Source organism: Poeciliopsis prolifica, unplaced genomic scaffold, assembly GCF_027474105.1.
Source record: "Poeciliopsis prolifica strain line A6 unplaced genomic scaffold, Auburn_PproV2 SCAFFOLD036, whole genome shotgun sequence".
NCBI lineage: Eukaryota > Metazoa > Chordata > Actinopteri > Cyprinodontiformes > Poeciliidae > Poeciliopsis > Poeciliopsis prolifica.
This window is the reverse complement of record NW_026562411.1, coordinates 1,529,910-1,601,998: the sequence shown is the minus strand read 5'-3', so window position 1 is coordinate 1,601,998 and position 72,089 is coordinate 1,529,910. Positions and strand designations below refer to the sequence as shown.

The 72,089-nt window shown below is 41.0% G+C and overlaps 1 protein-coding gene across 9 annotated transcripts; it reads left to right on the top strand.

The window, feature by feature from the left end:
* The first annotated feature begins 22,309 nt into the window (after window positions 1-22,309).
* gulp1a (GULP PTB domain containing engulfment adaptor 1a) lies at window positions 22,310-70,424 on the top strand. Of its 9 annotated transcripts, none has more exons than XM_055052879.1 (13): window positions 22,310-22,428; window positions 43,776-43,856; window positions 53,123-53,181; window positions 56,695-56,756; window positions 62,628-62,699; window positions 65,094-65,192; window positions 65,350-65,487; window positions 65,559-65,675; window positions 66,664-66,750; window positions 67,583-67,822; window positions 68,460-68,598; window positions 68,668-68,762; window positions 69,740-70,424. In XM_055052879.1, the coding sequence occupies exons 3-13, from the start codon at window positions 53,154-53,156 to the stop codon at window positions 69,809-69,811; spliced, it is 1,149 nt and encodes a 382-aa protein (XP_054908854.1). In that variant the 5' UTR covers window positions 22,310-22,428; window positions 43,776-43,856; window positions 53,123-53,153; the 3' UTR covers window positions 69,812-70,424. The 9 variants fall into 9 exon arrangements, with proteins under 9 accessions (XP_054908854.1, XP_054908855.1, XP_054908861.1 ...); XM_055052880.1 differs by having other exon boundaries at window positions 53,094-53,181; XM_055052881.1 differs by having other exon boundaries at window positions 22,324-22,438.
* The last annotated feature ends 1,665 nt before the right edge of the window (window positions 70,425-72,089 follow it).

The window sequence follows — 72,089 nt, the reverse complement described above, 5'->3', positions numbered from 1 at the left end:
ACTAAATCAAATGAAGTTTATGAACTTCATTCTGTGGAGAATCTAATCCTACATCTTGTAAATGAATGATTTAGTTCGAAGTTAAATATTTAGTTTGCTAATTAAACATCCAGCTGCATATTTAGCTTCTAGCTAAACATTCAGCTTCCTCACAGTGGTGCATTCAAAGACACTCCGTTACTATTGGCTGGGTTTGGTCCGTCTGTGTTGAACTTTGAATTGAAGTTTCTTTTGTTTGGTGTCAGACATTTTGTTTTTAAAGGTCATGTGTACAAAGCGTCCAGCGTTGACCTTTCGCTCCCGGCGCTCTGTCAGACTCCTCTCAGGCCTCGCTGTGTTTGTTTCCACATCACAAACTTTCCTGTGGAGCCGTGGAAGTCGCTCTGATTGAACATTCACCTCACGTCAGGCTAATCCAGCGCTGCTGATGTTTATGAGCGCTCCATGTAATCATTTGCACCGAGTCGTTCCACCTGCAGGTGTGATGAGCAGCGGCTCGTCACCTCCTGACACCGCCGGACCCGGCGCTGCCAATAGAAAGCCTGAAATTGATTCCCCGGCTCCAGGCTGGATTCAGTCGTCGGCTGTAATTGTGTTACAGGCGAACGCATCAGCAGCAACACATGAGCTGCTGGGTTTATTGAAGCCGATGACGAGCAGAGAGGAAGCTGTCAGCCAGATAAGGTCAGCAGCGGGAGAAAGCTTCATTACATTAATTATCTCTCTGCAAACTCTTCTCTCACAGACTTTTATTTACCCTAACAGGGCCAGTTGTTAAAAATAACGAAGGAAAATGAAGACATTCCTGTTCCAGATGGCTTACAGGTGTCACAGGATTCTTGTTTCTCTCCAGTCATAAGTTGCTTCTTGAAACTTACGGTGCTTTAATCCGACTCCAGTCCGTTTGCCTGCAGAATCCAGTCCATTTGGGGAGGAGCTAAGCGAACCAAACACCAAACTCTGGTGTTTGGTGTTGGTTTGGTTGAGCTGGACTCTGGTTCGGTTCGAATGCATAAGGAGACCAACAGTAGGAAGTGGACTACCGCGCAGGGCATTCTGGGTAAATACAACCAAAACAAATGAGTTAGCCTAACGCTAGCAATGGCTCCTGGTCTTCAGCCAAAGACTAAAGAGAAATCCTCCAGCACTAAACTCTGACGCCGCCATCTTGTTTCATCTGGTGAAACAGGAAGTTGCTCTCAGTGTCTTCAGAGATTTTAGTGTCGTTTTCTGCAGTGGTTCTTGGTGCAGCGCCCCTACAGACAAGGAGGGGAACAGGTTGGTTTGACTCAGAACCACAGCAGCTGCAGGTGGAGCAGAAGTTCTGGTTCCAGTAGAACCGGGTCGACCAAACTTCCTTTTACACAAAATGTAAACAGAAATGGAGGCGTCAGATTTTAGCTGTAGGATTTCTATTTGGTTTTGACTAAAACCACACATCATTTATCCTGCTAGCGCCAAGCTATCATGTTTGTTTTAGTTGTATTTACCCAGAATGCCCTGCACTGTGGTCCACTTCCTGCTTCCGATCCGCTTTGCGTTCACATATGCATTCAAACCAAACCAAAATTCACTTCAACCGAACCCAGACCGAGGTTGGGTTTGTTCCCACCTCCCCAAAGTAAACCGGACCTTGTCGGCAAACCAACTGGAGGTGAATCAAAGCGGATTAAACGGGGCTGGTGTGAATGCAGCCTGGTGGTTTTCTTGAAGACTGTTAATGGTCCAAAGATTTTATCAGCAGAAAGAACCACAGAAAAACGCTCAGCAGAACCCATCAGGGAAAAGCAGAGCGCTCAAGTTTTACCTGCTGAGTTCCACCCTGCAGGTACCGACCCAATGGCGCCCTCTGGTGCTGGGCTCTGAACCACAGAACCAACACCCATAAATACTGAACTCATTGGTTTCCTTTTGGGAACTTAAAAGTTTACTTTAGGAAAACTTTCATGTTGCTTCCGGGAATCTGCAGATTAATTTTGACACTGACTAAATTTAGAAAACCTCTTATGTTATTTGCATAAGGATTCATAATAATTAAAAAACACTGAGGCGAAATGCAGGAATACGCAGCTTGGAGATCTGCTGGCATAAGCATTAAAAACCTGGGCTGTATTTTTTATTACTGCAGTTTTTCTACTTTATTTTCGCTGTCTGTAATGTTCTGTAGAGCACTTTGTTCAACAATAATTTGTTTAGACGGCCTCCATAAATAAACCCAATTTCATTTCATTTGGGTTTTCATCATCTTCCTACGCCGGCGCTCCCGTCTTCCTGGTGCTCAGGAAGATTAACTCACAGCTGCTGCTTCAGATGTTTAGTTTAAATGATTATTTTCACTCTTTAAAACTGTAAAAGTTTTTAAAATGATGTTGAAATCGAAATGAAACGCGACATATTAGTGCCCTGATAGGAGCTGCTTACTGAGGAGGCGAAGCAAGATGGGACATATTTTTTGGTCGTGCGGAAGGTCAGATCATTTCAGATTTGCTCATGCTGCATTAGAAACACTGCACTTAATATGAAGGAATGTATTCGGCTCTGCAGGGCGGCTCTCCGTGCTGATGGTCCTAGATGAGGCTTGGCAGAAGCATCGAGGAAACATAAGCTCAAAATAGATCACAGAACGGCAGAGCATCCTCTCATCTTGTTAAAAGGACATGAGAGGGGAGGCAGGGAGGAAGCTTAGAGCAGGAGGGCTGAGATTTAAATATTTACTCCATTAGTCATGTTGTTGAAGCCTTTGACAGGAAGTCAGAAAGATATGGGGCGCAGCATCAAGAGCCGAGTCACTAAAACAAAATATGGAGGCACTAATGACTGAAAAACGCATCAGAACATCAGGGGCTTGCTGACCCTACAAGCTAGCATTAGCTGGTTAGTTAGGAAGGTTTTCACTGGTCGTCTAACCCAAACACCACCTGACTCAGAATTTCACTCTAATTTCATTTGATTTGAATCTTATATTTGGCTGCTGCATCAAAACTACAGGGGGTATTTCAATGGTGGACACCGCTAGCTAAAAGGTTAGCTGGAGAAGTAATAAACGTAATTTATGCTAATGCAATACACAAATAAGAAGCTAAAGCGCTACACCAACATGACATTCAGAGGAAGCTAACGCTAAACAGTTTGCCAACAAGATAGATCATAAAATATCTGAACGCCAAGCGAACCGGAGAGTGCTCCAAAAGCAGGAAGTGGACTACAGAGCATGGCATTCTGGGTAAAAGCAACCAAAACAAATGTGCTAGCTTGATTTTTAGCCAAAGACTAGAGAGAAATCCTCCAACCACTAAAACCTGACGCCTCCATCTTGTTTGATCTGGTGAAGACGGAAGTTACTCTCCGTGTCTTCAGAGGTTTTAGTGTCGTTTCCTTCAGTGGTTGTTGGTGCAGCGCCCCCACAGGCCAGGAGGGGAACAGGTTGGTTTGACTCAGAACCACAGCAGGTACAGGTGGAGCAGATGATGAAACTTTGGTCCCAATAGAAGCGATTCCAGACGATCCTAAAGCCCTGAAGTTAAATGAAAAACAGAAACTTCTTCTGGTGATTTTATCATCTTGTCGATCTCCTGTTGTTCTTCCCTGGCTTGTGTTTATTTGTCCTTTCCGTCCCTCTGTGCCCGACTCCGGCAGCAGGAAACAGCAAATATTATTTGAAGCTTATCAGAGATGACTCGGTGCTGCCTTGTCGGCACTACTGGGCGACTCGTTTGATTTAATAAAAAACTCTACAGTTCTGACAAGAGCATGGACGCCTCTTCAGAAAAGCCTGTTGTTATATCACTTAATCCTCCCCGCTCTCTGCGAAATATCACATTTCTTTTGCTTCTCTCTCCCTGATGCTGGGATAAAAGTGTTTATTTTCAGTTCTCAGTCCAGATGTGCAGCCCAGAGAAACCCAGTCTCATTTTAAAAGGATTTATTAATATGGCATAAAGGAGCAGTGGCAGCAGTGACAGATAATTTTAAGAGGATTAAGGGAAAAGCCAACCCACACACACACACTTCAATCTCATTTTTAGAATAAAATAGTTGCCTTATTTTTAAAAAGGCAATGTCCCCATGGAGGAGAAGGATCTCAGAGAAATACTGAAACCTGACAGTCAGGTTGCAGAAACGTGGCTCACACTGGTGGTGGAAAGAGCCAACAGGATAAACAGAACCGGTGATGGAGCAGAATCAGCCGCTCGCTGTGGCTGCAGAATCCGGCCAGAACCAGAGACCCAGAAACAAACTGCTGTTCACACAGCTCTCCATTCAGCTCTCCATTCAGCTCCACCTCTAATCCACGTTTTGTTCCTTCTGATCTGATTTATGAGGGAGCAGTGCTGGGCACGCTTAGCTAATCTGCTAATAACTTTGTAAATGTTTAGAGTTTGCATCAAATAAATTCATTTCCTTCCATGTTTTGTAAACTTTCAGTTCAACATCTGTGTTGCAGTTTTGGTTATCAACTCTAAAAAGAAATCTTCAAGTAGTTAGCATTTCCCACAACTCAACAAATTTACTTTAGCACTTTAGCATTAGCTTCTGCTAATGTCCGTGTTGGTAAGGCGTTGCTAATGTTTATGATTAGTGCTGTGCCTCAGTGATCAGAGCCATTCTGAATTGAAAGCGAATAAAAAGCAGCCGACTCTTTAAAACAGTCGTTTTGTCCGCTGACCAAACCCAGGTGGATAAAAATGTGTGGAAGATTTCTCCTCAGTATGTAAATGAAAAGGTTTCTGATGCATCAGCATGAAGCAGCTTCTCACTCAGATCGATTCCCCACATCTGCTGCGTCTCAGGGAGGGAAACACTGTTGCATATGCATGACTGGACAACATTTAAACATCTATTAATCTTTAAAATACCATCTCACTTATCTGCTGAAGAGTATGTTTTTGGGTGCCGGCTTTTTATGGAAGGAAACATAAATTTGACCGAAGTAAGTCCGGTTCCGCAGAGCCACCAGGATAACCGCCTCTGCCTGGAACTGATGCTTTCTCTGAAGCTCTGTGAGCGTTGATGAACACCTGAGGCCAGCGGGGCTGTCAGCGTTTTCACAGCCTGGATTTCATTCCACCGCTTTCCTACACCAAAGAATTTAATTCAAATGTCAATCTACCACTGAAACAAAACAAATGTGCTCTGGATGAGATAAAGATGCAACCAAAGCAGGATTAGAAGGATGTCAAAATATTACAAACAGCTGTGAAAATGCACAGTGTTCACCCACAGGCCGTTTTTAGGTTGGGTTGGACTGAAGGAGTCAATGATTTAAAACCAGTTGGTTAAATGGAGTCAATTTCAAATTTCAATCTGCCTGAATAAACTTTTTTATGTTCACCTTTGGTTTTTCTGTCCTTTTTCTAAATTAATGTCAAAATTTGATGAATTTAGTGATTTCTGATTGGAGGACGACTGTGTGTTCATGCAGTGTGTTAACAACATCACCATCTGTGTTTCCATTAAAAATATCTTCAAAACTTTGTCCATATTTCTGCAAATGTTAAAAACAAAACACAATTTTCCAATTGTAGCGATTTTTAAAATCACATGTGAATAAGGTTTTTTACGCGATGCGTCATCATCCTCCAGCTACTTCCTGTCGTCTTCTTTGTTGTTTCTGCCTGTAGCAACATCTTGTTGTTGATCATGTGAATCATATGATGCAAAATAAACCAATTTTGAAACGGCTGCAAAAAAACCACTTCATTCTAGCACCAAAACTTCTTATTGAAAAACAAGACTTATTTCTAAATTGGTGCTTTTACATTAAGCAAATTTAATTTCAAAACGTTAAATTTATATGATTAATGGAAACGCATCTCCAGCTGGAGGCCAAATCGTTGGTCAGTAATGAATTTTGAAATAAAAGTGTTTTAAATCTCTGGATCTTTGGACTCTCCCACTGCAGATACGTGACGAATAACGGAACCAATTAGTCGACGTTAAACTACATGATTTATATTTAAACATAAAGTGGAAAACAAAGCATGGCCTCCATGTTGAAGCTGAGTTCAACATGAGCCGCCTTTGAATGAGACGAATGAGAATCTATGTATCAATACTTCCAGGCCGGGAGGCCGGCTGTGATCAATGACTCTCTCTGAGTTAATAACAGGAGTGAAGAATCTTTCACATCAGGTTCAGGCAGGTACAACATGACGCCTCCTTCCTCCCGGCCGCCATCAGCGCTCACAGACAGATGACGTCTGGGTGCGAAGTGACGGATTCCCAAGGTCGAAGTGCTACAAGCCAGACGTCCAGAACGGGAGAGAAACAAATGAGACGGAAGCAGCCGGCTGGGAAACTTGAGGCGAACTGAGGCGGGATCCGCCGCAAAGCTCCGCCGCGCCACACTGAACCCAACCCACGAAGAAGAGTCAGAGCTCTGGGTTCGACCCGGGGATGATACGTCACAGTCCAGTTTGGGGCTCCATACAGACAACAATAACCAGCAATGATGTGGGTTATTTAGCCTCTAACAGCAGAAAGACACAAACGTTGGATTTGTACAATATTATTCATTTAATTATAAATGTCAGTTTAAAGCTAAATATTTGGCTCCAAATTCAAAATTTTGTTTCGTAGCTAAACATATAGCTCTAAGCTAAATATTTAGATTGTAAGCTAAATATAGAGCTGCAAGCTGTATTTAATTTAACTTAAGCTGAAATGCTGAACATGTTGAGTGGAAAATAAACCATAATTAGAAACAATTAAATTGAAACAGCAGCAGTTTATCTAAAGACCCAGCTTTTATTTTGGTAGTCCACTTCCGGTTCTCAGCAAGAGAATTAGCATATCAGCTAAATAGTTAGCTCAAGCTAAGTAGCTAGCTGGTTAACATCCATTTTTAGACCGTTTCTGTCTTTTAATTATTTCTTAACGAGGCATCTTTAATCTGTCAATAGAAAGTTTTCATTTTACTAATGTTGCTCTCTAATCTTGTAATTTGATTTGATAAGTTGTTTTCTTTCATTTCTTGCCTTTCTATCCTGATTTGGCCACAAGGGGGCGCCAGAGTGGAGAACTTTCTAAACTTTTCCAAATTCATCCACAGATGTTTGAAAACTTTCTGCCTTTTATTTATGTTATGTTATAGTTTGGGCTTTGATTAGGCTGGGTATGGTATCTGAAGCCATATGTTTGGAGCGAAATTGGTGCCAAAAACTTTGTTTAAAAGAATTGGAAAATGAAACTGAATAAAAAAAGTTCAAATCTACTTTTCAGATTTAAGGGTTTTTCCATGTTATTCTTCACGTTTCAAAATTATTTTTCAGTTTTAAAATAATTTTTCAGCTTCAAATATATTTCAGTTTCAAACATTTTTTTTAAACTCAAACATCTTTTTTGAACGACCTGTTTCAGCTAAATTAATGATTTCCATTATTTTCCCTTGAGAAGTCTGTTTCCTGTTTTATTTTGAAAGTATTTGTTTTTACATATAATCTGTATAAGGTTATATTTTTATATCTGCCGCTTTTGTCATCGTCTTCAGCGTTTCCATTTCTGTCTGATTGAGTTTGTATATTTTCATATTTAATATATTTACGTGAAACAAATGATTTGATTTTCCGGTTCATTCTCTCCTCTTTTTCAGACTCTTTTTCCGCCGCGCAGGAGAATGCCTGATGACTTAATTGTGTGATGAGAGAAGGTCGATAAATAATCTTCCCGTCTTCTGAGGAGATCCCAACATGAATGTGTGTTTGCTTCACACGCCGTCGATAATTACTGGATGCATCCAGAGTCTCTGAGGGCTGATCATAAAACCCTCGAGGTTTGAAGCTCATCTACCATAAAAATATCTCTATTTAATTTTCTGTTTGAATCCATATAGAAACCAAAGGGGGAATAATTAAGATCTTTCCAGATCAGGCTGGTTAGCGGTGATGCTTAGGGGCAAAATCTCGTTTCCCCATAGAAAGGAGTCCTGGTCTCTTTCCAGGACGGACCCATCATCCGCCTGCTACCATTAATATGAAAGACATTCTGGTATTTTTGTTTTGTTTTTTTTCACAGGGATTTAGTGCTCATCATTCTTCTCTTTTCTGTCCATTTAAGACCCAGATGGTTGAATCAGCTCCGGTTTTCTACTGGTTCCTCCAAAACCAAGACCGAGACCGAGACCGGACCCTCCAAGACCACAAGACTGAGACCGGACCCTCCAAGACCACAAGACCGAGACCGGACCCTCCAAGACCACAAGACTGAGACCGGACCCTCCAAGACCACCAGACCGAGACCGGACCCTCCAAGACCACAAGACCGAGACCGGACCCTCCAAGACCACAAGACCGAGACCGGACCCTCCAAGACCACAAGACCGAGACCGGACCCTCCAAGACAAACAAGGACTTTGTCTTGAACTCATATAATTAAAGTTCAACTAAAATGTAAAAACTGCTTTCTGGTGTCAAACTAATAATTATCACAACACTTTAATGTTTCAGTTATTAAATGCAGCCACTCAGTGCAACACAATCTCTAAACTGAATTCATCATTTATATTAAATTAACACAGACAGTAATAAAACAGGTTCCTCTCCACTGTCGCCACATGCTTGCTCAGCAGGAGCAGCTGTAAAGTTAACATCTGGATTCAGGTAGCTGTGATTTCATTGGTCTAGAGGTGTTTCGCTACAATATTCACTGCATTTGGATGAAGCAGCTTCTTCAGATATTATATCTATAAACTGAATGTGATGTGTGACAATAACCCTCAGTGAATCGTTCATATTCTCCGTTTTCCAGGGAACATTTCACTTCTGTGTCTGACAAGAACCCGGTGGGGAGCGATGGAGGTTGTCACAGCTCACATGCCGGGTGTTTCCTGCCGAGCGCCGTCCTACCTGCTGCCTGGGGCGACGCGGCAAAGCCTCAGGGGCGAAACCTCAGCAGCTGCTGCGGCATGCATCACACCGCAGATCCCGCAGGAGGACATCTGCTGCGGAGAGGCAGGGATGAAACAGAACCGCTGCATCACTTTGCTGCTGCTCCTCGTTTCCCTCTGTTCTCACCTGAGTCAAGTCGCTCCCCGCCTCTTCAAATCTAACAGAACTGGTGTCAAAATTTGTGCAGCAACATTTTTGTTTGAGCTTTTTTTACTGTGAAAATTATACTGAAAGTTTAAAGGTCAAAAGGTCAACCATTACTACCACATCACCCAATTCTAACAACGTTGGCTTCAAACATTTGTGCAACATTTGTGCTGCAAAGATTTTTGTTTGTGTCACTATCATTTTAAGATATTAATAAAAATTTTGAGACCAATTTTGTTAGATTTGGATAATGTGTGAGGGAGCTGGTTGACCTTTCAACCTCTAAACTTTTATTAATGTTTTCAAAGCAAAAGCAGCACAAACAAGATGTTTTGCTGCACAAAAATAGACGAGTTTATTGACACCAAATTAGTTTAAATTTGGTTGGCTGGCTGACCTCTATGATTTCTGTAAACACTTATTAATATCTAATATCTTAAGTGTGAACACTTAATATCTTTAAAATGGTTGCAGCAATTTTTTGCTGCACAAACATTTAACACCAATTGAATCAGGTGGAGGGAGAAACTTCCCTCATCAGATCAACTCATAAAGCGTTAAATTTAAATAAAAGGTAGTTTTTCTATTTAGTTCTCTAGATAATGTAATTTTATTTTAATAAGGTGAATAAAAAATAAAGCTCTGCAGTAGGAGGCGTTGTTTCTTTATTCTGCCTTCACTGGAGCAAACTGCTTCATAAAAAATGTTCATTTTATCATCAGAACAGTTCGGCAGACATGTTGATTTTGTCCATTTATTGATGCATCATTTACAATCAGCATCCCAGATCCTGCTGCCAGGCAACGCAAATGGCTGCAGAGCATCACATGGAGGCTCAAAAAGGAGAGACATTCAGGTAAAAAGAGGAAACAGGTTGATGTGCTGAACTGGTCACAGTATAAATGGACCAAAAGATCAAAACATCACTGATAAAACGATACTAAAAACCAACCAGAGAAAATCAAACACTGCTTTAGAAATGATAAAAAACAAACCAATAAACAATCTGAACTCCTGCTGCTCTGGTTTGTGCTGCATGAGAGGAAAAATGCTTCAATATCAATTGAGTTTGAATGAAACTGAAACAATCATCTTGTTTCTGTCACTCCTCATGAGAAATCCAATTATTTTACAGCAACCTGGAGCTTTTATTTCAGTGGTTCACAGAAAAACGAGAGATCAGTGTTGCTTTGGTTTCCGGTCATTTTATTAAGACTAAAATCTGCAGTGAGTCTTTGCACTGCCCCGTCGCTCTGACATCATTTCCTGTCTCCCTCTGCAGCTGCATCCAAACATCCTCACATCTGTCTCAGCGCCGTTTATAGCCGGCGACTGGAGCGTCGAAAATAAAACTCAGGAAGCTGAGAAACAATGAGCTCCTGCTGTTCTGCAGCTGATCTGACTGTTATTAGCAGTGACGCGCCACCATGTTTCTGTCTGAACGGAAAACTAAACCAGGCGTTTCAACCTATGAGCTCACAACGACGGCATGATGTCATCTGAATCTGAGTTAGCGCTTCAGCACTGGCCTCCTGTTCGTTGTTGATGGAGGCGGTGTTGGTGTTCCCAGCTGTTTCGTTGGCTCCATCACTGAAATATAGAAACTGAACTGAACTTAGTGCTTTAGCATTAGCTTCTGCTGTGTTGGCGTTTCGCTTTGCCATTAGCAGGATTCATGTTTGTGATCAGTACCTCAGGTTTAGTGCAACAAATTGTTGCCAGTTAGCGGCAGCCGCCAACCAGATTGACTTGAATTGAAAATAATTCTTCAGCAAAATACTGTGTCAGTGTAGCGAGTTGGTGTTCGGGTTTTGTGCTACGACCTCTTCAGCTTGCTGGGCCCGCCTTTGGAAAACATACGTTAAATTGAAGTTAGCGCTGTTGCATTGGCTTCCACTGAATACCGAGTTGGTGTCGTCATTCAGGGCTAACGTTCAGGCAGCGCTGCCGCCACGGGTTGCTGGTTTATCTGTCTTTTAATGGGTTTTCCTGGGTTAATGAATGAATGGTTTCATTGGTACCGGAGTGGCTCATGTCATTTGCTGAAGCAGAAAAAACACCAGTTTAGCTCAGGAACTGGTTCCTCCTGCTGTGATTTCCAGTTTTGCACACTGATAATGAACACTGTGCTTTTATTTGAGGCCTGATTGTTGCTCTCTGCTAAAAGCCTGAATGCTTCATTTATCTGAGCCTCCAGAACTGGGCCGGCCGGCGCTGCGGGTCCGTTCAGCTTCGGGGGGAAGGAAAGCCTCAAATCATCACTCTTTTGTCTTTAGTTAGTGGGTCAGTCCGTGGAGGTCATGCTCTTCTGGTAACCCGCCAACATCCATTAAAGCCCCGCTTTTCCTCAGACATCAGCGGCTCGGATGCGGTTCCGTTCTCCCTTCTGGTTTCAGCTCAGCATGCTCTCACAGAGCAAAGAAAGCAGAAAAGTTGCCCTGGGTGATCCCAGAAGTGAGGCAGAGAGTTAGATGGCTTTGGTGATAGCTGCCACTTAGCAGATATCACACAGGGAAGGTCTGAGCCGCTTCCCTCTGGGCTTTCCCAGCTTCAACCTCCTGATAACATCCAGAGATTTAGGAGCTGCGACTGAACCAGGGATGATTTCCACCCAGAAAAGGATAAACCCAACAGATATGTGTCTTTTCTCTATTTATTTCAGTGTTTAAAGCAAAGCCAAAAGCCAAAGTGGGATAATTGATTGAATAAATCTCCAAGTGGAGCGTTGTGTGACTGCAGTCTGTTTGGGTTGTGAAGTTTTCACTCTGAAGAGCCTGGAGCAGAAAAGGATGATGATGTGTTAAAAAACAAAGTACACTCTTTCTGCTTTTGTCAGATTTAAGAGACGTTGCATCTTGCTGCTGTTGTCTCAACAAACTCCAGTTATTGACGTTTAACACGTCAATATAATTTTTGTTGTTTGTTTTACTATTTTCTCTACTGTTTGTTTCATTAAAACATCAATACCAATAAATTAGAACATAAAGTGCACAGTTTATTGATACAAATCACACTTCTTTCTATGACGGGTCTTCTAGAAAATGCTCTTTAAATCAGGATGTTTTTCCAGAGGGTTGTTTGTATTTGTGGGGCTTTACTTGCTGTGACACAAAAGTTGCATTTCCAGTACAAATGTTTGCAGAACTTTATTGATATATGTAAAAATAAATAAATACATTTTTTTTTGCAATTGCAGTACCTCAGTCAAATAAGAAACACAATTAAAATCACACATGAATAAGTTTGTTCATAGAATAAGTCACCCGCCATGACACTTCACCACTTCTCATTGTCGTCTTCTTTGTGGTTTCCCGCAGTAGTAACTTCCTGCTGTCGATCATCCGACCCATGTGGTGTCAAAGCCCAGACTGAGAGCTGTTTGGTTGTTGGTTTTATGTCCTTTAGTTGCGTTGTGGATGAATCGATGTTTTCTTCCAGGAGGAGCTTCCATGACGTTGTCACGGTAACGGCGCTGCAGCTCGTTGTGCCGCAGCTCGTTGTGCTGCAACATTCAGCAGAGAAAAGAAGATGGAGGTGTGTTTTCTTTTTCTTCTCCTGGGAAATCTCCAGTAATTGATTACGGCGGTGGCGCTCGTTGACCTGAATAAATATGCATTAAACAAGCATTTTAGCTGCTTCATCACCTTTAATAAACCAGGCGACGGGCAGGAAGTGAGATTTTTATGAGGCTGATTTACTCAGCAGCTCCTGGACGGCGGAGCAGCCGGTTCTGATGGCGGCGGAGCCTTTCACGCGCTGATTGATCCTAATGAGGCAAACGGCGGCGCCTCGATGCAGGAGAAAAAAGATCAGACTCCTGGTGAGGAGAAATGTCATCCAACATGGCCTCTCACCTGTTCCCACGGGAGTCCTGATGGTTGGAAACGCTGTGAAATGTTTACCTGGTCGTAGGTGAGCAAGAAAAGTCAGGGAGGTTTGAGAGGAAGTGGAGAACGGCGGCTGAAATGTCCTTGAGGTTTCCTGGCAGGATGGAGACGCCGTCAGGAGGCAGGCAGAGGAAATCGATGGCGACCCGCCGTAATGACTGACAGCTGGCAGCCGGGCGAACCGGCGGGAAACAAGGAGCCCGGCGAAAACGCTTTAACCTCACAGAGGCACAACTCAGACATCGCCAAACTCAGGGTGAATATTGAGCTTCTAACTAAAGATCGACTCAGCAAGCAAAATATTTAGTTTGTTTTCATTTTAAATGTTTTTTTTGCTGACTAAACATTTAGTTCTATTCCAAATATTTAAACTGAAGCTAAATATTCAGTAAACAAGCTAAATATTTAGTTTTGAACTAAATATTAAATAATAACTAAATTGCAAACTATTCGGCTCAGTGACTAAATATTTAATTAGTGAGTTAAATATTTAGCTTTACACAAAGACCCCCAGATTCTGTGTTGTGGACCATGTTATCATTCACACGTCGTCATGATAACCTCTCGCCGCCGGCCTCCAGCCCTGTGCAGCTCAGGACAAATTAACGCGTCGTTTCCCCTGCAGTTAGAAAAGTTTCTCAACTGTCAGGAGGAGCGGCTGGTTTCTGCTGACTCCAGCAGGTCGTCCGGGTTTAAAGACGCAGAAGAAGAAGGAAGTTTGACTTCCTGCGTGACTGTGACTCATCCCGCTGAACGTTTCCTCATCTCATACCGACGAGCTCCGTTTGATGGATTCAGATTTCAACAGTTTCCTGCTCTGACATCCACCTGCTGCAGCTGCAGTCAACAATTAACTCCAATAATTTGGCTTTTTCTGCCTCAAAGGAGGAAAAAAGAGGATTCCTCTTTTAGTCATATTTCCAGCATGTTATTAATGAATAAATAACAGGTTTTAATCTAAATTAGTTTGAAACTAAATATTTGTTCAGCTATCTAAACTAAATATTTAGATAGCTATTTAGCAAAGTATTAGTTCTGAGCTAAATATTTAATGTGAAGCTTAATATCTAGATATTTATTATCTCCAAGTTAAAGGTTTAGCTTCCGAACTAAAATATTTAGTTAGCCCTGTTCTGTGCAGAGGGACATTACTTCCAACAGCCGTCTGTGATTTAAGCGTTGACACATCCAGAGCTGTGACTCTGGCTGCTTTGCCAAGTCTATGATGTGCAGGGATTGTTTTCCATCATCATAATTGTTCCAAACAAAAAGTCTCAGCTGCTCCATCAGGACCAAAAGACACTTAGAGCCATAAATCACTGCGGACGGACCTCAGCTCCTCCATTTGGGTTTCAGAGGGTCTGTGGAGACGCTCCAGCTGGTTGTTATGCAGGTTTCATCAGGTGGAAGTTTCTTAACACTAAATCTTTATAAATAATTCAGCATTTTGTCCTCTTGCAGGTAAAACTCTAATGACCATCAATCGTCTGAGATGCAGTTTTTCCTGCTGCAGTTTGTTGCTGGTGTTTCGTCTCGGCGCTAAATGGAAATCTGGGTGTGAAATTAGGAATCACTTGGAGCGCTGTGCACTCATCTGCCTTATCAGCGGCGCCGTTTGCTAATGGGATTTCCAGTTGCACGGGTTCTGAGCCTGGCGCCGCCATCCTGTGTGGGGAGCATGTTCGGCCAGAGAGGGAGGGAGAGATACAAGCTTATTTTAGGTTTCTGCTTTTAAAAGATGGAAGGTCAGAACTCTGTAAACTGTCCTTCACAATAAAGGGCTAACTGAGACCGAAGCAGCAGCCTGGAGACTTCTATCATCCAGTTTTTGGTAGAAAGAGAGAAACAATAAACTATCCAAATGTTTGCAAAACTTTGTCAATATTTGTCAATATTCTGCTAAAGTAAAAAAAAAAAAAAAAACAGCAAAATTTTGCATTTGCGGTATTTCCATTAAATAAGAAACACAATTAACAATCGCATGTAGATAAGTTCACGCGATGAGTCACCTGCTACAATACTTGAACTACTTCCTGTCATTTTCTTTGTTGTTGTTTCCACCAGTAGTAACTTCCTGTTGTTGCACCTTCGATCCGATTTAGACCCACATTTGGAAGTGGATCAAATCAAGTTTTTCTTTCTGTGTGAAACGATTGGAATCGGGCCGATCATATTGCTGGATTTAGAGAGTTGCTTCTGTCACTCAAGCTGAGCATTTATCTGGAGCTAAAAGGAGAAACGTTTGGATCTCAATCAGCTGCAGTGTGGCTGGAGAAACAGTCAGAAAAATAAATGAATTGGTTGAAGTCATCAAAGAAAATGAATGAATCTATTAACAGCAAAACCCACAGATGGCTGCAGGCCTAATGGAGTCTGAAATCGCTTCATATTTGTTGCTGGCTTTATCTTCAGAGCGTTTCTGCAGGTACTGACCGTCTGATCCACATGAAAGGTCGTCTGGATCAGACATGGTGGCTGTAAATAATGCATCTCGGAGTGGATTCATTTCACAGACAGGGGTTCATTATGAGGAGAACAAAGAGTCTGAGCTGAAACTGTCTGGGCTCCAGAAGTGGTTCAGTTTGTGCAGAAACACAGGATGAACATTTCAGCTCAGACGCTTCAGAGTTTAAAAGCAGAGAGAGCCTGGCTGTCAACGCTCTCCATAGATCCTCGTCCCGTCACACGGACACGACGTCTCACAAGACAGGGACACTGTAAAAATAGTTCCAGGCTGGAAACAGTTTGTCATATAATGTCATATAATGTTAGACGCTGAAGCATTGCACACTGAGATTAGTGGAGAAAGCAAAAAAAGCAAAGGAAAATGCAATCTATGGCTCTTTGGGTGTTTTACCAAATATTTGCAATGAATGTGAACAACAGAATGACTGAAACTTCAGGACTCTGTCTGTAATTAATGGCAATAATCTGGATTATTAACCTGAAGTAAGAGAAAAAATGGAGGGCACATTTTTTTTAAAGTCATATTTTAACATATTATTAGGTACTGTGCAAATATCACATAACATATTGAATTAGCCAGCAAAATGTTTATGTTGCCTCTGTGGATATAAAAACCAGCGGACTAGCTGACGCGAAATACCAAAAGTCCGCATAAAACATGGCAACAAACTTCCGACCAATCACAACAGGCCTCGTCATAGGCTGTGACGTATCTTGACTCCGCTGTAGCTTAGCTCGGCTCGTTAGCGGCGTTTCCGACGTGAAGAACCTTCAATTTGCGAACTTTGCAAACAGTAAAATTCATGTCCAGCTCGGTATTCCAGGGAATCAGGTATACAAAAACCCCCAAAGAGAGTTCAAATGTTTGTCTTTGACGAATATAGATCGACTGAATCCATCGCTCTCTGTTTTAGCGCTTTCCTCCCACGTTTCCTCCCGCTTCTACGTTGTGACGTCACAACGCCCGGGTAGTTTCAAAATGGAGGAGGGCATGGTTTGTTTTTCTCTTTCTTCCCCAGTAGTTTGGTCCATTTTATGTCAAGTCAGAATCGCAATAATTCAGTGAATCGATTGTTCATCACTTTAGGATTCAAACACCAGAGAAGAGGGCGGAAGACAATATGCATTTGACAACAGATCAGTATTATTGTTTAATTATGTGTTTTTTCTATCCTGGCACTTTGTGGCTCTGAAGACGAGTTTCTTGTTGAGCTTTTTTTCCTGCCTGTCGTCTCGGTTCGGTGCTTTAATTCTGGACTTGAACGTCTCTTTGGCGCAGCGTTAAAGCTGTTGCTCCCGCTGAGATCAAGAGCCGAACCGGAAGCTAAACGGCGATGAGCCGGTCTAATCCGGCCGGCGGCTGTTCGCGGAGGCGCGGGGCTCTCCGGAACACCTGATTCAGCAGGAGCAGCGGCCAACTGGCTCACAGCTTCAGCCTCACAACGGTGTCCGTTCATTCTCATGCGATGGGCCGCTGCAGTCTCTGTCTGTGCCGCTTGTGGATCCGATAAAAGGAGCTAAAATACCCGCTGCTTCGCAGATTCTTCTGGTTTTGTCACTTGAATAAATTAGAAAAGCAGTTCCACATGATGATTTGATCATTGAAGGGGGGTGAAAGCTAAAACCTACTGAATCGGTTTTGTTATCAATGACGATCTCTTCCGGAAGCACCCTCCTACCAGTCTCTCATTTGCGCATGCGCTGAATAAATACCAATGCATTATAATAAATTAGACTATTTAGATTAATCAAACTACTCTTTAATGACTCAAATGAATCCAAAGATTATTCTCCTGCAGCTGTTAGCTAGTAGCTAGCGTCAATGCGCCCTCTAGTGGACTCATCATTCTCCAATATTTATTACTATTTTACATCTTTATGGCCTAAATGTTATGTTGGTGTTCTGTTTGGCTTGCTGTCAGCAATAAGCCGATGTAATAAATGGCGGAGGCTCACAGGTTGTAATTCCTGCATCATCAGGCTGCTGGGTTGGGAATTTGCCGTGTTGCTCTGGGGATCCTCAGGCCTGCAGGTCCTCTGATAACAGCAGCAGAAATTGGTCGTTTCTTTTAAGACAGTCCATTAAAATTACACAAATGAGGTTTTAAATCATTCCCCTGTGCAATCTGTTATCTGAAGGACAGAGCGTTTTCTTGTCACAGCGAGTGGAAAAGCATAATCCGAAGTTATATTTTGGAATATTAAAGCATTCAAATCATTTTAGATTTTTTTCCTGTAACTTTGTCGATTTATAAAGTCTGAAATGAGCCTCACACCTCTGGGTTGTTCTCTTTTGTGCACAGTAACGAGGGTAATAACATCTCCAGCACACAAGCTCTTCAGCTCAGTAATGGAGATTTGATTTACTCAGATCTGCCCTCTGGGTCTGTGTAGCCTGAGGCCAGCGTTACAATGGCTTCTCATCTCTTTTTCTTTTTTCTGCCTTATTTTCCAGAGCTGTACAATTCTTTCATCTCAACAAGAAAAAAAGCACAGGGTTTTTTTCCCCCACAAAATTACAATTCAAGTACGCAGTGGGTCATTAAGAAAGAAAGAAAGCCATCTGGCTTGGCTAATATAGCAACCTTAACCCAGATCTGGGCTAAAACATCACTCTGAGACAAACGTGAGCAGAGATGGAGAACAGTCTTTCATCTCTCACAGATTTCTCCCATGATTGACAGAGAAACTGTAGGAACTGAATTTGAAAGTATCTTTAAAATGACAAAAAGCCCACAGCATTACAATATTTATGTAACATCTGCAGCAGGAACAGAAAGCAGTATAACTTTCCTCTCCTGTTTGAAGCTTTCAGTCCCTATAAACAATGTATTCACTGTATAAACTGTATTTTTGTGACTGCATGGATTATTTATACTCATATTTCAGGTTATTGTTTGTTTACAGGTAGAGTCCAAGAGCAGATTTGGAGAGCTAAATCTGAGGCACATAACAGTGACTGACTGCATAAAAACACCGTCCCAAAGCCTTTCTGCTTTTTCCACAAGCTAATTGTTATACAGATATTCAACCAGTGACAGCACAACTGGAACAGGGACTACAATAATAAATCAGATTTGGATAGAAAACTACATATGCAACATTTTCTGTTCAGAAAGCATTTTTGTTAATAAATTATTGAATAAAATGAGAATTTAGCTCAACAACAAAGATGATTATTGTTAATTTGTTGTTCAACCATCATATTGGTCCAAAAACCTCACCATTAATGTAGCTTTAAAACAAAAGCATTTGCGCTACTGCAATGTTTTAGCATTGATGCTATTTTAGCTTAAATAGTTTCGCTGATGAAAGTGAACCTCAGAGGGAAGCTGCATCGCCGTCTGCTGTTGTTAGCAAATGTAGTTTGTGCGTCAGATTTACAGGAGGACCAGAAACATAAGACGAAGGTTCCAGCTTGGGATTCTTGCATGTTGAAAAAAGTTGTGTTAAACATTTTAATGTGTCTGGATTTAAACGTTCAACACCACGAGTTACTGTTTGTTTACAGCTAAATGCGCTCACATCAGTTTCACTGCAACCTCTGCTTGGTGGCATAAGGACAACGCCACAGAAGTTCAGGATTTGAGTTTGCTTTTAAAGTTTGACCCAAAGAAACTTGCTTGAGTCATACAAAAAAAAAAACAGAAGTGAAAGCAGCTGGCGGTGATTTACCCTCATGAGGCTTTGCATCACCAACGAACTAGTTTATAAAATTATGGATCTGAGAAGCCTGCCGGCTGAATGAAGCTTTATGATGTTGTTTATCCTGATGGTGGCGCTCAACAGGCCTCTTCTGTCACGTCTCCTAAGTACTCTATTATGGTGCTGCCACTGTGTTGTAACTCTCCATTCCTCGGTGATTCATGAGAGGCCATTTTCCATGCCGAGTGAAGCTATTAAGATGTTGCCACCGGGCCTGGCATGTAGGCTGCACCTGTCTCCTCTTCTACAAGGAGAATCACATTTCCTTCTCTGGGTTTATTAACTCTGATCAGCAGCTTCACAACGCAGACAGATGAACCAACACGTCCGAAAAGCAAAGACAATGCTTTTAATTCAAAGTAGAAACAAGAACTCAAGTTATGATAATCACACAAAGAAGGAAATGATTCCCAAACTGTTTCCTGGTATTGCATCAATCCAGCCATCAGCAGAATCTTAAATATCCTGCAGATAGAACCTGATCCAAATGAAATAATGAGTATTTTCAATGCATTTGAATGGATTTTCTTTATTTATACATAGTAATTAAGAAAGATGCACATTTCCAGAGAATATTGCATGTAGAAACGTTTAAACCCAGCAGTGAAGCATGCCAATTTACCAGAACCCAGCAGAAGGAGCTGATATATCAGCCAAGTTCACATTTCATTTTCACATTCTCCTGAAAACAGACAGAGCATCATTACCTTATCATCTCTGCTTGCTGAACAGCGTGAAGAGAGAAACGCTTTTCCACCTTCAGTCAATAACTGCTCTTCTGATGGATAAGTGAGCCAGTCCTAATGTAGAACTTTATCTCTCCAATTACACACAGGGGGATTCATCTCGCTGATGATAACATATATTTTAATGGAACGCTGTGGTGTGCTTTGAGAATTGGATTCTTATTAATAAGCAGAGACGGCAGCATGAGGCCCAGACGTCACAGGAAACGGTTTGGGTTTACAGCTGGACTCCGAAATATGGCAAGCGCAAATAAAATCAACAAAATACCAGGAAAAAAGTTTGAAAAGAGTTCAAATTTAAAAGAGAAGTTTGAGTTCTGAGAAAAGTCCAAGTTTGAGAAAAAAAAAGTCAGAATTCTGGTAAAAATTTCTGAAAAACAGAATTCCAAAATACATAAGAATTTAGAAAACAGTGAAAATTCTGAGGAAAAAAATTATATTTGATCAAAGAACATTTAAGTTTTAAACTTTGACATTTTCTTACTTGCAGAGCAAAAGTTTGTGAATCAATTAGACTTAGAGACTTAGACTTGACTTTATTGATCCCTTGGGAAGACTCCCTCAGGAAATTATAGTTACCAGCAGCTCACAGGCAAAAATGTGGCACACAGTAAGCATACACAAAAGAATACAAAAAAATACAAATTAAATACAAAACAAAGAATATAAATACAACACAAAAGGAAATTATAGCAATTTGGTGGATAGATTGACCAGTGATATGGTATTGCACTGTAAATTAAATGCGTCTCAAGAGTTTTACAGTGTATGACTGTAAAGTTTAAACTTGTTGGGTTAACGCGACTCAGCGTGGAAAAACAACTGCTGGAGTTAGCGTCGCAAAAACATTTTAAAACGTTGCTCAACTCTTTAACAACAATAAATGACAATTTGGCAAAATACAGAAACCCAATAAATTACAATATTATAGAGAAGTCCATTTATTTCAGGAACTTTATCACAACTCATTATATTCCTGTTAATTATAATGTTTTCCACAAAAAGTTGACATTTACATAAATTAATACAGAAATGTAGTTTAATGAAAAATCTGTTTAGCACCTGCTTAAAGGTTGTTAATTTCCAAATGATGTTTTTAACCTGACAGCTGAGCCTCATCAGGATGTTTATTGTAACTGACTGAATATGGCAGTATTTATGTTTTTCAGCGGCGCTGCAGAAAGTCGTCAGATTTACGGCAGAGAAGGGGAGCCCAGCAGGAGCGCTGCGTGTGGAGTCACAGGTGATCCATCTTGGTATTTTTAGCTGTCGCGAACTTGTTAAAGCGGCCATATTGGAACACGGCGCCCGTCTTTAACTGAAACCTGGAGGCTCATAATTTATCTGCGGTGTCATCAGAACGGTCCCTGGAGTCGCCCGGCCTATAAATACGGAGCCGGCACCCGAGGTGAGCCTCCTCTGACGCCCGCACTTTTTCACCTCAAACTTTGAGGCGCAGAAGGTCATTAGAAGGAAACTGTCAAGCTGCCAGCTTTCATAAAAACGTTTATAATCCCTCTGTGTAATATCCACACATTCAGGCTGCTGGGGGCAAAAACAAAATATTCCATTGATTGCTCTGAAGGAGACTTGTCAATCTGCCACAATGGTCACATTCAGTGACTTTCTTTTGTTTTCTTTGAGTCTTTGAAGGTTTTCCAATATTACATATCATTTTAATTGAAATAACTAATTAAATTACTGCCTGGTTGATTGACGTTTGTCAAAACTCTTTCTGAATCATCTAGTAGGTTCTTTATCCAGAATGAAAGCAACTAAAGGGTTGCTACTAGCATATAAAATATGAATATGTAGTTAAAACAATGAATTTTGAAGCAATGGCTTATAAACACATCACAATGCTAGTTTTCTCACTTCCTGTAATGGTTAGCTGTGCTGCTGAGGCTACTGTAGCTTGTAGAGTCCACGTGAAGTCTGTTCTCTTGAATTTATTTAGTTATTTATCGATCTGCCGCCGTGACTAGTGACAGTTTCAACAAATAAAAAATATATAAAAAATTAACTCATTAAATATATTTTTCTACTATTTACCTTTTATTAATGATTGTTTAATTTTGAATGAAATGACTCCCTTAATTAATGTAAATAAATAATAGTATAGCAACCCTAAACACAAATTAAATGTAATAAAGAAAGAAACAAAAAAATTGTATCACTTTTTAAAAAACCTGAATATTTGTGTGCAGGGCTGAGGCCCCCCTGTTCTCAGTCCTTAGCTTCACCCCTGCTGTTGAGCTTTCCAGATGATTTTCAGTGAAATGCTCCCGGATTCTGCGCAGGCAGAATCTGGGAGCTTTATGCTTAAATCTTAAAGCATAAAGCAGATTTTATGCTTTAAATCTGCTTTATGCTTTCTTTTCAGCGGGGCCATTGTGTTGCATGCGCGGCTCCGATGTGGCCCCCGCCCCCCTGATTGTTTCCGGGCGTCTTCCTCCCCAGCCCTCCTCTTCCTCGCATTTTCCCGTTTGGAGCGGAGAGCTGACGTCAGAACTTCCAGCAGCTGTGGAGGCGAGCTGAGGAAGAGGAGGAGATGAGAGCGCTGGGTTTCTCCGGACCTCCGCGGGTTTCTCTGTGAGTTCAGGTGGTTTTATTTTATTTCATTAGTATTCTTTGATCCGGACCCGGTCCGGTTCTGGCGCTTTCTGCTCGGGTTTGGAGTTCGTGGCCGAACCTGACGGGAAACTTTTGTTGCTCAAGTCGCTGCAAAGTGCAGCTCGGAGCGGCTGCGCTGAAATGTCGAGTCTTTGCTCGGTTTCGGTCCAGAAATCTTTCATTTGTTCCGTTTGAAATGTGCGGATCTGCTTCCAGTGCTGCGCAGAATGCGCTCTCAGGTGGCGCAGAATGCCGCTGTTTGGTTTTGGCGCAGACTGTTTGGGTAGCTATTTGTCAAAGTGCCACGCTGGGTTTGTCATTCAGTTGCAGGTTGTTGCTGTAAATCCCAGCATGTGGAACATGAAGTCGACTTTATTCGAATGATAATCGGCTTAGATGGGAAGAAATGGGACGCATTCCTTCGTGTGCAGCGGGTCGGAACCGCTGCTGCGGGTTCGCAAATGTTTCAGGGACTTCTGCTTTTTGTTTTGCGGCTGGATCCGGTTGAGCAATGAGTTCGGTTCGGGTTGATTTAAACCCAGATTTCTCTGGTAAATTATTATAAAGTCTATCTGAACTTCTTGCTGGACTGTCGCAGGTTTCAGGGGAAAATGGACGCAGTGGGAATGAAGGTTTTGCAGATTTTCCGCATTGTTGCGTGAAAAAATTGCCGTAAATGCAATTAAATTTAAAATATCCTAAATATCTGCAGGTTCAAACTGCAAATAGACAGCTGATCACTGATACTTGGTGACATACATGCCTTCCTGCTTTCTTCCTGCCTCAGACTGTATGCATGTGGTGATGTAAGAGCATGAAAACTGAACATTATTACAGCTTATTGTTTTTATTCAAATCTGCTAAATATGCAGTAATCTGTACAGTCGGTTGTAGACAGGTGTGTCGATTCATTTTTCTGCCTGCGTCATTGCCACTTATTATTAATATACTTGTTAATTTTAATTAATAATTTCACAGATTTTAACATGATTAATTGCATTTTTAGTTCCGAAGAGAACCTTTGTTTTTCTCTTGTTTCTGGTACAGCAGTGAATCTGACGCAAGAGACTAACTGCATGTCAGTCCAATGCTCCTAAGGGGGACATTAACAGCATCATGGAGGAGCATTGTTGTGATGCCGAAGAACGTTGGAGCTTCTTAAAGAGACAGAGGCCCAATTTCAAGACATTAAATTATAAAGTCAGATTTCATTTAAGTCATTTTTAATCAACTGAAAAAAACAAAGTTGCTTGATTTTGCTATAAAATGTCCAGAAAATGCTTCAGAATATTTAATAAAGTATATTTATTTAAGCATACAAATATGCTCTTGCCTTTGTCGATTTTAGGTAACATTTATTTAAATTTTAAACGCGATTACTTATTTAACTTATTTAACTAAAGTGCAAAAAATTACATTTACCTCTTTGAATGTAACTTTTTTCAAGACTCTTTAATTGTTTAAGTATTGCCAATAATGTTGTAGAATAATAAAATTACAGTGATAGTTTTCAAACTTCCTGTCACCTTTAAACACTGGAGATAAAAATATGGTCAGCTATTGAAATCAACTCTTATGTGTTCAAAATTCAGAGCTTCGTATTTGTGCTTCACGCTCTTATTTTGAAAGAACTAGAAATGGGCAGTTATTGGATCCTTTATAATTTTTGGCATAATGTCAACCTGCCAATGGGAGTAGAGATGGAAATTAGCCACATGACTGCAGTCTCTTGCTTTTACATTCATTTATATGAATTGTCCGATCTTTAAAAATAAACCTGAACCTGAAATTAGAATGGAGATTCTGGATAATAATAAACTCTGATGAAGGTCAAGTTTGCTCCAAACCACAGCCAGGTCAGGGTGTTTACCACAAAGTGGAAACTCTTTGCTGCCACCTGGTGGTCGGAGGTATTCCAAAAAATTTCATCTCAATTCACTAAACTGCATTCTCAATGTATATGCTTCCTGTAATTTGTATTCATATGAATGTTCTACTTAATTTAGATGTCAACAAACAGAATATGTCATTTTTAAATGGTTTTAAGTGAATTCGGATCATAAGGCCTTAAGCACAGAATGAAACATGAAACTAAAACAACCTGCAACATGTTGTAATCTACATTTACTCATGTTTACACCCAGTAAAAGAACAGAAATGGGCAGAGAGAAATGTCTGAATGCCTGGATGAGGGAGCTGGAAGGAGAAAACGCAGGCGGTTCTGTGATGTCGTCTGACGAGGTTCTGATTGGACCAAGTTTGAGCCAAAGAAGCAGCAGGAAAGTTTTCAGTGGAAAAGATTAATTCTGTGTTTTAGACGACGTGCAGAGAAATCCCTGACAGACAAAGTGGTTTGAAGTTGCAGCTGGCTCCCTGCTGGGCTCAACCAGACAGAAGCTTCCGGATCAAAGGATCGTTTAAACCTTTAATGTGTTTGTTTTACTGTTTAATGATCCAATGTTTCTGCTGGATTTAAAGACCACGGATATTTGGTCCAACAATCAAACCATAAGTAGCTCATTAAAGTTGCATAATTTAAAAATAAGTATTTATTATTTGAAATGATACACTAGAGTATTCAATTAAATAACCTAAAAACTGATTAAATTATGTTGAATATGTATGCATATTTATAATTTTGTATTTTTTAGTTAGGAAAATATTTAATTTCTATTTTAATATAGTCAAAATACATCTAATTACAAGAATTTTATACATATAATTGTGTGGTAAATTAATTATTCTATTAAATATTTTAAATTCATATCATTTATTAATTAAATACAAATATTTGGTCGGACGTTAAATTTAGGTAAATAGATTTATAAATAACTGTATTTTTTCTGTATTGACGCCATATTTTCTGGAAGCTAATGCGAAGAAATTTATAAACGCAGAAAATAAATTTAAAAAACCTGGAAAAATTATTTTAAGTGTGCTAAACATTTTCAAAGTTAGCAAAAAAGCAGTAGCTAAAATGAGCTCTTCTGTTAGCGCGGTAGCCATTAGCTCCAAAGCAGCTAAGTTGTGCCACGTTGCTCCAATCTGATGGTTGAATAATCTGAATAACAGATTAAAACTATAAATATATTTGCTGTTGAGCTCATATGTTTATTTATTAATTAATTTAGCAGCAAAAATGAAAATGTTGCATTTACACACAATGAAATTACTTGGATTTTTAACCCACCACAAGTTAAGTGTATGTAAATGTGTGGATCGATGAACTGATGGTTTCTGAGCTGAATGTTCATCATTTTCAGCAGTTTTTTATGTTCTCTGTTGCTCAGCTCCGGTTGCTGTTGGGGAATCGGTTCCTCTGAGTTTCCAGATAACAGATATTGCTCCTCCTGCTTGACGTCCAGCAGCGCCGCAGCCTGAAGGAGCCCTGTGTTCGGTTAACAGACACCTTAATTAGTGCCGGTTCTGGTTTCTGTCCTCTCGTCTCCCGTCTTTGTCTCACTTTCTCTTTGCTTTTGATGAGCCGCGTTTTGTTTTTTTCAACTGGAGCCTCTCTCTCCGCTGCTAATGGAGCTTCTTTGTTCTCCAAATGAGCGAATATTAAGACCTACAAAGAGACTAAATAAATAAATAAGAGCAGCTTAAACCCCGTCAGTAATGAAAGTTTATATTTAGTGCTTTGATGTCTGAATACAATGCCAGAGAGAAACGAAGCTTCATATGGATATCTGCTGTCCTGGAACAGAAACAGGCCCACATCATCACAGATCCTCCACCGTAGCAAACAGATAAACATCCTTTTGCTTCGTATTAAATCCTTCTGGAGTGTGAGTCGCTGAAAAGCTGACCATGATGATGTTTGTGACGGTAGGACAGAAATCCTCCTATGCTTCCAAAATTCTGAATTAACAGGAGCTATAGCATTTAGTTTCTGTTTGGGATCCATAAAGTAGATTTGAATTGAGTTTTTTGACCTTTGCTGTGCTCCGTACTTGAAAGGTTTGGATTCCAGTTGTTGTGATGTAAAGTTGAACTCTGCCGTTGTGACACAAACACCATTGGTCATCATAACTCATTCTGTCGGACAATGACACAAGAACACGTTCTCAAATATCAATAAACTCATTAAACATTGGAACTGGAGGATAAATATCCAAAATAACCAAACGTGAGAATGAAGACGCCTTCATGTTTCCACCTAGCTTTCTATTTTGATGATGTCATTTTTAATTCTTAAATGATTCATAATTTGATCAGTTACTTTTTACCAAATAGTTTTTTAATATTACATGAGTATAATTTCTGGGTTCTCTGCAGGCCTTTCGGGCCTGCTGGTTCTGGTCGGAACCAGAACCAAACAGGGAGAATCAGCATTCAGCTTCTGAGCAGCACAAATCTAGATCAAACTTCCAGAAAACTGAAAAACAGCTGAAACGCTGAGCTCCTTTAAACCAAGGCTAAAAGCCCAAATGTTCAGAATAACTTGAATGTCGAGCAACATATGTGATGATGAACTGAAATGTTTTCATGTTTTACTGTCTTTTCATCATGTGAATGAGTCTGAATTGCCTTTGTGCTGAAATGTTTGTTTTACTGATAAACTTGACTCATGAATGCGGTGAAGTTTGATGACATCATCGTTTAATTAAGGAGCGCTCAAACACGCGGTTTAATGAAATGATTGTTTCTGTGCTTGGGGGTCGGGATTTGGCGGCGCGTTGTGATTCGGAGGCAGGTCCTCATGGTGCAGTTATCAGAGGATTGATGTGCAGGTAACGTAAAGTCGCTGATGCAGCAGAAACAGACGACCTTTGCTGCAGGACGAGGAAGAGTTTAACTGAATAAAATCTACCTCCGATTGGATTCGGAAGTGTGTGAAGTCAGAAAACCTGCAAAAACACGGCTGCTTCCTGGACTCCTTCTGTCTGCACAGAAAGTTTAATGAGTCGAAGGTAAATAACTCTCCCTAATTAGCGATCGGATCCAGGAGTTGGTCCTAATGAAAAGTTTCAGCGTGATGGATGGACCTCCTCGCTGGACGCCACGTCTGCTTCCTGTTCCTGTCTGAGCTGATCAGGGTTTGCGGTTTCTGCTGCGACGCATTTCAGAGTTAAACTAACAGAGTGGCTCCTCTCTGCTTTCTGCTGGCGTCGGTTTCCCTCCAGTAGGCGACTCTTTCAAAGGTCAGCTGCAGAGAAAACAGGATCCTTGACTTTGCTGCATGAGGAACTGGAGCCTTTGAATTTATAGAGCGTTTATAAAACTGAAGAGGGAAAGAGAGAAATGTTTCTAAAAGCTCTGTGTGAACCGTCAGACGCTGAAAACACTGATTACACTTAAAGATAAAATAGGAACTTGCTTGGGTCATTTTTTTCACCATCTACTGTCCTTGATTCAAAGAAATTTCTGTAATCATAGAATGTCTTATAATGTGGTGAAACCTAAAAACCAGAACATTTCCAAACAGCAGCAATAATTATGCTAAACATTAGTTCCACTAATGTTTACCAAGATGGTGCAAAGCGGAAGCTAATGCTAAAACAATACACCAACATTGTACGATAAAACAAACTGTTGTGTAAACAGTCCTCACTCCTTTCAAAATAAGAGACTTAAAAGAAAACTAAAACATGCAGGATGCCGGCGCTCCAGTCGCCTGACGAACCATTTCATCAACAGTCTGTAACCAAATCAAACTTTATTCAATTCAAAGTTTACAAAACATGTAACTAAATTAGAATTTGTCCGGAAAAATGAGTAACTAAGTGCACTGGCTGATTTCAAAGTCACTTAAGCTAATATTTTGTTTAGCGCTTCACCGTTTTTGCTGATTATAATATTTTCTAGGAGTCGGTTAAATCTCTGACTGAGGTCAAAAATAAAAATAAATGTGTGGCAAAATAAATACTGTCAAAATTGTTCTTGTGTATTTATGATAGGATTAAATTCTGGATGCATGAAGGGATAATTTGCCCTAAACTGGTTTTAAAACACATTAGAAACTGTGAATAAACCTCAGTCAATCCATCCGTCCTCCGTGATCCTCCGTGATCCGTCCTCCATGATCCGTCCTCCATGATCCGTCCTCCGTGATCCGTCCTCCGTGATCCGTCCTCCATGATCCGTCCTCCGTGATCCGTCCTCCATGATCCGTCCTCCGTGATCCGTCCTCCGTGATCCATCCTCCATGATCCGTCCTCCGTGATCCTCCGTGATCCGTGATCCGTCCTCCGTGATCCGTCCTCCGTGATCCGTCCTCCGTGATCCATCCTCCATGATCCGTCCTCCGTGATCCGTCCTCCGTGATCCTCCGTGATCCGTCCTCCGTGATCCGTCCTCCGTGATCCTCCGTGATCCGTCCTCCGTGATCCGTCCTCCATGATACGTCCTCCATGATCCGTCCTCCGTGATCCGTCCTCCGTGATCCGTCCTCCGTGATCCGTCCTCCGTGATCCGTCCTCCGTGATCCGTCCTCCGTGATCCTCCGTGATCCGTCCTCCGTGATCCTCCGTGATCCGTCCTCCATGATCCGTCCTCCGTGATCCGTCCTCCGTGATCCGTCCTCCGTGATCCGTCCTCCGTGATCCGTCCTCCGTGATCCGTCCTCCATGATCCGTCCTCCGTGATCCTCCGTGATCCGTCCTCCGTGATCCGTCCTCCGTGATCCGTCCTCCATGATCCGTCCTCCGTGATCCTCCGTGATCCTCCGTGATCCGTGATCCGTCCTCCTTGATCCGTCCTCCATGATCCTCTCTGACACCAGCAGCCGAAATCATGTGTCTGAGACGAGGAGCCGCTCCAGACGGGCCGGGCTCCAGAACCCTTCAGGCGGAGAGGCCAGCTGTGTGTTTGAGCAGTAAGATGGATGCATTTCAATCTACTTCAGAGAAATTTATCGGCGCTCTCAGGTAGATTGAGGCTGAAGTTCAGACTCAACGATCGCCATGACAACTGGGCAAACTCAATCTGCGGCTGATTGGTCGGCAGCAGCGATGGAGATGAAAGCATCTCCCAGGTTTCCTGATGATGTTTGACCTGGAAAGTCTGTCACAATAATGATACATTTAATGTCACTGAAACAGCCTGGAGAATTAATAACATGTGGTTCCTTTACCCAATAACAGGTTTTCACTCTGATTGGCTAAACTTGCTGCTGTAACGTTGGACAGAAAATGAGAAATTAAATGAAAATTTAAGAGAGAAATGAGATCAGATTCTGATTCTTCTTTAATAAATAACTGAATGTGTTTCAATAGTTTTTGGGTTATTTTAAAAATTAGGTGTCTAAAGCTACACAGTAAAATAAAACTGACTATTTTCACTTTTTAAACTTAATACCCAGATTCGGCTGCCGGATGTAAGATCTCAGAGAGTCACAGTGTCGATTTGCTGGTTTTTATTCATAGAAGATGCAGGTTAGGAATTGGACTCAATGCTTCTTCACACTATTGGCTGCTTGCTGCAAATGTTAGTTTCTGCAGTAACAACAAAACAGTTTCCACTGTGCCCATTAATCCATATAAAGATTTAATTTGGTGTTTGAATTATAAAAATATGCAGTTATTAGCATTTTTAGACACAGAATTTTTCAATTCAATTTGGGATGAAAACATTTGCTCCATTTTCTGTCGAACCAACCAAACCCTTTGAGTAACTTGTTCTCCTCCTCGCCTGTGGGGGCGCTGCACCAAGAGCAACTGATGTCATTTCATGTCATTTAGAGAAGACGTAGGTCTTCTTTATAAGTGAACTTCCTTCAAACAAGAATGGAGGCGTCAGACTTTAGCGGTTGTTTGTCTTTGGTCAGAGACCACAAGCCATTTCCGCCGCTAAAACGAGGCTAACACGAGGCTAACACGAGGCTAACACATTTGTTTTGGTTGTATTTACCCAGAATGCCCTGCGCTGTAGTCCACTTCCTGTTTCTGCTCTGCTTGGTGTTCACATTTGCATCTGAACCGCACCAGAGTTCACTTCAACCAAACTGAGGCTGAGGTTTGCAGGCGGACCAGAGTTTGCTTTTTTTAATTTCTTTTATTAATTTTTCTGTCGATTGCTCGTTCATCCCTCTCCATCTGAACCAGACTGGAGTTCAGACTGGAGTCTGGTTCAAACTCCAGTCTGAGGAGAGGAGTCCGGACTGGACTGGAGTAAAACTAACCAGGAATGGAGGAAATACACCATTAATATGTTGAATGTAGAAAATACTCCTCAATCTGAACAGCGTAAATGTTTTTCTCCTGGTAATCTAAAAGCTATCCCTGTATCATTTTGAAACCTTCATCTTTGCTTTCCCTTTGATTAAAAGTCCAGTTCAAAGCAGGAGACTCTAACGGTTTAGAGTGAGTGAAACTCTTTGAACCCAGAAATGTGTTCTGTATTCAGAACCGTCTGTCAGCGATTGACATTTAAAGCTCGATGTGTGAGAACGTCCAGCTAACGATTACGACCAAACACGTCCTCTGATCAGAACCAAATAACGACGTCTGATTGGACCTGATGTGTTTTTATCTCTGGTTTTAACCCTTTCAAGGTCTTCCTCCTGAATGTCACAAAGACCTCTTCTCACAGTTAAGGTTGTCCGCTTTGATTAATTGACGTCTCTGCAAGGCAATTTCCTGATGAATTGGAGTCTGTCGCTGCGAGAGATAAGCTAATGGGATGAGAAACGGTTAGCTCTACACCTATCAAGTTTTAATCACAGCTGCAACCATAAATAGCGCGAGCGCACATCTGGGCTGAATAATAAATCAGCTGGAAACCTGCTTTATTCGCCGTTGTTTGCTTGGAACCAACTGGAAGTGGGTTCATGTTTTCTCTGATCCTCCCTTCAGTCTGTTCGGGGTCACGACCTCGCCGTTGATGCATTCTGCTCTCAGAAGCCGGCGGCGGCATCTCCACTCAAACACGAGCCTCTCCTCCATCCCTAATAAGAGCCAGACACTTAGAAATGAAATTACAGCCGAGGGAAAGCACTGAAACCGAATGAGCTACTGGGGGTTAGCCGGGTTAAGTAATAGAAAACAATATCCTACAACAACTGAAACACAGCGGCGTGAAAAAGTGTTTGTCCCCCTCCTGAAATCCTGGCTTTTTGCATCTTTGTTACGCTTCAGTGTTTCAGAAAACTAAATATTAGTTAAAGACAACACCAGTAACACGACATGCTCCAGACATTTAAAATTTAGGAACAAATCAAAACCATTTCTAAATCTTTGGGACTCCAGAGAACCACAGTCGCTGCTTTTCCATTCAACATATAATTGCAAAATGTGACACCTTGAAAATAAATGTGCTTAATGGAAACACTACAGTTTGAAAGAAACACGTGTTTGATAAAAACTACTGGCATTGCTTGAGGTCGGTTTCTGGTTTATGTAGCAAAACTGCATTGGAACATTTTTCCCCCCCCATCAAACGAGTCGCATGATCGTCAGCCGGATACTACTGCCATAAACTACAAAGAAGAATAAGACAGGAAGAAGTTGGAGGATGATGGCATTTTTTATTTTATGCAATTGTGAAATCAGTTTTTGATATTAGCGGAATATCCGCAAAATTCAATAAGTGATTAAGGTTGTTTACGCGGCATCATCCTTCATTGTCCTCTCCGGCGTTTCTACCAGTAGTAAGATCCTGTTAATCATGTGACTCATTTGATGTTAAAAAAATGTTTCCCATTGCAGTTTTGCAAAATAAACCAACTTTGATACAGTAAAAAAACATCACGTTATGGAAAAGTTTTCTTTAATGGCTCTGTTTCCATTAAATGAGAAATAGAATTAAAATCACACATGTAGAAGTTTAACAAGACTAGACATTAAAAAACATGTCTGATGTCTTCTTTGTCGTTTCTGCCAGTAGTAACATCCTGTTGTTGATCTTGTGACTCGTTTGATGAGGAAAAAGTGTTTCCATTGCAGTTTTACGAAACCAAATTAAAAAAAGAAATGCCTCATCCTAACACCAAATCTTTTATTAAAAGTTTGAGTTTATCTTCAAAATTGTCGTTCCATGACCTGAATTAATTTACATAATTTTCACAATTTTATGGTTAATGGAAACGCAGCGAATTCAGTTTGCAATCATTGGATTTTTGTCCATTTTGGTTACATTTGAATAATTTTAGAACCTGGTGTATTTACTTCCTCTTTCTGCCTTTGAGTTGCAGAAACTTTACTTTTAATCTGAAATAATTCTGTGACGGACGTTAAATTATGACCAGGATGTAACTTTGGGTGGAGAAACGCTGCAGCCTGAAGACAGTGAAGCATTAGCCAGAAGCAAAATGGCTCCCTCTGTATTGTGTTTCACAGCAGGAACTTACTGCTGATGCTCTGGTTCTGACCGGGTTCTGCATGCAGAACAAAGACTTTCCTGTTTAATTTCAGCGAGGCTGTAAAACTGCTGACTCTGCTCACCTTTCACAGCTTTAATAAGAGCAGCTCTGAAGCTTTGCTCCCTTTCAGTGTTTCTATCCACACCTTCGTCTGAAAACAGTTTCTGATTCCCGTCTGGCTCAGTTCTCTGTAGCCACAAAATACTCTGAGCGAACAGCAGGGGGCGCTATCAGAGTCAGGCTTTTGCTGTGGAAATAAGCTTGAGGATTTTAAACCAAATTTTTATTCAGTTTGTTTGATCTCCAAAAGAATCAAAAAACTTTTATTTTTCTTTTTAGTTCATGACAGAATTTTGTTTTCATTGGGAACAAAACCATCAAGTTTGGTGAAATTATCCAAACTAATATTTTTGACTTCTATCCATCACAAATTTCAATGATTTGTTTTTTTAATTAGTATTTATTTGGAATAAGCCTTTAATTATGGAATTCTGGTTTAATATTTTTAGATTATTTTCTTCTTTTTTTATTTAAAATGAGTGGAATAATAACAATAAAGGGCATTTCAAGGTCATTTGGCGAAGTCTGAAATGATAAGTAAAATGAGTGAAACGGGAAGTTTGTGGCGGTTTTATGGCAGCAGCTTTGCAGCGTGCGACAGTCTGAATGCTTCCTGGTCAGAAGATGAAGAGGAGCACATCTGGCATGATGAAGAGCCCTGGATGATGGCCGTAAAATTCATTTAAAGGGAACATTAGATGGAGACATTTCTGTTTTATTCATGAGATTCAGCATACATTTAACAAATATCCCATCCTGTCCATTAATTTCCCCCCGAGCCGCTGAGAACGGCGCGGCGCTTTACGGCGCTGTTATTCCTTGATGAGCGCCGTTGATTTCTCAGCAGGGAACGTTTTCCTTTATCCAACATGGCTGCTCTGGGAAGCAAACTGGCAGCACTTCTGTGGGTTTCTCAGACGATCATTTCTTCCCTCGCTGCATTATCTCCGACTCGCAGGCAGAGCTGCAGCGCAAACGCCTCGTTGTAGTCTTTGCTTCTTTTACTGTCAGTCGGAAAGCCTTCCCCATAAAGATCACTCACATTAAAACTAATTGGATTTATTTGGACTCATTACATTCATCGTGTTTTGTTTTTGATGCGTCGTTTTGGACCACAGTGTCGGTTTGTTGGCTCAGATCCTGAAGGTTTTTCTGAAGAAGCATAAGATTCATTAACTCTTAAGGTTCAGGTTCTGATCAAGGTTGGGGAAATGTTTCTAATATTGTTCTTTAGATGTTTGCAGCAGGATGGTCCACCAGCCAAAATGCAGCTTTTGGGTCATTTTTAGCCTCTGGACTGATTTATTAAAATCCACTCCGGGCTCTCTGATCCCATAGCTGTCAGTTATTTTCTGTCATAATATGCTGATAAAATCACACTGATATGACAATAATGGTTATAGTACAAGAATAAAGTCTGAATAATACTAGAATAGTCATAAAAGTTGGAACAATACAAGAAAGAAAGTCGTAGCAACACAGGAAAATAATACAAAACTATTTGCAATTATACAAAAAAGTCATAATAATAGAAATACTGGAAAGTTGAGATGTATGAGAATAAAGTTGTTATAAAGTCTTGGATAATCGTAATAGTACAAAAAAAGTAAAATATGGGAATAAATTAATAGTAAGAGAATAAGTTGTCATTTTATCAGAACTCCTTCACAATGTTGTGTTAAAATGAGAAAATTTGAGCATCTTATTTGTATCAAATTTCTGCTTCAGTACAAATAAGGAAATTCTTCATGTTTTTGCACATCGGCGTCAAATGATCAGCAGGTTGGATCGGTTTCTGTCTGAAGTATCGGCTCATCTCCTGATGAAATGATTTGTTGGTTCTCTGCTGATCTTGGCGTCTGTAAACGCCTGAAGTTTGAAGAAAATCCTTAGAACTGCTTAGAATATCCTGCGTATGTTTCAGATGAGAAACCGGATCGATCCTCAGCAGAGAAGAAGTTTGCAGCTTGTGCAGGATGGTTTTTCTGTGGGTCGGTCCTCCTGGCAGCGCGTCGGGATCGGGCCGCGGTTCTGAACAGTCCGACTGCCTGCTGGTTGAAGCAGGAAGATTTTCCTCTGAAGCACTTAGAGAAAAACCTGATTCTTTGTGCTTGCTCAGCGTTTGCCAGAGTGGCATAAATAAAACGGTTTGATTTCTGTCACGCTCCGAGGCGTCCATTCATCTCCAGCTACTTTCTTTCTGTACATGTTTGCAGAATATATACGTACATTTATTTATTTCTCGTAGTGAATATATTCAAAGGAACAAATGCAGCTTTTTGGCTCTTCATAATAAAATGAATTAGAAATGCTTCACTTTCACTTCAGCTGTTTCTGAAGAGCGCTGAAACCAAAAACAGTTTCAAGTGTTATGGAATATTTTCTGTAAATCTGGACGTTTTGCTGACTAAATGTTTTAATAAATGCGCTGCTCTGGACCTACTGGCTCACATGCTAACAAAGGAGCTCATTTTAGCTTGCTACTTTAGCGGTTTTGCTAACTTTGAACATATTCAGCTTCCCCAAAAAGTATTTCTCCAGATACATTCTGTTATTTTATGCATCTATAAGTTCTTTAGCATTAGCTTCCACTAAGCATTATGGGTATGTAGCGGTGTAGCGTTAGCAGAACTCATGTTTGTGGTTAGTTTTTTTACAGTTAGCGCGGTTGGCTGTGCAGCTTTGTTGTTGTTAGCGGATGTTGCTTGTGCGTCAGATTTATGGGTGTACCAGAAACAACGTGGATACAAAGGCTCCAGGTTGGTTGTGGCACCTTACAGCTATTAAATGACCTTTGACCTTTCTAATTCAGATTCACTATCATTTATCAAGGAGTAGTAGTAGAAAATCTTGTGTTGTTTTTGCACAGCTGAGGTAAATTTAGATATTTTCAGATTCTTTAACTATAATTAATTGTTCTTTCCTTCGTATTGTGACTGAGTTCAGACCTTCGCCATTTGTCCTCAGATATTCATGAACTGTTCACTGAATGCTGAGAAATGAGCCAATTAACATCTAACATTAACATCTTCAGGCGGCGGCAGGAGTTCCCAGCATCGATCCGTTTGGGTCCTGACAGCATTTATCTGCCGGGCCAACAGGAAGGTTCTGCTCCCAGGAGAACACGGAGCAAGTTTGGACCATAACTTCAGAAAACAGCCGTCGCATGTCGAGTTTTTGATCAATCTGCTGTTGGGTTAGCTTTAGAGCCACGGGTAGCTGACCGAGCAGCTGCAGTTTGTCAGACATAAACTAAAAGATGCTTTTAATATGGAAGAAATTCCTGCCTTAAATGGCCCAGAGTGGCTCAGTTTGATGGAAACTCTGGGTTTCATCACTGATAGAGGGAGGATTGTCTTCAAATCTGTGTTTTGGAGAACAGTTCCTCCTTTGACAGGAACTTTCCAGCATATTTTCAGCTGTGAATTCCTCGTATTGTTCCTGATGAACAGCATGGGGGACAATCAGGACCAGATTTTACTCAGTTGGGCACCAAATAAAGCTAAAAAAGAACAACAAAGTTTTATTGTAAAATAAGCCTGCAGTGTTGATCCAGAGGACTGCTGGTCTTCTGGCTCATAATTATGACTTAGAAAGTCAAAATATGACTTTTATTTTCAGAAATTTGACTTTCTGTTTGGCTTTTATTTTTAATTTCATGGCAGAAATGTGCTAAAATAAAACACCCATGATATGGACTTGGACCTTTATTGTGATATTTTGTGGTGCTGCTATTGTGATAACAACATAAATTATGTTTAAAAAATTATTACAACTTTGCATCACAAACACAAATATTGTTCTTGAAAAATGTTCTAATTTGCAGCAGGATTCTTCAGGATGTCGGTTCCTTAACGAGTCAATTTGCATTAATTAGCTGCACATAGTGACTGTTTTTGATCCAGATCCACTCACAGCATCTCTATGAACTCCAGCAACGCTCAACAACTTCTGCAGTTTCACTTTGGGGACATGAACCGTTCACACTGAAGTCTGATTATTTTAGTTGTAGCAAGAACAATCACCCAACAAACATGGGTTTTCAGCACATCGTTGGGCATCAAGCGCTGCTGGGAGGCGTAGCCTCAGCTTAGCGCCGTTTCCCTCAGAAAACACTGAGGAGAAAAGATCCAGGACTCAAACACACCTGCAGTCAGAAGATTTATGTCTTGCTCAGACTTGAGATTATTTCAGTCGTCTGGACTGGAAGGAAGCAGCTCCCAGTTCGGTTAGCTGCAGATTCTGCATTGTTTTGGGTTATTATTGCCTTTTTCTGCCTCTTGTCTTCATAATTAGCAGCAGACGGCACTGCGGGTTGTTTTTCAGTTTAAATTCAGCTCAAACCTCAGAGACGACCTGCTAAATGTAGATGAAGCTGGCAGGAGCCTGAAGATGCCAGCTTAGTTACCCTCTAGGCTGTTTGCTGTCACAGTGTGCTGACAGAGACGGATCGGCCTGGCAGATGGTTCTGGCCCGTGGCCCGTTTAAGCGCCGGACTCTGAAATTGCCAGAGGATTTTTCTTAAAACACGAAGCTGGAAGAGGTTTCACTCTTCAGGAGAAAGAGAAACACTCTAACTCTGAAACGGGGGAATGAAACGGATTGAGATTTCTCCTCTGCTTGTTTAATCGGACGTTTATTTTTTGACGTCTGTAGAAACTTCAGCTGTCAGAGACCAAACGGATCATCAGACCTGAAAAAGGTCTCAAGTTGCTAAAACCTTCTAAGTTTTAGCAATCTGCAAAGGTTTCTTTCTAGCAACGGTTTATTCCAGCAACGTGCCGAACAACAAATGAATCGACGTTCAAAAATTGACCAGCTGCAAATATGGCAACTTTTTTAGTAAAGCAACCTATAAAAAATCTTGCAACTTTCACTGAAGCCATTGGCAACAAATTTGCTACTTTTTAAACTTAAAACTAAAAAAAATATAAGTTGTTTTTAATACAGTGACGACAAATTAGCATTTTTTAAAAAAGCAACAAATCTCTGCAACTTTTTTTTAATTGACTAAAAATTCAGCAACTTTTTCTAAAAAAAAAACAAGGAACAAGTCTGTTGACTTTGCTTTTGTAGAAAAATTAGCAATTAGCAACAGCGACGTTTTTTAAAGCAACAGACTTTATTGGCGTAGGAACTCGTTGATCGTTGCCTGCAGTTGCTTCTGGAAACGTCGGTTCCCGTTTCCTCCTTCAGCTGCAAAACGTTTCCAGACGCCTCATGATGTTGACCTCCTGACCCGATCGCTGCCGGTTCGTTCTGCTCCGCTTTATTTGTTTCCTGATCAGTCGGGGAAACGTTGAGTTCTCCTGGTGTTTTATCAATAATCCAAATCCCGCGTTGCCTCTGCAGCGATTAATTCCCTGGAGCGGCGCGGCCGACACGGACCAGTTTAGTGGTTGAACTGGGTCAGGAGCGGAAAATCGGCTGGAAAGTTTCCTCCGAGAGGCAGAAAGTTACGCAATAATAACAACGCAGGTTGCAGCTTCCATCTCCTCGCCTCCTTTCACAAACTAAACTCAGTTTTCTCCAGAGTTTCTGCCTTTTTCAACTCGATAAAAGAGACCACGTCCTCACAGATATGAACATTTCATTCTGTTTTCTGTTAATAATTATAAAAATAATGTATTCCAGGACGCATGCTGGGGCACAATGTGTGTTTATGAATAGCTGCGTGCGTTTTCGCTTTCCTCGCTCTGCTTGGAGATAATTTCTGCATGCTGGGCCTCAGATGAGAAATGCAGCGTATTTTCTGCTGGGTGAATAAATCTCAGAAGGTTTTCTGCTTCTAATTGCACCAGAGGAAAGTCGTTTTATTTTAGAAAACATGAGAATCTGCATCATATTCTGGGATTAAGTGAATATATTCTGTCCTGTTTGGTTGCCAGGTTCACTTTATTTAATTTCTCGTGGAAAGAACATTTATGTTGTTAGAAAGTTAATGTGAAATTTTATGGTGTCGTCAGTCAGGATCTTGGTCTTTACTAATTAGACCTTTGATTTATTTTGGTGCTAAACTAACGGACGTATTTCAAAGTTTATTTTCGAGCTTTTACATTACAATCCTTTAAATGTGAATGTTCTTCAGGTGACAGAAGGCCGACTTTGTAACCGTCTTTATGTGGCTCAGAATGTTCAGTTCCAGATTTTAGGCCTGTTCTCTGGTTTCCGGCTATAGTAACTGATTCTTCATCGATCCTCGTCAATAGCTTCAGTTTCTGCTCAGCTGGAGAAAGTTTTGGCACCCCCACATATGGATCTAACCTAGCCCTTCGTTAGCGTGTAGCGCTGCTGAAGCTAAATGCTAACTGCCTGGTTGCTGAGCAGCAGGATGTGGGCAGCCGCGCTCAGGCTGGAGGAGGAAGATAAGGCGCTGTGTTGGCTCTGCTTCCTGAGGGTCAGCGCTCTGCCTGCGCCCGCCAGATATTGAGGACCGTGTGGAGAAGTCGGCGCGTCGCGGCGTGCATCTTAACGCCCGTAGCGCTCAGTCAGGATGCATCAGCTTTCAGAGCGGTGGTGGGGAGAAGCTGGCAGACTGGGTGTCTGGATCCTTCATGGTGCGTTAATGCTCGCTGCTTTAGATGGCAACAGGAAGGCGAGGAATTCACATTTTTTATTCACTCTCCAAGCACTGATAACTGGGCTGCAACTAGCTGTTATTTTAGAAGTCAATTAATCAATTAACCTGATTTTAAAAAGATGGTTAAATCTACAGATTCCTTATTTAACCACTTAAGCTGTTTTTATATTAGAAATATTTTAAATAAAGAATTCAATTCCTCTTAAGGTGAAAAAAAAAATTTTTTTTTTGCCTACAATGCAGATAGTAAATCAGAATCAGGTGAAGCTTTTTCATCGTAAATGCAAAATGTTCACACAATTTTCACTTAATTACTTTAAAATACTTTCAGCAAACACCTTATTTTGAATTTTGTATATTGCAGTTAACGATTAATTGATTAATCACGACTAATCATTACGTTCTTGCTTATTTTTCAGCCTTTCTGTTGTTACTTTTTTGCTCCGTCTTTTGTTAGTATCAATATTTTGTACAGTTTTGGCTTCATTAGTGATCCAACTGTGTTGTTCTTTCAGCAAATTGCTTGTTTTTAATGATTAATTGATTACTGAAGTAATCATTAATCACAATTGATCTGATTGATCAAGCTCCCAGTGTTTAATTTGCTTTGTGATTTTCTTGTTTCCTTATTTTTATGAGATTTTTCATCTACTCAGTCTGAAATGCATCTTGGATCCAATCATCACCAGAAACTGACACCATCACTCCTGAATGTATTATTTATCCATAACTTTTCTGAAGTGTTTTTGTAGCTGCAGAGAAATCGATGGTTTTTGTTGTCGTTTTGTTCACTGGGCAGGCGGGAGCCGAGTTCACGGTTTGGTTCATGCAGAACCCTCCGAGTCACTCCTGGAACAGTCGACTTTCTGCCTCGCTGCACAAATGCGCCACAAACTTTTGCTTCAGCAGAATTTCCTGCAAATATCCTGAAGGACTTTATTTTTTACCAAACATGACGCAGATGCTGAACTGATGAAATCATCTTCAGGTTTCATTCTTTGGAGGCTGAAAAAATCAGTTTCTTGAGTTATAAAAAATCAACAAAATATTCATATTTTCATTCTGTCGTGACTCTGCACATGTTTTTATCAGTAAATAGTTTTTTTAAGTTTGGTTGCTCCAGTTAACTATTAATCGATTACCAATCAGTGGAGGAGTGTTTCAGTAATTGACTAATCATGATTAATCATTCCTTTCTGGTTTTTTTCAGTGTTTGCTTATTAGTTGTGGTTTAGTTGGATTCGGTTTGTTTGTTTTTGTCTCTTCTTGTTTTCGGTTGGATTAATTTTTCTGAGTTCTGAAACCGAAGCCGGGTTTTCAGACGGAGCGACAGTGGTTTGCTTTTCCCCTCTGCTCTGTTACTGGGTGTAATGTGAAGGAAAATCCATTTGCAGAAACGTTTTCACGTCGGCTTTCAGGTTTGTTTGTGCTGAAAACAGAAACTTAAAGCCAGAACTCGGATTTCTGATTTCTCGTCTCGTCACGTTCTGCTTCTCAGCATTTTCTTGTTTTTGCTTGGAGAATGTTAATGAGTGCAAACCAAGCATGAATTTGCAGAATCTTCTACATTTAAAGTTTCTCTGAAGTCTTTTCTGCACTTTTAAATTAATCTCTGCGAGGCATTTGCAGGAAAACATTGGAAACGCTGCAGGACTCCATGAAACAGAAAAGTTTGTCTTAATTTATTTCAAACTGTTTCATCTCCACTGTGGGTTTTTCTTCCCACTCAGATTTCGGCTGAAGTGCTTTTGGATTCTCAGTAAAAACATAAAACATACATTTGATTTTTTTATTTTGTCCACATCTGTTCAATGAGTTTGTTTCTTTATTAAACACAGACGGCTCAGAAATCTCAACAGGATTAAAATGATCCGGATTAAATGAGGGAAACATTTGATTGAACTGGAAGTGATGCAGCTGCTGATTTATTCATGTTTTCCATGAGAGAAAACAGCTGAATCAGCTGCAGAGTCATCAAATATTTTCTGTTTTTAGCAGTTCACCTGTTTTATTCTGGAGGCTTTAAACCAGAAGCTGAACTCTTCCTGTCAGGTCACTTATGATGATCAGAATTACTTTGATTTCATTATTTATTCCTTATAATTAAGGAGATTTTTTTTCAGCTGGTTGTAAATTAGAGGTTACTTAGTGGTCCAATTTACACAACAGTAAGAGTATTTATTGTGATTTATATTTATTGTACAGTTACTGGTGGGCTGCAGTCATGGAGTTACTTTTTATTTATTACTTTTTAAACTTTGACAGCGATTAGCACACTTAGCTTCTTCTAAATAAATTTTCTCACAGAAATTTTAAATTGCTAAGTTTTGATCAAGTTGAATGAAATTCAGCGTCTGTGTTGAAGTTTTGGTGAAAAAACTAATTGTTTCTTTCAAATGAGCAGAATATTAAAATTTTTCTGCAGAAATGTGATGGACTCGGTTTATCCCACCTGCTGGCGTTTGACTTGGTTGAATTTAGCACTTTAGCATTAGCTTCGGCTACATACTATGTTGGCATAGCGCTTTAGCATTAGCTTTGGCTACATACTATGTTGGCATAGCGCTTTAGCATTAGCTTTGGCTACATACTATGTTGGCATAGCGCTTTAGCAGCTTTGGCTACATACTATGTTGGCATAGCGCTTAGCATTAGCTTTGGCTACATACTATTTTGGCATAGCGCTTTAGCATTAGCTTTGGCTACATACTATTTTGGCATAGCGCTTTAGCATTAGCTTTGGCTACATACTATTTTGGCATAGCGCTTTAGCATTAGCTTTGGCTACATACTATTTTGGCATAGCGCTTTAGCATTAGCTTTGGCTACATACTATTTTGGCATAGCGCTTTAGCATTAGCTTTGGCTACATACTATTTTGGCATAGCGCTTTAGCATTAGCTTTGGCTACATACTATGTTGGCATAGCGCTTTAGCATTAGCTTTGGCTACATACTATTTTGGTATAGCGCTTTAGCATTAGCTCTGGTTAAATGGCTTGTTCATGTAGCACTTTAGCATTAGTTTTACACTAATGCTAATGTGTATTAGTTCTTTGTGGCTAAAGTTTCAGCTAGCGATGTCCATCACTGGTTATTTTACGCAGTAACTGCATTTAATTTTATTTTGAAATGTTTTAATATTTCTTGATGCTCTGATGGAACAAACCGTGAGCTAAACTGCAAAAATAAATACAACCGCTGAGGCAGTTTATTGGTTTTAAACATCATTAGTTGGAATTTATCGTCAAAAATACAAATTCTTATCAGAAATGTTTCATACTAACCATAAACAATCTGATAAATATGCGTCCTTTGCTGTCCGTACGTCACATTTGTAACTAAATTGCAGATTTTTTTACCCATCTGTGGAAAATCTGGCTGTTTTGAAATGTTGCCTGAATATTTCTACATTTGTTTCTGCAGCATGTTGACCAAATGTCCCCTGTTGGGACATTTTGTCCCTTTCTCCCATAAAATCAGACGACGTCCCTCATTTTCTGCAGGACAGACGCTTTTATTGGATTTGGCCGACGTCCAGCGACATTCAGTGGCATTAAGAAAACCAGGCATAAACTCTAATGAGTGCTGTGTTTAAAATCAATCAAACTGATTGACCGCCACATGATGCTTTTAGCATTTTGCTCCATGTTCTACCCATCTGTTACCGACAGAAACAAGGTTTAGTGAGACCAAATCTGTCTGGATTTTACTGTTGTGGTGTAATAACTCAGAAAAATCAGAGCTGACCTGCAGATAGAAACAAGAATATATTATTATTATGACTGAAATCTATTTTTATTACGTCTGACTAGAACAGTTAAAAATTCCCTGCAGTCAAAATGATTCCTAATTTGCCAATCAAGTAGAAATGAATGTGTTTCATCTGCTCTATGTTTTAGATTAGAGCTTCAGAAAAACCTAATCTGGATTAATTTTTTTGTTTGGAGGGATTACGTCTCACTGAGTCATGTCACTTTATGATGTTCCAGTTGTTATTGATCAGAAGTTTTAAGCAGTTTTTAGCATGTTTGTTAGTTTTTATCTGTTAACTATTGTTTAGTTTTTAATACTTTTAGTTTTTTCATAATATGCTTCATTTTTAGGTGCAGAATTTAAAGTGGTCAAAATATTGTCTCTATGTAAACATCAATTTGGTAATAAATACTGAAAAAAGTTAAAACAAATGCTGAACAACCAACCAACTCTGGTGTTCAAACGTTTGTCGCCGCCATTTTGTTTCGCCATTTCAAAAAGGTTAAATCGATTCATAAACACAAAAACAAGGGAAATTGGATGTATAATTTCAATATGTTTTATTTCCAATGAGCTCCGACTGGAAACAAAGCTTTCCGCTGTGTGAAAGTTTGTGTTTCCGTCTCCGCAGGAGGCCATGAGCGTCTCGGCGCGTCGATGAGTGAAGCACAAGCTGCAGACCTGAGCATCAGCCGCCCACAGCAACAGTAAGGTAGATACTGTTCCCGTTCACTGATTCCTGTTCACAACGATTCACGTCGCAGTTTTACCAGCAGACATCAGGGGAAGTGTAACAGAGTCTGTTTGGAGAGCCAACATTTTAAAGCCGCTTTATTTATCGGCTCTGGACAAACAGGATGCGTGTTGGTGACCTTCCTTCTTTCTGGTTTGCAGGATTTATTCTGCAGATAAATATCACAGCAGAAAATCCAAACTCTGCTCTGGTTTCAAACTGGTGGAGAAAGAAGGGAAGAATTAAGGATGAGAAAATTCATCCTCTGCTGTCAAATATCAATATTTTACTTAACGGAAGAAAACCAAACAATGTATTTGTGGAGTATTCCTCTTTATATACATACATATTGACGCAGAGATATTAAAAAAAATCACAAAAATGAAAAAGCTGAAAGTACAAACTATTTATCTTTTATTGGCCAAATTATTATGCTTTGATTTAACTCTTATAGTAACTAAATGTGTTTATTTTCTGTCTGCTGGTTAAAGGAAGGTGTTTATTCGCCTCTCATGATCACAGGAGAAACGATAATGTTGTTGTTTTGAGACCATTTTGAAGTAATATAAATGTAATGGCATAAAATGCATGAACACATTCGGAAAGATCAATAAACTTTAATTTCTAATAAACATTTAACACTGGAACTGGGAGACATTTTAAATATACACAATAAATAAAACAGATGTGCAAATAAATGAATAATAAATATTTAAATAAAATTATCCTTCAAAACAGGCTTAATTGAGACAAAAGCAGCAAACTGAAGTGACTTATAAAAAAGAGAAATTCAATAAATCATGCAAATGGAAATTAATGAGCTTATTTTTGATTTATTGTGCGATTTATTGCGACAGCTTCGTGTTTTTCTTCTTTTACTGCGAATAGGAGAAGATGAAACCAGAGTTTGCGTTGCTCAGGCGTCTCAATCCTGATCCGTGTCGTGTATCTGTACGGGATGCCCAGCTGGTTTAAATGTTCGGCGACACGCAGAGCCCAGCTGCAGTCAACAAACCTGCCTGTAAAGGTCAAACAAATCACATTTATATTCAGTTCAAATCAATTTCCTTAATGGCTCACCAGGATTTCTGCCATGTTGGGCTGAAGGTGCTGCGGGGGGCGCTGGAAGCGGTAAGGATGAATGGAAAAAAAAAACAGTTACACAAAAGTGTTTCACTGTTAAGATGGTTTGTAGTTTTGTTGCAACTGGAAGTGTGAAATAAACTTCAGTGGAGTTTGAAAACAAAATGTGTGTAAAGGTTTATGTCTGGCTGAATTTGTTTTCTTTTTGGGAGGATTTTATTGTAATCCATGGGGAGGGAGGAGAAAATCTTTGGTTAAAGCTTTCACTGCCTGACTTTTAGCAGGAATGTGATGCCATACACCCTCACCCGTTGATTCTTCTTCATCTAGCTTTGGATCTAGGCCACGTTTCTCTCAATTTCCAGAGCGTTCAGATCGATGGTTGGTTTTACCGCGGATAAATGTGATTGGCTAATACACTCATCATAATTGTTTGCAGGAATGTGATGCCATATTTGGACACCACTTCAGAAATTGTGATGAAAGCATCCATATTTATTTTAAAAGTCTTTACTGACAGGTAGTTTCAGAGGTGATTTTGAAAGAAGGAACTACGGAAGCTCATAAGGCACAAAAAAAAGCAAAGTGATAATAAAATCAATAAGCTCACAGCTTTGCTGTTTTATCTGGGTTTCCTGCAGCTTCATAAAGTTTTGTCTGCACAGACAAAAGCCTTATGGTGATTCCTGCTCCATTTAACAATCAGTTCCTCTGATAATTAATCGTCTCCCAGATCAGTCAGCGGCTTTTTCACACGATAAGAAAGTGAGGAAAAGACATTTTTATCTCTTTCTATGTGACTTTTCAGGAACCTTCCAGCTTCTGTTGGGTTTCCTCTTTAAAAAGTAAACCTGAGCAGGAAATCCTCGGCACAATAACAGAAACAGAACGACTCGGCACTTTTACAGCAAAGTGGGAATTAATTTATCGAGCAGGATCAGGAGGAAACATCCTAACTCAATCACATGAGTTAGATTCTTTTTGGTTCAAACTTTAATTCAAACATTGACCATAATGGAATCCCCTACTCCAGCGTCGTTCTAACCAGACGGCCGTCTAAAGCAAAGGAGGTGGATCAGCAGACATGTCACTGTGGAATATAGTCTCTGCTAGCTTGATATTTACCTGTTAGCAAGTCATCACCATCTTCAGTCAGAGGCTTCTTCTGATTTATTGTAATACTGACTGCTACTGGAGCTCCTGGAAGACATTTGGAAGCTGCACTTCACTGTAGTCCTTATTTCTCTAAGATAATTAGCTTAAGTCCTCCTATGAAACTCCAAAATTTAAGAAATAATCCCTGATATAAAATTGTTGCTTGCGTAGCTTAATATTGTTGGGATTATGGGGAAATGCATTTTGGATTAGCTATAGAGAGATTAGAGTAAGACTCAGATTAATGGGCTTGGAAGAGACGCCATTACTGGGAGTTTTTATCCAAGGTTTTATTCGTTAGACTGAAGTTTCAGGGGGAATCCGCTACCAAGTAAAAGCAACAAATGTTACAGAATGATGCGGATGCATTTAAATCATCAGGAAGAGAAAGAATCTCCATCTGGATTTAATTTGGGAGAATTTAGAACGAGCTGGAAAAGTGCTGCAGTGATGAAAATGTGTCGGCTGTAAACGAGTTATTAAAGCGTAACCAACGTTTCATTCGGGACGGATTCAACCCGTTAGCGGGGCGGAGGGATCAGGAAAACCAATTTTCACACGTCAAATTGGCCACTGATGAGTCCAGACCCCAGAGTGTAATTTACTACAGTCTGAAACGAGTTTCTGCAGGAGGGAAAACAAAGTAATGACAAATCTGTGCTTACATTAAGCCTGGCGGGCCACCAGGCTTTACTTGCCCCCTGCCAGGCTAATTGTTGTTTGTTTATTGTTGTTTTTTATCCTTCAGTAACTGACAGCAAAGATGAATGAAAGAGAATCAAAAACATTGTACGCTTTCTTTTTCCAAAGTTTTGACGCCACAGAACCACTGTTATCGTTAGCCTAGCCCAGGCTAGATGAAGTAGAATGCTAGCTCAGTAGCTAGCTCTCTGTAACTATAGCTGTGGAAAAAGGGAAAGAAAAAATATGTTAAAGTCGAAGCACATCAGCTGCAGTCCTGTCTGTGATTGGCTGGTGGTGTTGCTACTTTAGCGCAGACACAAATGCATACATGCACTCACATCACAAATGCTTGTTTTTATGGAGCAGCTCCTGTAACTTATTTAATCAACAACAATTCCCATTTTAAAGTTTTGTTTAAAAGCTGTGTGTTTGTGTCCATGATTATGAAGTGGAATCAGCTGAAATTCGTCCTGCTGGGTGTCAAATTGTGACAGCAGATTGGCTCCAGTGCTGCTGCTTTTCCATTTCCCTCAGAGATCGACAGGCAAACATTTCCCGCTCCGAGCCGCCGGACGCCGCGCGGCAGCGTGTTGCTCTTATGATGAAGCTGTCTGCGCGGCCCAGACTCGCTCTGTATTTATGTCTGCAGACCTGAGACGTGTTTACTGGCCACACGCATCACAAATGCATGAAGCTTCTGGTCTGGGCTGATCTCCTCGAAAAACCATAAACATGTCACATTACTGAAGATAAAACATAAAATAACATATTTTTACTATAAATGTTAAATACGTTTCTGTTTTATGAAATATGTGCAAAGAATTTCTGCTGCAGAAATGATCCCAAAAAAATGATTTCACTCATTTTTATGTAATTCAGCTGCAAATGATGTAATTTAAGTGGACCAGGTGGTTCTGTTTCCTTAAAACAAACTCAAGAAAATATTCTAAAATTTAAAATAAAATGTAAAAAATATAATAATAATAATCAATGAAATGAATAATAAATAAAATGTATAATATAAAATATACATTATATAATGTAAAATAACATATAAAGCTTTCCAACTTATTTTTAGAAATAGCTTTTAGGTATATCATTCAATCAACCAATAAATCAATCAAGATAAATACTTTGTGTCATATTTAACATTTTCCACTCTGATGAAATTGCTTTGTAAATAATTTTTTCCCCGATTACAAAATACCAATTAGCGACATCGCCAACCAATCACAGACCATCATGACGGTGAGAAAACCTTTAAAAATGTTTTGTTTTTTTTCCCTTTTATTTTTTATTTTTTGCCTTTTTCAAGTATTGGCAATAATGTCTTCCCGTAATACATCATATGAAAAACAATACAAGCATTTCATCTCAGTCACATCAATGATTATGGATTAGTTTTTTGTTTTAAATAGCTGCAAGCTGTGGTTTCTCCTGTTTCTTCCCGTTTTTACATTATTTTTTATTTTTAAGCAGCTTTGAGGCAAAAAGTGAAACTTGAAACTCTGCCAGTTACTCAACATTTTGTTGCTAGGCAACCGAAGAGCCAGAAAGTGAGTTGATTCCACCAAGCGTGTCCATGTTTCCAGCGAGGTGAGGTTGAGCAGATCGGTCCTTTCCTTTGTCTACGTTTCCCAGAGTGCTTTGCGGTTCTGGGTCAGAGTTCAGTCGATATTCTACATATTGACTATTCTGTCAGCTGTATTGTCTATTGATATTATTGATTTATCGTCCAGGCCTAACACATCATTATCTTGTCTTATTGTCACCAACGTTTTTCTTTCTTAAGCACAAAAACCAGAAAGTTTTTAGAAAGTTTTCTTCAGCAGCCGTCCGTCAGGAGGTTGTCGTTCTGAAGTTTTCTCCTCTGCTAGCAAGGAGCGCTAATCATGTTTGGGCTTCAACTTTACATGGAAATCCTCAGAGACGCTCCTCGTTTCCAGAGAAACACTCACAACCCAGGAAGAGATTGAAATAATTGGAGTCGGTGTTGAACTCGATCTGCAGAGCGATGTGGCGCCGCGCTTGTTTCGCCCGATCAACCCGAGACGGTTTCAGGGTGAGGCGGGTGGTTTGTGCCTCACCCAGCTGTCCACAGTGGGATGATTCTAAAACGCAGAACCTCCCTGCTCTAAACGCTCCCTCATACAGAAACCTGCCGCCATCTTGTTTCTAAGCACCCATTTTAGTTCAAACTGATGACCTTTGACCTTGAAACTGCTGACTGACGTCTGTAGAGTCTGATATGGAGCTCTTGGGATTTTGGTCATTTCTCTGATGTTGGGCTGAATCTGCCATTCCTGGGAAGACTTCCGGTTGTTTGGAGATGACCTTTGACCCTTCCCAGCAGTGATGACAAATGCTAACCAAATCGTTAGCTGCACTAGCCCTAAAGCACCAATCATAAGCATTAGTTCCACTAGCAGGGGAAGCATTTCACCAACATGGTATTTAGCAGAAGCTAACACTAAGTGCTAGGCTAATGTCATTATTAGCTGAGCTAATGCTAATAGCGCCTCCCCAGACAGTTGGACTAAACTGAACATGGCTGGTGTGATTTTAGAGATGATCGTAGCATCATTGACGATTATCGGAGGAAAACTGGAGTAAAGATTTTCCTGTGTGAACTTGGCACAACAAATCTGAGCGCTCCGTTTAAAGTGTAGCTGGTTGGTTTGATTTATTTGTCTTCAGCTCAACATCCTTCTTCAAGAAACGTAAACAAAAACAGCTGCTTCAGATTTCGGCAGTTGGACGATTTCTGTTTTATCTTTGGCTAAAGACCAGGAGCCATTTCTCCCGCTAGCGCGAGGCTAGCATGTTTGTTTTGTTTGTATTTACCCAGAATGCCATGCGCTGTCGTCCACTTCCTGCTTGGCGTTCATTGGAACCAAAGTTCACTTCAGACTTTCCCAACCGAACCGGACTTTCCAGGCAAACGGACTGGAGTTGGATTACAGCGGCGTAAACACGGCTGGCTTGAATCCGAACTTGGATTATCCTTGGAGTATTTATGATAATCTGGGCGTCATTCATGGCTGTCAGAAGGAAAACGTCGGCGTAAACTTCTCGCCTGTGAACTGGACGTCCGCACCATAAACCTGAACCGTCCGTGAAACCCAGCTGCTCGGTTCACAATGTTTGTAAGGTTTGCAGATTGTGGGGATTTTTGCTGATGAATCATTTCAGGGTTTCTTCTTCTCTGAATTCCCGCTGAAAGGCGGTCCCTTCTCCGTCCTGAAGCTCCTCCTGGGCGGAGGAAGTGGGCTTTCTGGATGTCAGCTGCTGAGTGTGAAGGCAGAGCCGCCATCCTCTCCTCGGCGGCGCAGCACCATCTGGTCGGCAGCTGAAACCCGTTAGGAACTTCCTGCTCTGCGCCGCGGCTCCAGGTCGGTGAGCAGCGTTTCGTCCGCTTGCTTTCCTCCGTCTCTCCGTCGATTCGTTGATCAGTCGCTTCGGGTCGGTAGAGTGAGCGCCCAGGAACTCTGGCCGACTCTGATTGACAGTTTTTAGGTAGAAAAGGGAAAATCTGTTTGGTTTTTAACACATATGGCTGAGATTAGTGAGTAAGCTTGAAGGCATTCAGCACTTTGCTTCGGCTCCATCTTTTTAAAAATGGTTTTCCAGCCGAAAAACTTCTTGGTTCACTTCCAGAAAATGTGATTTCTGGATTTCTTTATCGTCTTTTCTGTTAATTTTTAGACTTTGCTCCAAACATTCAAGTTTTCTCCAGTTTGAGAAGCTGGACTCCTGCATCTGGTAAACACTGCAAAGCTGGGCAGCCTGTGTGTGTGTGTGTGTGTGTGTGTGTGTGTGTGTGTGTGTGTGTGTGTGTGTGTGTGTGTCTGTGTGTGTGTGTGTGTGTGTGTGTGTCTGTGTGTGTGTGTGTGTGTGTGTGTGTGTGTGTGTGTGTGTGTGTGTGTGTGTGTGTGTGTTGGAGGTCAGAGGATCTCCCACTGGGACTCTGTTGAATCACCAGACAGGAAGCCATTAAAACCTGCTGTCAGTGAGAGCGGCCGATACCTTTCCACAGCGATGAGATGTCTCTGATGCTCCTCTTGACTCGACCTGAAGACGGAGAAGCCGTGAGAGAAGCCAATCCAAACGCAGCGGATGTGACGGGTCGAACCTGCGGCTTTCATTTTGTGCCGATGCAGGAATGTGGACGTCCCGCCCTGAACGCGCCGCAGCCGATCGCAGGAACCTCCGGGCAGCGAGAAGTTTTCACACCGCTTGGATTTTTTCCGTTTCCGTTTCGTGTGGCGGAGCAACAGAAAGCAGATCTGAGGAGGAGGGAAAACGACTCGCGGTTTCAGCATCTGGTTTGCATCAAGCGCTTTAAGCTACAAAAGCTTTTTAAAATGAATTAATCCCAACGTGAAGCTGAAGCTGAATTAAAGTCTTAAAACATGATCGTCGTCGTACATTTCTCTTCGAATCAACAAAAGGAAAACAAGGCGTAAAAGTTTTAATGTTTCAAATTCTTCAAGGCAGAATGTTTGAAAGATGCTTAAAATAAAAGATCAAAACCATTTAGAGATTTAAAGTGTTTTCAGACCCGGTAGTCCAGTAGACCCAGTTTGATCCAGAACCAGAACTCCATCATCTTCTCCGCCTCCAGCTGTTCTGAGTCCAACCAGCCTGTTCCCCTCCTGGCCTGTGGGGGCGCTGCACCAAGAACCACTGCAGGAAACGACACTAAAACCTCTGAAGACACTGAGAGCAACTTCCTGTTTCACCAGATGAAACAAGATGGAGGCGTCAGAGTTTAGCGGTTGTCTTTGGTTAAAGACCAGGAGCCATTTCTCCCGCTAGCGCGAAGCTAACATGTTTGGTTTGGTTGTATTACCCAGAATGCAGTGCACTGTAGTCCACTTTCTGTTTTACGTTATATGTTATTTCAAGTGTAATAAAAATACAAAAACTTGCTAAGATTTTGTGTTTTTGCATCACTAAAGCTGCAAAACATAGAAACAAATATTTTTCAAATTTTCTGTTCTGGAAATGAAATTTAGCTGGAAACTTTTTGGTCGACACATTTTTACAGTTTTAGACGAACAAAATCACACAAAGGACACTTTGGACCCCGTCCCCGAATCACCTGGTCTGTCCTGGCCGCTGGGAAAACGCCGGTCGTGGAAGAGCGTCGCTGGTTGCGTTTCCTGCTGGGGTTGGTGTGTTTTTGCAGTGAGTCGGCCGTGACTCTGAGTTCTTCAGTCACTCAGGAATATTGATCGTGGATCGGCGCCGTCAGCGTGGAGCGACCACTGCGCCGCTGACGGCGGTCATTTGTCCTTGTCGCGCTCCAGATCGCTGGCGGGGAACTGATGCAGGGCGCTCCGATCGGGGGTCACTTTCAAAGAAATTACTTGGTTTTTTTAAGGAACTGCAGTATAAATATAAATTTCCTTGCAACATGGAAATTTCCCCATGTTGGATGTAAATTTAGCCGCTAATCCAACTGGTACTTTTGAGGCAAAATTAAGGAATTATTGACTAAAACTAAACTCTTTGATGGAAAGTTAGTTTCTATCTTATGTCAAGTGAACTGAGATATTTGCAGTAGAAACAGTCATCTTGGCATAAATAAGTTAATTTCTTGCAATGAATTCCTTATCATAAGATTGTCTTGATAAACTCTAATAAATGTCTAAAAACTTATTAAACTGGGATTGTTTATGATTTTTCAGTATTGATTAATAAATACCAATAAATATAGTTAAATGTGAGCATTTTAGTGACATAAATCACATTTATTTATGTGACTTGTGTCCTCTTGTTAAAAAGGGGAATGTTTTGTGACACTATTGTTGTGCCGTACAGTTACCTAAAATCGGAAACAGATATTTCGTACTGTCAGTTTTCTCAATAGTAAAACTATAAGTCCATTTTAAGTTGATATTTCACTGAATACTTGCACTTTTCAACAGTATTAAGAAATTATTGTCTTAAATTAATGTTATTTATTGTGTTGAAAAACTACCACTAAGTTAGTTTATCTTGTTTTACGTGTGTTAATGTATCTGCAGTAGAACTAGACCTTAAACACTTGGTGGTTTTTAGTTTTGCAGTTCTGACCATGACGTCATGAATTTTGTAAATTCCTCCAAGAAAAGTTTTTAATGAACATTTTCTCTGTTTCTGTAGCAGAAGCTGCTGTTTTCTCACCGTGTTGCATGAAAACTTTCCACTTTCCTTCACGTGGATGTAAATAAACCTTTTCCTGGACGTCGCTGCTGGAGGAAACTTTCCCTCATCGCTTGTTGTTGTGATTCTTCTTGTTGATTTTAGTCTGACTCGCCTCCTGCTGCTTGTTCCAGGTGGAGGATCTGCCGACGCTCTTTTTCCACTATGAACCGCGCTTTCAACAGGAAGAAAGGTGAGCAAACCCGGATCCCGGTGAGTCAGCGGGCGGCGCTGGTTCTGGTCCGGCTGAATCGGACCTTTGCCTCGAAGGTTTCTGGTACCGCTCACTCCTCTGTCCAGTCAGAACCGACTGTGGAAAGTTGGCCTGATGAGTGTAAAACAACCAAGTTAGTGGACATGCAGAGAAACAACGACTTTAATGATGAGTTTCAACCAATCAGACGGCAGAGGGTCACATGACTGAGTTCCTGCCTGGTCACACCTGGTCACACCTGGTCTGCCCAACGTTTAGATCCTCAAAGATGAATGTTAACAAATGGTCAATAAAATGTTCAGTTAGTCAATAACCGTTCAGCAGTTGCACAAGAACAAGCAGCAGCTTAGAGATGAAGCCGGATCAGAACCAGCGAGCAGAACAAAAACAGCTTCAGCCTCAATGGGCCATGGTTTGGTTTATAATGTGAGCACAAATACAGTCCTGGTGCTTTCATTGTTTCCCTCAGAGAGAGTGTGTGTGTGTGTGTGTGTGTGTGTGTGTGTGTGTGTGTGTGTGTGTGTGTGTGTGTGTGTGTGTGTGTGTGTGTGTGTGTGTGTGTGTGTGTGTGTGTGTGCTCTGAGAGGATCGTCATGTGATGCGAGCCGAGAGTCCAGAGCTGTAAACAAAGCGCGCGTCACCGCCTCAGCATGTTGCTTTTAACGGCCCAGATGTGAGCGATCTCTGAGCTCCGCTTCCCAAACTCCCCGTTTCCCGTCCAACCAGGTGAGACGCTTTCATGGTTCTTCCTGACGCCGAGGGACGGAGACTAGAAGAAAACTAACATCCGTCCTGCGATCACAAAGCGGCTGCCGCTCAGCTGTCGATGAGCTTCACTTGTTCTGCAATCCAAAGAAACATTATTTTCCAGAAGGTTCCGACTCTCTAGCTGCTGAATGAGGCTTTATTTCTGTCTGAATGTGTTTTTATTCCCAGTCAGAACCTTCATCTCCCAGTAACTTGGTCCCGCTGGCGGCCCACTAACGTTGCCTTCTGCATGATGGAGAGCCGTGCACAGCCAGCAAATTCATTCTGTGTCATTGATTGAGCGCTGCAGTGAATTAGTCTATTGGCTGCCACAGACATAAACAATTAAAATAAATGCTTTACAGTGAGGAGCTCAAGCTAAAGAAGCAAGCGCTATGCTGATATTGAACAGAAGTTTCTCGGACTGGGAGTCGGACATAAGTTATAAATTATATTACCATCAGGTGGTCCAAGCTGTGGCCCGGGGGCCATTTGTGGCCCTTGTTTTGTTCAATCTCTGGTTTAAGACAAAGACTTGAAGACTTCACAAGATGTCTTCTACAAACAGTCGCTACTTAGGAAGTACAAATATGTGCAAAATTACAAATTTTCAGATAAAGTCAGAAAATCACGATTTCAGGTGTTTTCATTAAAGAAGAAACGCAATTAAAACCACATGTGAAAAAGTTTGTTCATACATTAAGCTCCACTTCCTGTCGTCTTCTTCATGGTTTCCACCAGTAGCAACATCCTGTTGTTGATCATGAGACTCCCGTGATGTGGAAAAAATTTTTCCATTTCAGTTTCACAAAAAAAACCAATTCCAGTACAGCCAAAAAAGAAACGCCTCATCTTCGAGCCAAAGGATTTTTCTGCTGCTGAATCTGACTTCCTGTTTGAGCTCATTGCCATGGCTACCAAGCAACTGACTATGAGAAGATTTGACGTCCATCAGGTCGAAAACTTGCACTCTGTTGTGACTGAAACCGGGCAGCGGCAGTGTGGCGGTGCGGCGGCGGCGTCTCCTCCAGACTCAGAGACATTTTATGTTTTGGGATTCCTTATTAATTTACTAATGGAAACGTTGAAAAGCATCGGCGCTGCAGCCAGACGAGGCTTAAATTCTGTTAGCTGTGCTGTTTGGTTTTCATTAAAAGCTAAGAGTTTTTTCTCCTGATGTTGCTGGTGAGAAACGGTCCGTCTCCTCTGGTTAATTAGAGCAGGAACCCACAGGCGAAACGATGCAGGCGGGAGTTCTCACACTGCCAATACTTCAGGTGTGACTTTCAACAAAATCCAGTTTGTATTAAACAGTTTGGAGCAGAAATAATGAGCTGGTCCAGCCTAATGGTGATTTATTACTCCTGCATTGCAACATTTCTTACTTTAGCTTTCTTTCTATTCATATGAAATATCTGGATGTTTTAACTTGATTAAACCCTTAAAACCTTCATTTTTCTGTTGTGTTGGAAGAACTTTGTTAATTTCCTGCAAATGCTGGAGATTAGCTGCTGAAAGCAATCCAATTTAAGCAAATGTTGGGACTAAACAACACTAATTGAAATTCAATGAGGTTATCCACTTGGCCAACAGCGCCAGCCGATGTAAACAAGGTTATTAGCATTCCAGTGCAGCGGACGCGCTAGCATCGAGTCGCGTCATCGACGCCTCGCAGGTCTTCGTGACCCCAATCAACTTACACAAGTTCTGATGGCCTGGGGTCGCAGCCATGCAGACTCTGTCCCAAGATTCATTGCAGCCATAATCAGCAGGAAATAAGGAGTGAAGAAAAATAATTGGAGGCTTGGACTAGGCCGTCAGTGACCTGTGACGACCTCTGATTCATGGCTCAGTTTCATTCTGTGAAAACGGTTCAATACAGCGAGCGAAACGGGAAAATTAAAGATATTAAGAAGGTTAACAACCCAAAGAGAAGAAATTAGATTCCAGGCTCTTGATGCAATAACGTGAGATTAGAATGAACACTTTACACGTTGCAATGCTAATGACTAGCATTGATGCTAAACTAAGATTTTAATGTCAATATTTCACTGATCATTTCTCAAACTTTAAAATAAATCATGTTATAGTTTCATATTTGAATTTGTGAAAAATGTTAGCATGTTACTCAGTGAGCATGTTAGCCAGTTAGCGTGTTAGCCAGTTAGAATGTTAGCTAGTTAGCATCTCAAAGTATCTGAACTTCAGTCATTTCCGTTGAACCTTTTTCAAAGTGTTTCATTAGCATGTAAACGATTAACTGTGATTAATCGTTTAAGTTTTACTTTAATTATGTTTAGATTAAGGTTTATAACGTTTTTTGTCATCAAAGGTTTTGATGACTTTAAGTGAAATAATTTACTCAAATCCTTCATTGATGGAAAAGCATTTTATTCTAATATTTTGGTAATGTTTTTTATTATTATTTTTGAAAATTGATATATTTACAGTTTTGGATCAAGCTCTGAATATGTTGTTCTTTCAGCAAACTGCCTTTTTTTGACTGCATATAGTCTAGTTAACGATTAATCGATCATTCCAGTAATCGATTAATCACGATTAATCATTTCAGTCTTCAAACCTTTTGATTCGGTTTATAGTTGTAGTTCTAGAAGCCTGTTTAAAATGACTTTTGAACACATTTCTTTGCTGTTTCATGTAAACGTTAATGCGGCTAAATGAAGGTAAATGTGAATGAATGTAATATTTCTGCTTCCTCTGAAGATCTGCTCTGTGTTTTTGCAGACAAGTCGTGGATGCACACCCCAGAGGCTCTGGCCAAGCACTACATTCCCTACAATGCCAAGGTAAGTCTGAAATAAACATCGCCTTAGGTTTTTATAAGTAAAAAATAAAAGCCAAGTCTTCTGAATGTGATTTGCTTGTTTCTTGTGACGCCGGCTCATTAATCTCCCACAGCAGCTGTTTACCTTGGTGCTGCAAAGTTTTTGGGAAACTTTTTTATACTTTTAACCTTGATTGTTTGGTTTTAATGAGATCTTCGGGGGTTGTTGACGTGAAACGCCTCGTATTTCTGCCTCAGCTCCCTCTGTTGCTCAACAAGTCCTCAACTTTTGAAAGAGCGCTCCGACTTCCCGGCTTTATTATTGTGACAAAGATCCCTCCTCTGGTGAGGCGCGGATCTCTGTGAAACTCTGAAACGTAGCAGGTTCTCAAAACTGCTGCAGCTGCTTTTCTGCAATGAAAAAGAAAGTGTGGTGAACTGGCAAAAGAAACACCTTTCCTGACATCAAAGCAGGTTGTCAGCCCCTCTGATGAGTTCCCCGTCTGCTCAGATTTGCTGAGATCTGAGTGAAAACGCGATCGCAGAGGGAGTTTCAGGCAACGTAATGAGGACGCCTCCGAACCGTTCCCTCCGGTTTTAAACACTCAGAACAAGCTCACTTAACAATCTGCAGCTGAAGCCAGAATGAGTCAGGATGATGTTTTCTGTCTTTAATAGTTCTTTTGTTCATCAAGGAAGCAGCGTCTCTGTTTTTTATCTGTGCTCTTTTTATCGTAATGGCACAACTGAAGCGCTTGGATCGCTTCCCTCCGTCAACCTCAGAGTTTCTTTTGTTGCTTTGTGGAAGAAAAGCGAAGATGCGGCCGCTAATGAGAGGATCTGGGTCAGCCGTTTCACTGCAATGCTGCCCCCATTCTTAGCAAATAATGAGAAAAACGTAATCATCTGAACAGTAAATGCTGAAAGGAGACATTTTGCTGCCTTTTGTCAAGGTGACACCATTTCTAGAGACACTTCTATGATTGTGGTTTAATGCAGCTGATTGGAGGTTAGATTTTTCCTTTAATCTACGTTTTCAGAGATTTTATTGTTTGTTGGGTTTTTATTGGGGAGGCTCCGATCAGGTGTTTTGCTGCCGATTCCGATACGATCATTCATGAGGCAGATTTCTGCCGATCTTTGCTGATCCCCTGGAATGGCAGCTAATTTTTTTGCGTTAGGCATATCTAAAATCTTTTTGTTAATTCACATGCTGCAACTTTCTGCAGATGTTCGGTGTGAGAGTTCGCTGAGCGGCGCTACGGTGTGACATTATTATTATTATTTCTATCGGCACACCTCCAGTTTTTATTCATGTGTTGCGACAGACAGATGTAAACTGAGGTAGCATCGGCACACACAGGAGGCTAAGCTAACACTAGTGGGCCTCTTGAAACAAGTGTCAGCTGTTTATGCCTAACTGTGGTCATGTGACCAGAGAAATGTAATTTGATTGGCTGAAAGTCGCTTGGCGCTGATTGGCTTGGATCATCAGAAGGTTGTTTTATTTGAGGTAAATATTTCTGTTGGTTTCTGCTTGTTTCTCGATGCGTTTCAGTTCCAGGCAGCGGATGTGACGAAGTGATGATGTTCTGGATAAATGACCTTGCAGGTCGTTATGTTAGCCGGGTTAAACCCAGCCTGGCGTGATGTGAAGCCTGATGGGAAATTGTTGCTGTTGCTCGTACTGCATGCGTGTTTCACGCTGCATCAGGTGCATCTCATAACCTGAACGTGTTTCATGTCTGCAGCGTCTCTGCGTCTAGACATCCGGCACAGTTTACATTTTTAATGCATCGCTGGCTTTTCTTATCCGCCGGCTCCTGGACTCATCCCGGCGCTGTTTGGCTCTCTTTGACCCCTTCGTATTTTGTTTGAGGAAGTGATTTGGAGAAGTAATCTCGGCGTTCCCGTGTTTATCCCAGGCAGCCTGTGGCGAACGCGGCGCGGCGGCTGCAGCGCTCCGGCGGCTGCAGCGCTCCGGCGGTTCTCTGTCCTGAATTTAATCAGCTTTATGTTGTTTTGAAGCAGCAGCCAGGGCTGCAGTCCAGTTTGTGCCTCTCAATTTCGGTTGGGTGTTTTTATGAAATAGTGGCGCTACGGGGATTCGAGCTGCTTCAAACGACGGCGCTTTACCAGACCAGCCCTGATGTTTGTTGGCTCCTTTTCTTCTGCTTTCACCTGCAGCACAAGGTGCAGCGAGTTCCCGCTGCCTTTCCTCTGAGTTTCTCAGCATGTAGAGAGAAACCAGCTGCAGGTTGGTTGTGCTTTTCACAGAAAGACTTTTGGAAGATCTTTTTATTTCCCAAGAAAGAACAAAACATGAGTGGAAGCCTCAGCTTACAGCCGAGCTGCAGATCCCTGTTAAAAGTTCAACAAAGGTCACTTTGAGCTGCCGGTGGTTTCATGCTGAAGCCAATGATTATTTCAGTCCTCTGAGATAAACAATTTTCTGACGATTAATCAATTAATTGGATAACAAAATTGACACATTATGCAAGTTTTTCAGTCCCTTGAATTTATGTTGTACAATATAAGAAACAGATTAGAAAATGCAAATGAACAAGTAATTTCATTATTTTTCTAAATTGGAAAACATTTGTTTAGTGAAGCTAAACTTTCTAACAAAATGTTTCTTATGACTCTCTATACTCCAGTTCACAATTAATCAATTACTGAATTAGTTGCAGATTTTTTCAGTAATCAATTAATCACGATTAATGGTTTGAACTCTAAATGTGGTTTTGTTTAGCTTATTTCCGTCTCGTCGTATTTTAACACGGTCAGCAGTTCGTCAGGTGTTTTATTTCTGAACATGAAAATAAATAAACAGAATTTCTATGTTTGCTCGTAATTCCTCTGAGATTAACAATCTTCAGCAGAAATTTGCTGTAAATCCCAACAGGTGAACAGTAACTGTGAGAGGCTAACAGATCTGCAGCCTATTGGACAAGCAAAAACTCGTCGCTAAACACAATCTGGACAAAATGCTCCAGTAATTCAAACTGCTAAGGAGTTTTAATCAACATGATTTAACTTTATGCTGGGTGTTTAGAGTGCGTTGTGCTGCATGTAGTCAGCAGGATGGTGTAGATATTTGTAGGTTCATGTGATATTTGGTGGTTATATAATCTAGTGATGGTCCAGTCCAAGGCAGCAGCAGCAAAGATTTTACCGGTTTATCGACTGAAACTCAAACTGGAAGATAAAATAATCCAGCTCTAAAAATTAGGAGAAACATCTGAATCCAACAGCCAATTAGTATTCAGTTAGCCTCCAGCTAGTCTCCTATTAGCATTCAGTTAGCCTCCAGCTAGTCTCCTGTTAGTATTCAGTTAGCCTCCAGCTAGTCTCCTGTTAGCATTCAGTTAGCCTCCAGCTAGTCTCCTGTTAGCATTCAGTTAGCCTCCAGCTAGTCTCCTGTTAGCATTCAGTTAGCCTCCAGCTAGTCTCCTGTTAGCATTCAGTTAGCCTCCAGCTAGTAACCTGTTAACAGTCAGTTAGTCTCCTGTTAGCATTCAGTTAGCTCCAGCTAGTCTCCTGTTAGCATTCAGTTAGCTCCAGCTAGTCTCCTGTTAGCAGTCAGTTAGTCTCCTGTTAGCATTCAGTTAGCTCCAGCTAGTATCCTGTTAGCATTCAGTTAGCCTCCAGCTAGTCTCCTATTAGCATTCAGTTAGCTCCAGCTAGTATCCTGCTAGCATTCAGTTAGCCTCCAGCTAGTCTCCTGTTAGCATTCAGTTAGCTCCAGCTAGTATCCTGTTAGCACTCAGTTAGCCTCCAGCTAGTCTCCTGTTAGCATCCAGTCAGCCTCCAGCTAGTCTCCTGTTAGCATTCAGTTAGTTCCAGCTAGTATCCTGTTAACATTCAGTTAGCCTCCAGCTAGTCTCCTGTTAGCATTCAGATAGCCTCCACCTAGTCTCCTGTTAGCATCCAGTCAGCCTCCAGATAGTCTCCTGTTAGCATCCAGTCAGCCTTCAGCTAGTCTTCTGTTAGCCTCCAGCTAATCTCCTTTTAGCATCCGGTTAGCCTCCAGCTAGTCTCATGTTAGCATTCTGTTAATATCCAGTTAGACTTCAGCTAATGTCCAGTTAGCCTCCAGCTAGTCTCATGTTAGCATCCAGTCAGCCTTCAGCTAGTCTCTTGTTAGCATCCGGTTAGCCTCCAGCTAGTCTCATGTTAGCATTCTGTTAATATCCAGATAGCCTTCAGCTAGTCTCCAGTTAGCATCCAGTTAGCCTCTAGTTAGCCGCAGATCCTGAGCTCACTGGCTCTGGAAACAAATGTTGTTCTCTGGGATCAGGAGAGGAAACATGATCTGTGTCTCTGCTTTATGATCTTCTGCAGAAATGCAACATTCATCAGATATTTAGAGGAAGAGATGTTTTAAAGTCTGTCTGGTTCTGAAGTTGCTCTGTTGGACCAGTTAGGAACCAGAATGTGTCTCCAGTCTGTCCAGAAAAGAAGCGAGTCGTTGAGCTTTTCGTGTTAAATTAGTCGCATTAAATGCGCGGCGCTGACTGCGAACTCGGCTTGAACTCGGATTGAACTCGGCTCGTCGTGGTGTCATCTGAATGAACTCCTCGGGCCGGCCTGAGGTTGAAACGGCTCGTTTTTCTGCCGCGTGAATCATTTGATGGATGATCCTCGGAGCTCGATTCGCCTCCTCAATCGCCGCCCCACAATGCAACAGTCAGGACCGCGCGCTGCTCTTTTCTATTCTGGGCCGCAGCTCTTGCAGACATGACCGCCGCTCTGCACAGAGTTCATTTGTCACGCCGAAGCAGAGCGTTGACACTCCTGCATAAAAGCTTCATCTTTTTTTAACCATTCATTAGAAACAGCTTCACTTCTCAGAAACAATTTAAAATAAAATGCTCCACTTCGCTCCACATTTGCTAATTTGACACATAGATGATGTTCTAACACTGTAAATGCTGGTAAAAGTCAAAAAGGAATAGTTTATTTTCATGGAGGCAGAACATGGTCAGCCTCCCCCTTGTTGCTTGGCTGCACATTGTTAGTGTCTGCAGAGGTAGACGGGGATTAGCAGAGTCAGGATTTACTCTGCATGGTGAAGACAATCCTCGGCTGTTTGCTCTGCTCCGATGGCCAAACTTCTTATTTTGTTTTCTACAGCCTGTAAAGGAACGACATTGATATTTATGAAGCCTGATGAGGGAGCGGGCTGCACACGTTGAGCTCAGCAGGAGGAAAATGGCGCCATCTGTTGGAAAATAAGCACAATACAGGATTCTTACGCTTTTTATGATGAATGTTTTTGACAGTATGTATCATCAGTCAGCTGAAAACACAATCAAAACACATTTTCTGGACCTATAGTTACATTTAATAAGTTAAATCTTTACCACAGTGTTTATTAGGAAACATCAGATACTGCAAAGGATGCGCATTTTGACCCGTTTGACTTTCCATACTTTTACCCTTCTGTGTTTGCAATAGTAGGCATCGCTAACTAAAACGTTAGCTATGCTAAACCTAAAATACTAATCAGAGACGTTAGTTAGCGGATGCTAACTTGCTATGCTAACACATAATTTAGCAGAAGCTAAAGCTAAAACACAGACAGTCTTTACTTCAATGGAGACAAATGGAAGTGAAAACATATTTTCTGGTGACATTTTAATAAAGAAAGTTTCTTTTAAAACTACAATATTTTTAAACAGTTAAAAACAGTTTAACTGGATCGACTAAATCCAGTAGAAAATGATAAATATTGAAGACATTTTTTAACTTATCTTTGATTTTAAAGCCGCAGTGAAAGTCTGAAAAACTTGTCTTATCAAAAGCAGCAGAAACGTTTTCTCATTTCATCCAGGATCAGATGGAAAATGTGGCATTTGTGTTGCATAAGAAATGTTTTCTTCCTCTGCAGTTCCTGGGAAACACGGAGGTTGAAGCCCCGAAAGGCACCGAAGTCGTGAAGGATGCAGTGAGGAAGCTGAAGGTAACGGCCGTCGCTCTGAGCAGACCGCGGCGGCGGCGGCGTTGCTGCGGCGGCGTTGCTGCGGCGGCGTTGCTGCGGCGGCGTTGGCTCAAGGTGACCTGGGAGTTTTTCAGATCCAGGTGTCGATGCCTGGAAGTGCTGGATAAGCAGTTCGCCCAGCACAAGAAAACTCCACTGGATGGATTATTCATCAGCATAATCAGATCCTTTGCTGAAACACGTTGATATTTATGAATAACATATTAAACTGCGGCGGGTTCAGATCGTTAAGTTCAGCTCAAATTAAATCAGACCAGGATCTGACTGGATGAGTTACTCACCAACAAAAATACATTTACTTGATTTTTAGATGTAATCTGACAAAAAAAGCCTGGAAACATTAAAGGTGATCTTTCATCCTGCTTTGGATCCGCTTATGGCCTACACAAAACATTTATTCACTAAGTCAAAGAGTTCAGTCTGCTCAGCTCTGCCTGTCTTGCGCTGCAAACAGATGCGTGATTATACAACCGTACATCTTGGAAAAGCAGAAGTGGATCCTCCTGCACAACCAACAGTAACGCAGCAAGTGGTTTCAACAATAAAACACTGCAAAAACACAAAATCTTAACAAGTATTTTTGGTCTAATTTCTACTATTAACGTCTCAGTACACTCAAAAAAATACAAAAACTGAGTAACTTTTCAGCAAGAAATAAAAGCTTGTGTTTAGTGAATAATTTCTTTATTGATCAGTGAAATAATCTGCCAATAGAACGAGAACTTCATTCATAAATATCAGGAAATTATTGACTTGAATCAATGGGTTTCTAGGTAACGGGCCAGTTTCAGTGCAATGTGACGCAACAATCTTTGAGTTTTTGGTTTTTGAAACGACACCAAAAAACATTAAATTATTCCCAAAAATAACTTTTTTATTGTTTTGTCTGTTTTTAGAAGCAGGTGAGACACAAATTAAGCTATAAAAATGTGATCAATATCAATTTTCCCTCCTACAACATCGTAAACTGATTCCATTGATCATAAAACTGAATAATTTGGCATTTTGATAATAAATTTGCTTCATGGAAACAACAAAAGAACAAAACACTAATTTAAGGTCTGGTTTTATTGGTGTCAAAATGGGTTTATTTCCCAAAACTGGAATGGAAAAACCTTTTTTGCATCACGAGTCACATGATCAACAACAGGATGTTTCTACTGACAGAAACTACAAAGAAGACAAGAAGTAGTAGGAGGATGTTTTTTAATAACTTATGTGAACAAACTTATTCATTTTAATTGTTTCTTAATTAATACAAACACAGAAATCGTTTAAATCGTGTCGACATTAGCTGAATAATGACAGGTTTCCTCTCATTTGTGATGAAAACGCAGCTGCAGAAACTAATTTTACTGGTAAAACTGGTGGAAAACTGGTCATAAACTCTCAGATAGTCTACTGTAGTTATTGTTCAGGATTTAAGTGCCAAGTTTCCCTGAACTCCCCAGTGGATGACCTTTGACCTGGCCTTCTCCCATCATACATCCCAGTCCAGGCCCAGCCTGGGAAGATGTCCGCCTCCTGCCAAATGCTGAGAGGCCGGCGATGGGGAGGCCTGTTCTCCCAACGCCAGGACTCCATTGTTGCAACATGGTTACCATCCCAGATACAGCAGCAATAAAGACGCTGCAGCTCCTCCGAGTCCAGAAAAACATGCCTGAACACTTTCAAAATAAAACTCTCAAACACAAAATCCAGCTTTACTTAACAAGTGGATTTTATTCTGAAAGGTTGCGACACAACATACAGCAGCTGCTGCTGCCATTAGGACTATGGCAGGCCATTTTCCATAAAATCATCCTCAACACACTGAAATTAGTTTATAGCAAGACATATTAGTAAATTAGGATATATCTAATTACATTAAAAATACATTTTCAAACCCAAAGGGAAGTTAAATTAATTTATGTCAGATTTACCATTAATTTGTTTGAAAACTTCAAGATTTATGCAGTGAATTACTGACCACCGATCAGCTACAAACACAATGAAAACACATTTTATTTCTATAATTCTATTCAAAACTTTAATCTTTATCACAGTGCAGATTAGAAAACACTGCAAAGTACGACAACTTTGACCTGTTTGGCTTTCCATACACTACCATCCTGTTTATTTGAGGTTTTTGCAACGTTGGGCAATGCTAAGTTAGCTGCACTAATCCTATAGCGCTCACTGTGAACATGAGTTAGCTAATGCTAAATTGCTATGCTAACACATTATTTAGCCAACGCTAATGCTACACATGGAAGCTAAATACAATAATTCCAGCTGATACGTTGGGGCGTGAAACAGGTCAAAGGTTAAAGGTCATGACCCAAGACCAAAAATTCTTTTTTGTGTCTGTGACAGTTTCAGAGGCACATCAAGAAGTCGGAGGGCCAGAAGATTCCCAAAGTGGAGCTTCAGATCTCCATCTACGGAGTCAAGATCCTGGACCCCAAAACCAAGGTGAGTCCAAATTGGTGGAGTTCTGAAACTGATGGTGGAGGGTAACCACGTTTCAGCGTAGCTCTGTGTTCAGATTTCATTGTGGTGTGAAAGCGGTTTTCTTCCAGATGAGATCCGGCCGATCCAGTTCGTGAATAACGCAGGATTTGTGTTGCAGGATGTGCAGCATAACTGTCAGCTGCACCGGATATCCTTCTGCGCCGACGACAAGACGGACAAACGGATATTCACCTTCATCTGCAAAGACTCGGAGTCCAACAAACACCTCTGCTACGTGTTCGACAGTGAAAAATGTGTAGGTGTTCCCAGCTTTGTGCTCCCAAACCTGGAGGCTGCGAGGCGTTTCAGCTGAATCGTGTCTTGCAGGCGGAGGAGATCACCCTCACCATCGGCCAGGCCTTCGACTTGGCCTACAAGAAGTTTCTGGAGTCCGGAGGGAAAGACGTGGAGACGAGGAAGCAGATCGGCGGGCTGCAGAAGAGAGTATGGCATGGAGACGCTGCATTGATGTTTTTATTAATTAATGCTGAGCTTGTGTCTATTGATTGTTTTAAATCCGTCAACCTGCTCGATTCATCAGCGCAGAGCGAGTGAACTGATGAATATTAATGCCACAATCTGCAGACTGAGATTAGATTTCTGCTGGAAACTTGGCGAGTTTCTCTCTGTCTGTTTACTGAGTGATTAGTTTGACTGGAGGAGGAGCTGAACTGTTACCAACTGTTAGCTCTGCTTACCTGCTGGCTCCTGGTTTGAGCTCCGTTTCCTCAGAAACAACCTGATGGAAGCACAGAAAACCAGACAATCATTCCAGTTGGTCGTGTTTTTATCGCTGGGCGACTGAACGTCGTCTTGAACAGAACCGACCCGTTCAGTACCGAGCGAACAGAACCGACCCGTTCAGTACCGAGCGAACAGAACCGACCCGTTCAGTACCGAGCGAACAGAACCGACCCGTTCAGTACCGAGCAGCCGCAATGAATCTAGATAAGAGCTGGGCAGAACCGGCCGAACCCCCAGAACTTGTTCTGGATGAAACCGACGCACAAAAGCTTCAGGCGAGGTTCCATCGGATCTGACGATGATGAGGTTTGGTCAGGTTTTGTTCTCCACAGTTTGACTGAAACTGATGGTTAGGATGCAGAAACCTCCCATAAGGAGCAGCAGGGAGGGACGCGCTAACCACAGCAACGGGGCACCTTCACACTGAGAGAAGTTCATGACGGTTTTGGAAACGCTAAAAAAAATGACTCCAAACAACTCTTCAATCCTTCTGAAAACTACTAAGATATTTTCACTTGAAATTAGAATTACTGGGAAGACTTTGTGGTTTTGCAGTGTGGTTTTTTAATTTATTTATTTATTTGAAAGCGTCTCATGTTTAGCTTAGCATAACGCAGAGGTTCTATGAAACATGTTCAACAGTTTTTATGTAAAAGCCTTTGAAAGACTAAAACAGTTTTGTCCTCAGATTCAGGAACTGGAAACGGAAAACGCTGAGCTGAAGAAACAACTGCTGGAGCTGGAGGAGCAGCTGATGATCGCTCACGTGCCACCAGTAAGAACAAAACGTCCCAGTTCAACTCCAGCTGGCTCGAAATCAGGAAATTAATCAGATCCGCAGTAAACAGTCAGAAACCTCCTGGTTTGGAAGACATTGCTGTCCAAGAGTCCAGGTTGTGGCGCCCTCTGCTGGTAGTAGTTTGTACAACAGGACTTTGACTTTATGTTCTTCAGAATCATCTAATGAACAATCAAACTGCTAAACAACTACAATAAAACAAGAGTTTAATATTCTAATCAAACAAATAAAATCATTAGATTTATTTTGTGAAAAAATATTATAGATATAAAACTCAAAGAAACAAAAACCTTGATTTGCTTATTTAAGAAAAATTGAATAATCAGACAAATTAGCATCCATCTGCAAAACAGAAATAATAAGACGTTAGCTTAGCGTAGCTCTTCCTGCAGCTTCTTAGCTTAGCATTCACCTTACCTTTTCAGCTTAATTTGTCAAAAATGTCATTACAAACAGCTTAAATAAAATAATTGCCTTGTTAGTCAAATTAGCATTTAGTTGTAAAAATAACCCTGCTCTAAACGATCCAGATGTTAAAAGCGTTTTCTCTTGTTTTTCCCATTTTGAAGAATTGGAAAAGAGATTCAGTCAATTAAACACCGTTTGTAAAACTCATTCAGTAACCTGAAAGTTTTATTTTTTATGTGAGTTCGTCAGAGTGCAGATGAAGCGATTTCTCTATCCGCTCTCTGTCTAGCTTGGTGGTTAGCATAGCAGTTAGCATGGTGGTTAGCATGGTGCTTAGCATAGCAATGCTCTCTGACTAACCCATCTTCTTCTGTGGTGGCGCTGCGCTGTCTCTCGCCAGCCGGCGGACGCGGCGGGCGAATCCTTCCTGCTGCACAGGCCGTCCTCTCTCTTCTGGTTTCACAGCGTGTCGTCGCTGTCCTGTCTGGAGATTTCCTCCGTCACGCTAACGCCCATGAGCTCGCCGGACTCCAGCGTCTCCGCGGGGATACTAACCCCTCCGCCTGCTAAACACGCTCCTCCTCTTCCTGCTCCTCTTCCTCCTAAAGCCGGCGAGGCCTCCAGCATCCCGCGGCCTCGTGTAAACTAGCTTCTTCTCTGCTCTCTTCTTTCTACGGAAGACAATAAGTGCCACTGAAAAAAAAAAAATCTGACGTGAAACTTTGTCAAAATAACCAAAATGTGTATTTATGTGTATGTCAATTATGTTGTTGTTACAAATGAAAATAATCATGTAACTATTTTCTTTGTTTTGAAATTGGGAAACCTGTAATTCACCCACACAAAGAGTTTTAAGAATAGATTTGCCAGATGATCCATAAACAATTGAACAATTTTGATTCTAAGAAGAGTCAGACTCCATTTTATGACAAAATCCAAAATTTTATGAAAAGTTAAAATTGTAAAAAAGAAAATGTCAGAATTCTGAGAAAAGTTAGGATTTGATAAAAAGTAAACAATTTAAGCTAAAAGTCAGAATTCCGAAATCTGAGCAAAAAGCAGACTATTTTATAGTTTTTTTTTTTTTTTTTGGGGGGGGGGGGTTAAATAACTTTGCAAAATTTGTCAGAATTGTGAGAAAAATAATCAAAATTCTGAGATTTCAGTCAGAATTTTTTTTATTGTTGGCCCTATTCTGCTCCCGTAGCCTTTTCTTCCCGTGTGATGTTGTGTGTCTCGGGTCGAAGGGTTCGGTAACGGTTTGTGTTCTGGTCCAGGCCGGGAGCGTCTCGGTGAAGCTGCAGTCCACGGACGTTTTCGACATGGTTCCCTTCTCCACGGTGACGCCGCTGGTTCCCAGCAGGGCCAGTAATGGCTGCCCTCCACCGCCGCCGACCTCCCTGCCGCCCGACATGAGTGAGCCAACAGAACCGCCCGGGTTTGGTGGAAGCAAGGGAAGCGGGTTGACTGTGGTTCTGTCTGCAGGTAAAGATTTGTTCGGAGCGGAGCCGTTTGACCCGTTCACCTGCGGCGCGGCCGACTTCCCTCCAGATATCCAGTCGAAGCTCGATGAGATGCAGGTGAGGCCTGAGTTCAAACCAAATAACCAGTGTTAGTGTCGCCAGCAGGGGGCGACATTGCTACTGAATATGTTTCCTTCCTCTCTTTCCTGAATTATTAACAGCTGAATGTGTCTCTTGTCTTCTTCTCTCTCTTAGCGGCAGAGATGGTTTGTACCTTTGCTGTCTGTGTTGCGACTGCAGCATGTTTTCTTATTTACCAACATCCTCATCCTCTAAGCTCTTGTTGGTTTTGCTCTCAGCAGCTGCTAGCTTGACTCTGAGTCGCTGTTCACCTGACAGTTAGCTTTTAGCGTGACTCTGCTTCATTGTTAGCCTGATACTGATTAGCTGTAAGCTTGACTTTGGTTGACTATTAGCTTCACTCCGTTTATTAGCTATACTCTGGTTAGCTTTTAGCTTCGCTGTCGGTAGCTGTTGATGTGAATACAGTTAGCTAACTGGACTGGTTAGTTTTTAGCTTGACTTTGGTTAGCTGTTAGCATGAGTTGGAGAAGCTGCTAGATTGATTCAGGTTTGCAGTTAGCTTGAGTGTGGCTAGCTAATAGCCTGTCTCTGGTTAGCTGTTAGCTTCAGTGTGACTACCTGTTGGTATGAATAAAGTTTGCTTTTATCTTTATTCTGGCTAACATTTAGCCTGAATCTGAGAAACTGTTAGCTTGACTCAGAGCATCTGTCAGGTTCATTTAGAATTATTGTTAGCTTGACTCCATTAGCATTTGTCAAACTGGGCTCATTCTGTTTTGTCCTGGAGGTAAGATACTGACTACTCATAACAGTCCTCCATAAAGCACCAAACCATCCGTTGCGTTAGCATGCCATGTCATTTCTGACCCAGTCAAGTCTAGCATGACTTTGCATGTAGGAGTGGTTTGACTCCAGAGGCTTGTTGTGTGTTATTTTTGGTCACTCTGAGCTTCCAGATGAATCTGGCTCGTTTAGCTGCGCCGTTCATTGTCCTGCTTGTTTCCCCACAGGAGGGGTTCAAAATGGGACTGACCATGGAGGGCACCGTCTTCTCTCTGGACCCGCTGGACGGCCGCTGCTGATGCCAACAAAACTTTTAACTCGTTTGTATGGAAAAAGTGCCAATATCCACTCCATGGTTGAGATGTCACAGCCGCCATCTGGGGGTTTATATGCATTTGCATTTTGATTGGTTTTTCAGCGTAAACTTGGATCTGTTAATGTAAAGAGCTATTTTTGTATAACTGAGAAGATTCTGGAAGGAGACGTTTTGCGTACCTTTGCTGTAAATAGTCTGAGATGTCCAATGGTACACTCTGTGGCAGAGTTTTCATACCTGTGTGAATTCTGTGTTGGTGACACATTCCTGTTCCTACGGAGAACAAAAGCTGACAACCATTAAGTGTTCCATTAAGGCCAATCTTCAGCTTCACTGAATGGTTTACCTCACATTATTCCGTTTTATATAGATTATTACTCCAGCCATAACTTTTTAACCCACTGACTCTTCCACATGTTGGTTGTTTCTTTGTTTTTGTTTTTTTGTTTACATTTTACACTTTTAATTTCCCCCCGAACTCTGTAATCATTGTATTTTTCTTCCCTTATGTTTTCCGAGTCCATACGGAAGTATTCCTCTCATTTACTTTTGGTTACTTTGCGGTTATTAAAGAAACTCCTTTTGGGGAAAAAACATTTTCTGTTTTGTCTATCACTGCTTTGGTTTATGGAGAACTGTTCCTGCCAGAATTGGCAAAGAAAATGCAGACAAAATGCAAAGAGAGGAGAAAATAAATCAATGTAAATTTTTTAAAAATTGAACAGTAAATTAAAGAACCTAATGAACAAAAAATATAAGAATTAGAATTAAAATAGAAATAATAATAGTTATACATTTATCTTAATGAATGTAAATGATGAATGTCAGTTCAAATCACATAAATTTATTTTTTATTTTTAGCTGGAATATTTCCCACATTAAAATTTTTAAAGCCACTTATTTCTTTCTATTTTTATTTCCAGTTTTGGCAAGGTCTAACTCCCATATGATTTCCTTTTCTAAATATAATTTTAAAAAATTTTAAGGTATCTGTTTTTAAGAAAAGGATGTGCAAAGTTATAACTTTTCCATCTAAATCACAGTTGCATCTTAATTTATTAATATCACCTGAAAATTAATTTAATATAATAATGTAAAAAGTAAAACCCATGTGCAATTTGGAGATTTTAAACAGTTTTTCTGTATCGAACTAAAATGGGGCCATAAAGTTAGCTAAAAGCAAAAATTAAACTGAAGATAAAAACATTTATTTGGGGTTTAAAATAAGTGAGCTTTTTGTCTCAAGTGTTCCTTTTTTCCTAGTTTATTTTTTTGTTATTCTGTTGCAATTTTTTTTCTTCTGTTTCATTTTTGTTTTTAACAAACTTTATGGCTCAAATTTAGTTGCATGAAAAAAAAGCACACAAAACATTGTTATCCACATAAACACCCCTTCTGTTAGACTACTAGCTCTTCAAAACTTTTAAATATTTATATTATGCTGATAATCATTTCATAGTTCATTTTATTGATAAACGGTTTAAAGAGCCAGTTTAATGGAATACATTTTATTTTTTGCTCCCAATTTCATGCGGTCCCAAATGTCCTCCAGTAGGTGGCGGTGCAGTCGAAAAACCATAATTACAGCAGCAGAAGAAGAAAGCCACTGTGAGGTAGAGCTGGCCGCCATCTTGGTCCAGTCAGCCAGATTTTCGCCAGTTACCCACCCTGATTCGGACTTTGGTGGGCCGGAGAATCATGGAGGATGATGAACTGAGCGACTTCGATAAGGGCCAGGTGGTGGTGGCCAGGGAGCTGGGCTTGAGCGTCTCCAAGACGGCCAAGACGGTGGGCTGCTCCCGGGCAGCGGTGGTCAAAGCCTATCGCCAGTGGTACGAGGAGGGACTGCGGCTCCGAGCCGGGAGACCCCGGCTTTTCGACCCCAAGGCGCTGGATGACGACTCCGGCTCCGAGAGCGAGCAGACGGGCGGTGAGGAGGACAGCGGGGAGAAGAAGGAGGAACAGGAGCCGGAGGCCAACGCAGGGGAGCGGACTGAGGAGGGCGAGAAGCCGGGGAAGAGTTCCGCTGACCGGAAGTGATGCCGGATCCCGGACTGGAGGTTTGGACCATTCGGAGGATTAAGACTGACCAGAACCGCTTTATCCGGGTTCATTGCGTTAAAATGTTTTCATCTAAAATATTTTTGATGAACAAAACTTTCGTTATTTTTACACTATGTGGAAAAATCACGGTTAGAAATGGGATGCCTTTACTGCGCCTCGGACGTTTCATACTGGCCTCGTGACGTCACCACCGGTGA

Coding starts and splice junctions, on each gene's coding strand:
- gulp1a (XM_055052887.1), top strand. CDS start 53,154: ATGAACCGCGCTTTCAACAGGAAGAAAG. Junction 62,700..65,093: donor ATGCAGTGAGGAAGCTGAAG/GTAACGGCCGTC, acceptor TGTCTGTGACAG/TTTCAGAGGCACATCAAGAA. Junction 67,823..68,459: donor CCAGCATCCCGCGGCCTCGT/GTAAACTAGCTT, acceptor GTTCTGGTCCAG/GCCGGGAGCGTCTCGGTGAA.